Genomic DNA, 72,089 nt, shown 5'->3' on the forward strand with positions numbered 1-72,089 from the left:
ATGTATGGTAAGGCGCCCATTTCCAGGTGTCCTTCAAAGATTTGCTTTTGCGGCTTCTTTTTCCCCTTTTTTTTTGAATGTAACCTTCTCAGCCGCTTTCGCTTCTCAACATCAAATTGGATCTTTTTATGGATCGCTTTGGCCATTTCCAGTTGTCCTCCCAGGACTAAGATTTTGTCGGATTTGAGACCAAATTTGAAGCTACTAGACCGGCACGCTAAAATATGACAAAAAAGTTTTGGTCAAAGTTTTGATGATATGCCATGCAGAATTAAAAACATTTTTTTTTCTCAAATTCAGCCTCAGAAGCCAGTTTGACATAACAAAAATGTGGTTGATATCAAATGAAGACCCACCAAAAATATTTTGTTTGAGTGAGACCAAATTTGAAGCTACTAGGTCAGCACGCTAAAATGTCATGAATACGTTATTGGTCAACGACTGTAGGTGGAGCACGTCAGCACGTCAGTCATAAAAATGATTTCAAATTCAGCCTGAGAAGTTTGACATCACGACAAAAATTTGGTAGATATCATGTGGAGACCCACAAAAAAAAAGTTTCACGATCCCGAGGCCTGAAAAGACACGTGAAGTCACCAATTTTGATCTTAGAGTAGCCGTTTTCAAAACAGTGGCACTCTGCTCCTGAAATTTGAGACCAGGGAAGTAAATTTTTCATCTTGCATCATTTCATTAAGCCTATTTATCAGTAATACTATAGTGAAAGTTCTAAGTCCCCAAAATTTCAGGTCAGGGGCTCCTCAAGAAAAAAAAAAAGATGCAAAATTGAGACGTTGAGTGATTTATAATTTTCGTGAAACTGTTCCCTTGATAACGCTTGATTCCCAAGAGCTTTTCAATTTGCAACCGCTTATGTCAGCTAGCGGTGAAGACAGAAACACAAAAAGACGTCTAAAAAGACTGCCATGAATGAGCGCCTTTGGCAAACAAAGCCAATCAAAGACGCTGCAGAAATCTGCCACAATGGTAAATAAACGACGAAGGCGACAGCGACGCCTTCAAAAAAGGCTTATTTACGTCCGACGGCGCGAGCTCAAGCTCAAAGGAGACGCGTCGGCGCGGCGCTGACAACGGCGGGCCTGATGAAAGCGACAAAGTGGAGATGGTTCCGACATATTGGATGGCCACGCCGCATAAAAATAATAACGGCGATGAATAAATAGAGACGTGCTTGTCACTGAGGGCGGCGGGGGAGTGGCGGGGGTGTGTGTCATTGCGTTTGGCAGGAGAGAAGACATCATTCATTTGTTTGTCTCGGGGGAACGTCGACAAAGGAGTTGAGGAAGCGGCACCCGTGCGCGTTATGCGCTTTCGATCACGACATGCCGCAAATCGACACTTCCTCTGTCCTTGGCGTGGCACGAGTCCGCTCCCAGGTGGTCCGCTCCCGCCGCTTCTCTCCGTGGCTTGAAAGAAGCGTCATGAAGGCGAACAGCTGGACGTTTCAGACCTTCAAATTCACGCCCGAGTTTAAGTTTGTGCTTTGTTCTCGGCAGATAGTTGAGCTGCCGCGTCCAACGCACGGCAGATGCTCTCAACGGGGGAATCGTGAAGACGCCGTCAAAAAAAAAGGGTGTTCGAATAGTTGCGTCGGGGGGGAAAAAATGTCAATCGTCGTAAGAGAAAGATCCATTTTGATTGCTTTTTGGTTTCAAAGTAGGGTTTCAAGTCAGGATTAAAGTTTGAAGACGGTGTTAGGGTTTCAAGTCAGGTTACTTGAAACGTGGGTTTGAAGTCTGGGTTCGGGTTTCAAACAAAGGTTACAAGTCAGCGTTAAAGGGCTCAAGAGGGTTTCAAACTAGCACTGGGATTTTCACCCGTTTAACCTGATCACATAAACTGTCCACTGTAGTAGCCTTTGTCTCTCATAGGGTTAAAGTAGGGTTTCAAACCAGGATTACGGTTTTCATATTAGGAGTTTAAATGCGGCTCGTGCTTCAAATAGTACAATTTTTATGGCCGTTTTGAGGTTTTAAGTGAGGCTTTCAAGCTACCGTCGGGCTTCTAATTTTGAGATTCAAAGAACAATTTGGGTTAGCGTTTGTGGTTAGGATTTAGGTTTCGCTTTAAAAAGAAAAATCTCTGACAATTTTTCGCCAAATTGTATGGCAGAGGCTTGCGATATTTGATTGTGGCTGCAATCCGAGCTTGTTGCTTGTTCTGTTCAGGCTTCCTTGCCGAGCAAGAAAAGAGTCTACCGCGTATGGGGGGTGGTGCAGACGACCCCCTACGGTCGTTGTTATTTTTGGGGGTGTTAATATCTGCCGCCGACTCACGGTGGCAAATGCGAACGTTGAGCTTCACAAACAGGAAGCAGACTCCCGCCTGTCAAAAGCAGTCTCGGCTCACAGCGGGAACGTCAGCGCTGGAAGGCGCCGGCAATGGACGAACACCACACGGGGAGAAAATGCCAGTGAAACCATCTGTTCGAACAGCGGGGTCAGGAGTTTAAGGACCGAGCTTTCAAGACTGGATTGGGGTTTCAACTAAAAAATGTGGACACCGATTTCTCCTTGGTTCGGGTTCCAAAGTAAGATTGCAAGCCAATGATTAGACGTAAGGTACGGCTCCAAAACTAATCTTGGGTTTCATGATTATTAGACAGGGTTAAGGTTTGGGTTTTGCATTTGGGTTTCAAACTAGGGTTGAATCGGGTTTCATGCCAAGGGTTAGGGTTTTCGCTCCATGTCTTGATATCGGGATCTGTTAATTGTATCTCACCTCTGCTATCAATTACGAGTTTGCTGCCGCTCCAAAATCCGAAATTTCCCAGCCAGTGAAGAAAGCCCCAAAGCCTCGTGGCTAACAATTAGCATCGAGAACAACAATGGCTGTTATCTTGCATGGAGTTCGCTTCCTGGAGGCTTCCCGCTAATGACGGCGACGCTAAACTGCGCTCGTGTTTTTGGCCGCCAGTTCACGCTTTCTTGCCACAAAGAAAAAGCCGACTCCTGAAGGAAAGCGGGCGCGCTGATGCTAATCGTATTAATCTTCTGTTTGCCATCTGCTGTCTTTTTTTGTCTTTTTTTTCCCCCACAAAGTCAGCCAGCATCTTCGGTCTTGGCGGTGCATGCGTGCAGTTTATCGGTCATCCTGGCGGTTTACGAGCAGCCATCCACCATCCAGTGAGCAGCGTCGCCATGTCATCCGGTAGGTGGCGTTATGACAATTATTAAAGACTTGACTAGGTTATCTTTTCCAACTGTTTCATTCCTGTGGTAGGGTTTCAAAAATTTTCAAGGCTTTCAAAGAAGAGGTTGTAATCTGGGTTAGTGTTTTAAATTGAACCTCACCTTCCAATGCTTTGTTTTATTTATGGACACACTCCTCAGGACAGACACTCTAATACGACAAGCCGATGTTGGTTTCAGAGAATAACAGTGATGCAAAACGGCGCAAGTGAATGGAGACAATCATTTTCAGATGTCTGGATGCATGAATGCGGCTGCTCCGTGTCACACGTGTAGATGCACTGCTTAGGTGAGATGGAGAATAATATAGAAAGGTAATACAGCAGATGTGGCCAATCCCACGTGTCACTCATTTTCTGCGACACACACAGCACTCGGGAATGAAAACGAATCTTTGCATCGAGCCATCGAGTGCACATAATGAGAATAAATACGTATTTTGTGAAAATGATGACGTGGACTTTATGATGCTCATCACGTGGACTCACAAAGATGGCACAGGATTTCAGCAAGCCAGGACACACAGAAGAAAATGAATTAGAGCATCAAATATACTTTTTAATGGCCTATTTATTTATTTTTTTACTCATTGTATTTATGACTTCAATATTGTTTGTGGTAATATCTAGCCCAAGATGAGCCAATATCGGTCTGACATGAGCCAAAATTAGGCTCACACCAGGACAATATCAGACGTTGATGATGCTCACAACATTGTAACATCAAGGTACTATCGGGCTAACGGTGGCCTGCTATTGGCTAACCGGTTAACGCCAATGTAAAAGGGCTAATACTGAGCTAAAGTCAGCTATAAAAACTGTACTAACTTTAGGCGAACAGCATGTTGAAGCTAATATCAGTGTAGCATGATTCTGACGTCAGGATAGCGTTTAGGTTCATCTCTGGAAAACAGAACATCCCGCTAACATCAAACTAACACCATTCTAACATCGAGCTACTAACAGTTCAAGTGTCGGCGAATATGAGCCTAACATCAGGCCAGTATATTTCCAATGCCAATGTATAGCAACGTCATATTGAGCTACTTCCAGCTAACGTTGCGCTAACATACGTGGCTGACATTTCCAAGTGAGAATCCCATTAAAATATAAACTTTTGCCTTTTCCATAAAAGTGAAGTGAAAGTTGAAAACAAATAATTGCTGGCCTTCACCTCATCACCGACTAGAAATATTCGCTAGACGGCCAAGGTTGAAGGTGGCCTCGGCATGTGGGCGGCGTCTGACAGCGGATGACAGCTGTCACTCTTCGTCAGTCTGTGACGCGTTTCCACGCGAGCGAGGCTCAGCTGGTCGGCCGGGGTTTTTATTTTCACCAGCAAATTGATGGATTCGCGCCTCACCTGTTCCCTTCCCTTGCCTGGTTAGCGCCTTAATGTGATTGGCTGCCTGCAATGATGCGCTGTGACGACTTCTTTAGCCACTCATTAGCACTAACCAGTGTTTAGCTGTCGTTGTTTGTTGCCCCCTCATTATTCCAACACAATGTCAATCTCGACCAGAGCAAAGACGTATTTTCAAAAAAAAAGTCATTATGACCAAGATAGTCCGACGACTATATTCCTGTCAAAACAAGGGAAGGATGTTTTATATTTCAACAAGCGAATTTCAAAACAAAAATACCAAATCTGAAGCACAAAAAAAAACGAAAATGGCCAAGTTTGAAAATACCCTAAGTTGCTCGAAAGTTTAAAAAAAAAAGTGCAAAGGTTCTGTCTTGATGCCTCGTTTGCAGGAGCAAAAATAATGACATTTGAACAAGAACAACTTCTGACATTTCTGTCATTTCTCGGGCGAGCTAACCTTTTCTATTGTGTTTCTTCACATAACTGCGTTTCATAGCCAGCTGCTTTTAAAGTGTGCAAGCCATGAAAGAAATGCAAAAACACAGCATTAAGACAAGAGCTTCCTTCGCTTTCACATTTTTGTAATGTTACAGCCTTATATCAAAATGGACTGTGCCAAAATTTATAATAGACGTCACTTCTGAATTGTCACAGGTTAGCATTCACGTCGTTAGCATGTGACACATCAACAAGATTTTCAAAACAAAAAGTCATCGACTCCGAGCAGAGAACACAGAGAAATATAAGATTCACAAGCACAGTCGAGTTGATTTCCTCGTAAATCCCAAATATTCATACGAAACGCATTTCTGCCCCTAATAATGTCGTCGTCGGGTAGATTTGTCTTCTGCTCTCAGTGGATCTTTTCATGTTGCCGTGCTTATTCGCCGCTTGTCTGTCAAACTAATCTGCATGCTGACCTTTTACTTCTGGCGCGTGTCGCGCGACTCCAGTTCACATCAGATATGAGTAACTATAGCTCTATATTATCTAATTTTTATTTCTATGATATTATATGACATTTCATGGCTGCACGTAAGCATCCCGTTGCAGTGCATTTCCGTGGATATCATCTTTGGTGATTGGGATATTCTGCCATCGATTACTTGTCAGCTTGTCTCTGGATGCAAAGCTTGAAAGGCAATTTCATTAGCCTTTAGCTCTCTGTGCCATGTTCATAAACGAGACATGTGGGGAGCTAATAAGACGTCAAACTATTTCGCAGTTTTAATTGCCGGGAAATCTGCCGCCAGACTGACTCGCTAGAAAACTACCTCGTCTGAAACACGACAACAAAATGCCGGGTAATATTAACCCGCAATCAAGCTAATATGAGCTCACTAGCATAAAGCTAAGTCATACCTCCTTCTTTGGGAACTTTAAGGACACAAAGTAACAAATACCTGCGAGCTAAAGTTTGACCAATGCGAGGCAAAAAAAAAAAAAAAAAATCGAAATTAAAAATAGACTTAACATCAGGCTAACACAGATACCCTGCTTATATTCAGAATATTCGCGCAGATACGCTAATATTGAATACAGCCCATGAGGCAAAAGCAAATTTAAGAGCAGCAGTTAGCATTTAGAGAAACAAAGTTGACACCAAACTGGAATTATGCTCAAATCGGACTCACAAATGACCACTTTTACCCTTCCATGCACCCTGTAACCGGCTAACATGATACGCTAACTACTGTAGTAACCTCTGTGCTTGAAAAGGTTCAATTGAGACGAGATCATCGTTATTACAAGAGTACATCAACGTTTTGTAACATATGCTCAACGGTGCGCCGTGAGATTTATTGTTTGGGGCGTAAAATGTGTAGGATTCCCGGTGGGAAAGAAATAGTTTCCAAATTCGGGAAAGCTGAAATAGTGATGGAATATATTGACAATGACAAATCCTATTACACATTCAAACTCCTTCCAGATGGATTTCATGTAATAGTGCGTGTTTGCCGGATGGCTCGGTGCGGCTCCATTAGATTTGTGCGTCGGGTCCTCGCTGACATTGATGGAGCGCGTGTCAAAAAGTGCGCCTGGCATGTGCTTGTCTTCATCAGATGCTAACTGGCTTCCTTCATTAGCGACGTGACAGCGTCCTCCCCACTTGCCCAGCTAAATTGCATTCCCACCAAAAATTGTCAGCTTGACGTGTAAAAATATAACTTTGCCATCAGGTGTGGTGACACGTTATTTTATTAGTTTGTTTTTTTCCTAACATATTCTCTGCCACCTCAAACATCCGCCGTGCCGTCAAATGAATTTAGACACGCGCCTCCCGACATCCATAACTGTGGTTGACATTTCAGGAAAACGCAGATTGGCAGGAAAACAAAAAAAAAAGGTCAAGATGGCCTGTCAAAGGGAAAATATGCGGGTAGATGCTTTCTTAATGAGCACACAAAAGCGACATGGGTGCTTTTGCATTCTGGGAAAAGAAAAGTCCCATCACATGAAACTTTTTTCAAAATTCTTTTCGGACACGATGTCACTGGGCCCTTTCATGATTCCTGAAGAATGCAATGAAATACAAGTGTAGGCGTGGCCTAATGAGTGAGGTTGACTCTGCTCCATCATGCCCCTTGCGAGTGTGTTCATTTTGTGTTTATGTCTGTAGATTGCCTTTTGTAAGCCTGATTTTTCGTCAGCGCCGTACAAACCCAATCTCTGTCCAACACGGAGGACCTCGTGTCACACATTTCCAGAGAACAAGGCGTACTCTTTTAAGCTCTCGGGCTTCCCCGCACGCACTTTTCTGATGAACACCAATTAAGGCCTGCAGCCGAAGGAGTGCGCGCACGCCCGGACGTGCCCGGTAGCGCCGGGATAATTAGGCGAGCGAGACGGGGGCCCGTTCGCACGTTGCATCGCCGGCCAGGAGGAATCGGCGGCGACCTTTTACGGAGGAATAAGAAGCAGGTGTGCGATTGGCAAAGTGGAGAGAGCGAGTGAGGAAGAAGAGAGAGAAAGAGAAGAAGGAAAAATAAAAGTCCCCCCCCCCCCCCCCCCCCAGGGCAAAATAGCCACGGGCATCAGACAACCAGTGGCAAGATGCTTTTAAGAAGAAATGGTAATACTCGCGCTCTAAAAGTCCATCGGCCCCCTGGAAGAATCTCTTAGAGTAAATGGGATCGCAGCTGGAGCTTACATTGACATTTGCTATATTTGGACGCTTTGAAAAAGTCAAAAGTACAAGCCGGGTGAAAATAAAAATAAATCATGTTGCAGAGGGAGAAGCAATAACGTGACCAAAGTCGAGACATTCCAGCAGTGTGATTCCAACATTTAGATCATGAGATGTCAGCATCTGGGAAATTTGCGCGTGGACTTTGATCACTGTTCCACATCGGTAGCTGGTTGCGCAGACCAGCCAGATGAGAAAAAGACCAAAAAAAAAAGGCGGTTTCTTTTACACTTTTTGACCGTCCGTTTCGAAGCAGCGCAACATAACAGTCGTTCGCCGGCTTTGTGGTCCCGCATTCAACGTGAGAGTCCGAAGGGGCGGGCCCTGCCGCTGTCAGATAAGCGTGGCGGCGGGCGGATGAGCCTCTGGGACGTGAGCAAGATGGCCGCCGTTATTGTTGTTGCGGCTCCAAACGAGTGTCAGCTGGATGACAAGCTCGTCTATGATTTTTTATTTTTTTTTCCCCCCAGAAAAAAAAAGAATCTGACTTGCTGGAGGGAAAAAAACAGCCAATTCATTCTCATCAGATGCCTTTTTTTTCGTGGCAAGATGACATTCTAAGATATTAAATAAATAAATCAGTCATTTTATTCTCAGACGCCGACCAAGTGACTTTTGTGAAAATAATTTTTTTTTACTCATGATTCTCTAGATATTTTTTTTTTTATTCTCATTACTTGCAACCTTCGGAAACAAATATATAGAACTTTGTCATAAGATTTTGATTTTTTTTTTTATGTTCAAATTATGACTTGCTTCCTGTATAAATGAGACAAAATACAGGTTCATTCCGGTATTCTATTTTTTTTTCTCCTCTCCCAAGTTCGAAGCGGCAAACCCCGGTTCTGTCGGGTTCAGTGTGGCGTCCGGCCTTTGGGATCCGAGCAAGAGGGCCAACGTTATTGTTCCTGTTGTTCTAAACAAGACTCGAGTATCAGCCGGATGACAACCAGGCCACTTGATTTAACCCAATATTTTTTTGTGTGTGTGGTTTTTTTTTCCAACGCGACTAATTGGCAGTGTGATGTTGGTCACAGGCGACACGGCGGTGAGACTTGTGCGGCATTATCGAGGCGGGCAGCCGGACGGAGGCAAACACCGGCCACGCCATCAAAGGCCGAGTGGCCCCGACTGGAAAAGGTCCCTGCGGCCGCCTTATCTCCCGCAGCCACTTGGAGGCCGCGCCAGGCTGCAGCCGCTGGCCAAGCTCTGATGTGAAGACAAGCCAGCTGTGCGCCAAGGTGGGCAGCACAAGAAAGTCAAGCCACTCGGAAAAGGGGGTCACGGTAGGGAGGGGGCAGGGTATTTGTGTGTGTGTGTGTGTGTGTGTGGATGGGGGGGTGGAGGGGGCTCGCTGACTGTGTGGACGAGTGCGTCTTTACCGGATTAGCGCCGCTTGCTCCTTTTGTGTGTTGTCGCCACAGCAACGGAGGTGAAGGGAAAATCACACACAGCAAGGAACAGGAGGTTGAGTCCAATTGGATGTTGCTAATTTCACTAGATTTTTTAAAAACCTATCCCCTATTTGGTTGCGAAAAAAAAAAAATAGACTTCTTTGGTTCCCCAATATCAAAATATTGCGTCGATGCCAACTTGTGGCAACTTGGAATCAAGGAACTAACTAGAAGTGAAGGGAAGGAGCTTCATTTAGACGGCCATGATCTCATAACTTCTTATAGCAAATTTGTACTTTGCCGCCATCTTGTGGCATCTAAAGCCAATCGGAAATCATTTTCGATGATCATCGATGACATGCAGATTTTCGTTATTCATGTCAGGGGCTCAGTGTAACATCAAAAAACTGAATTAAGTCTCGAATTTTTATTCTCAAATATACTCTTATTGGATATATTAGATATATTTGTTTAAAATATCACTTTTAAAAAATATGAAAAATACTTTTTCATGTCTTTACAACATTCTCAAAGAAAGTATCACTTTGTTTTTTGTAATGTTTAAAAATTTGCAAAAGCTATTTTTTCAAAGGTTGCCAAACTTTTTTCTTCGGGTTGTCCCCCCCCCCCCCCCCCCAAGGTTCTAATTCCCTCGCAAAAAAAAAAAAGCCTCCATCTTTTTTGTCATTGTATCCGAGTAAAGCTGCCCTATTGGGCCGCAAAGCTTCCCTGCGCCACACTGTTTGATTATTTTTATTTGCTGTGGCTTCCTCCTCTTCCTCATCACCACCACCATCATCATCATCACCACTGTATGAAGCGCGGGGAAGTTATTTTTGAAAACGTATTTGCTTGATTATGCAGTACGGCGGGAACCCTTGAGAGTGAGCTGATTAAAAGCCGAGACGTCGGGGGAAAAGAGTCAACAAAAACAAGGACAAGGGAAGAGGAGGTGCGACATTTTACGCCGAGAAATTAAAAATGTATTTGCTTTACTCGCACAATTACCTGGTTGACATAATGCGAACAGCACCTCGTGCAATATGAGAGAGCCAAAAACAGGATTAGGCTAATTATGCTTCCCAGTAAACCAATGCAGGACCTTTTGGATTTTTGCCTAATTAATGGCCGACATAAATGTCAAAAGCGTCATGTTCCGACCATAGTATTCTCATCAGCTGTCAATTAGCATTCGCTTAGGATGCTAATGAGCATGCATGTTCTGCAACTGGCCCTCCGATTAGGCTTAGCCGCCGTTTTATTTGAAACCGAATGAAACGTGCAAACGAGGCACTCCTCCTTATGCACGGCTAAGAATATCATCAAGGCCAAACAAACCCAGTTTGTAAAATATACTTTGATGCATGTGCATAACCTCGTGCTTATGTCATGATTTATTTGCACAGAGCATAAGGAAAATGCAAAAAAACTATTTTCTGGTAGTAATAACTTTAAATAAGGCAACATTATTTCTTTTACTTATTTAAACGACAATTGCCGACCTGGCTGCAAACAAGCAAGAGGAAATAAATCAAGAGTGGAAAGCGGTTTGAAAAGTGCAAAGTGAATGAGTGGAAGAGCTTCCATTGGCCAGCAAACAAGTCGACTGTGTTCGCGCCCACAACGGCGCAAACAGCAATCGTCACCTTTGCGCGCTCGACTTGCGCTAGGCACAAAAATAGGGCCAACGGTAATTAGTAGACTGAATAGTTTGTCCTACAAAGTAACAAAATATTCGTCTCTTGCTTCAATTTATTTATTTTTGCCACAAACACAACACTTGGCTGTTTGTGTTGCTTTTTTTTTTTTTTTTTTTTTCCTCGACAAAGGAGCGGCTTTTAGTTCTGAATAACGTTCAGGGCTGCGACCCCTGCCGAGTGGCTCACTGACGCCCACGGCGCCGAAGTTCAACACAGTCATGGAGGCGGCTAAAAGAGAACACCTCGTGACCTCAGCCTTTTCCTAATTTACTTCTTCAAAACACTTTTTAAGAATTTCCGGAACGTACTGTTGTAAACAAGTCACACACTTAACATCAATTTAAAAAAAAAAACAAAAAAAAAACCACGTCAGTTCAAAGTTAATGGCGTCCGACACGCGAGAATTGTTTTTGTATTGATTTAGATGACCTTAGATGATATTATCATTATTAACCCTTTCAGGCACGGCGGTCACATGATCAATTAATTTTGATGCGCATTTGTAAAAAAGCACGTCGAACGTTCCTGAACGAAAAGACCGGCTGGCCGTCATCCATCACGAAACGCTGCGGTAATCTCCGCTTCATTGGGCCCATTTGTTCCTCGGTTTACTTTGTTTGTCGAGCGGCAGTCTGTCGCTGTTTAGTGAGAGTCCAAAAGAAGTGATTCGGGTTTTTTTTTTTTAAACATTTTGTGTACGCAGGCTGTGATACTCGCACTCATAAATACGACACAAACCCTTTGTCGTGACGCACGAAATGATAATTGCCGCGCACGCAGATGCGAAACACGCTCATTCGCTACTCCGCTGAGGAGAAACAAACAAAAGAAATATTTTCAAGAGGCGAATGGAGATGTGGTTGCACAAATGTGCACACCCTCTTATAACTGAGGAAGCGGCTGATTAAAATATCAAGTTAGGACATACCGGATACAATTTAAAGTAGCTCCGATGAACACTATGAAGTTCAGATGTTCTAGTAGGCTTGCTTGGCAATTCGTATTAATATTTATGATTGCATTCAAACTCATGTTCATATCAAGTCATGATATACCCGCACTCTTTCAAGTGCCTCTAATTAACCCCAACTAAAGTTCAGATGTTCTAGTAGGCTTTCTGGCTTTTAACAATAAAGTGTATTTAAAAATCCCCCAAAATATTTCGATGTTCATTGATTAGGTTTCACAAAGAATTTAGAAGGACCTGAAAGTCAAGAAGTTTTCTTTGTCGGATATTTTTAGTCAATATCATCATTTTGAATCTTGTCCTACGGTACTGCTAATGTGTCACACGGGGATGATGCACAGCGGGCGGGCATCCCACTTGGCTCAGCAGTCCAACACAGACTCTGATCCGCCTGATAAAAGTACGGCGGTGAAGCCATCTCCGTTTCGAAAGTACTTTGACCATATTTGGCGGTGATGTTTTGATATTCATCGCATCGGTCGGCGCGTAAAATCGTTTTATTTTTCCTCTAATGACGAGCTGCCTTCAGAAGTGTGACTGTAATCCCGCAAACGGAGCCCCGAACCGGACTTCCTCCTCTTCTAATCCGTCCGCAGCAGGTTCATCTCGCACGACCTTGGACGCGCTAATCCTCGGCCGGGCGGGGGTTTTCGCAGCAACTAAATCCAAAGAGCAACACACGCGATGTGAACATCAGGCCCGACCGAGTGTCAAGTCTGTCGCTAATTAAGGTGTACTGTGCCGAAGACTGATTGCATGCAAATGAGCTCAAACGAATTGAACGAATGGGTGGGTTGTTAGATCATAATGTTTGTGTTTGTTTTTTTGTTTGTTTTTTTTCCACGACACAGGTGTGCAGCCGCCACACAGCCTTTGTCATGTGTTGGACTTGTTAAATAATAGAAGGCTTTTTAACGCTGCAAAGATGCCGGTTTTGGCTGGCATGAAGCTGGATAAACACAATCTTAATGTCAGCTTTTTTATTTATTTTTCATGGCTTTTCAGTTAAATATAGGACAATCTATTCATTGTTACTTGCTGAAAGTGGGTCAGGGCGGCAAGCAAACATAACAATGTGAAAAAAGATGAGTCTCACAAATAAAACGCATTCTGAAAAAGGAAGTAAAAATGTTTCGATTTATGGAAACAAAGTTCACGTTTGGCTTCATTTAAAGACCCTTGAAGTGAAACTTCAGATCCGTGTTTTACCTTTTTTTCCCCTACTTGGGCCCTCGGACACTTGCTAAGCGGCGAAGTGAAATGAGTGTGAGTTACCACCACTCAAATTGTGCACTTCATTTGAATGAAGGCGATTTTTACGTCTCAGATGGCAGGAAATTGCAGAATTAATGTTAACACGGTCTATGTTTCTTTTCAGGCATAGGTTCTTGAGACCTTTTTTTCCTTTTTTATTTTTTTTTTTGTGAGTCAACTCAAATTTCATGTTCCGGACGGAAACATTTGGTCTATTTTTTTTCTGAGTTTATTATTTTTTAAAAATGTTAATGGCGAGTCATCAAATTTTGTAGCCATGCTTCACTTCTTGAGACTTTTTTGTGGGTCTCTTAATGATAGGCATGCCCACCAAATTCCATGTATACTGTATATTTAAAAAATAATAATAATAATGGCGAGTCATCAAATTTTGCAGCCATGCTTCACTTCTTGAGACTTTTTTGTGGGTCTCTTAATGATAGGCATGCCCACCAAATTCCATGCATACTGTATATTTAAAAAATAATAATAATAATGGCGAGTCATCAAATTTTGCAGCCATGCTTCACTTCTTGAGACTTTTTTGTGGGTCTCTTAATGATAGGCATGCCCACCAAATTCCATGTATACTGTATATTTAAAAAAAAATAATAATAATGGCGAGTCATCAAATTTTGCAGCCATGCTTCACTTCTTGAGACTTTTTTGTGGGTCTCTTAATGATAGGCATGCCCACCAAATTCTATGCATACTGTATATTTAAAAAATAATAATAATAATAATGGCGAGTCATCAAATTTTGCAGCCATGCTTCACTTCTTGAGACTTTTTTGTGGGTCTCTTAATGATAGGCATGCCCACCAAATTCCATGCATACTGTATATTTAAAAAATAATAATAATAATGGCGAGTCATCAAATTTTGCAGCCATGCTTCACTTCTTGAGACTTTTTTGTGGGTCTCTTAATGATAGGCATGCCCACCAAATTCCATGTTGCCGAGTTAAACATTTGTGCCATTTCTTTTTTTTTTTTTATCCCTCTCAAATTTGAAAGCCTTAAACGTGGTGATTTTTTTGACCAATGAATAGAAACGATAAAGGAACCCAATTTCAAGTAGGCCAATACACGGTGACAGTGAAGAGAACTGCATTTACTCGAAGAAGTTGACGCTAACTGGCGGTCCTTTTCCGACACGGCGCCGCGTTGACCTTGCCACTCGGCTGTGTCACGTGCGCCGTTTGTGGTCTGGCTTGCATGCGCTCCATCCGAGTGCCGTTAGTCACATTAAAAAGTCGGTTTCAAATGCGCTGGTGGCGAAGTGAAGCCGCGTTCTCCTTCTCAACTTCAAAGTCACATCATCAACATGATACAAAGCCCGCGTCCCATCTTTGCCATGACGTCCAAAGTACATCCACCGCGGAAAGTTTCCCAATGATCCATTTATAGATTAATTCAACTTGCCAGGGCCTTTGTTATCAAAGTCTAATTGACTCATTAGAACATTAATTGCATAAATTAATGGCGTGGAGATAGTCGTTAAATGAGGAGCCGGAGTTGAAACAAAGAGATTTCGTTTTGAGCGCGCGGTCGAAGACAACAACAACAACCGCAGCCTGGTGAAACCTTCTTGGCACAGACGCTCATTTCCATACAAACAATGTTACACCCTTTGACACTATTCAATGTTTCCTAAATTGATGGCGCTGATGAGGCGGTGACGGCGTCAAAACAAATGAGCCTACACAAACAGGAAATGGAGGGAGCCGGTCTTCAAAAAATGTAGCGTAACATTAAAAACCGGAGACAGCTAGCTCAGTGATGATGGCCATGAGCTACCCCCCCCCAAAAAAAACAACAAAAAAAACAACACAGTCTCGTCAGCACTTTTCCAGCCATAACTGTCATTTGTTCAGATGGATGACTCATTCGCCTTTGTTGTGCACAAAATAAATAGCGAGCGCGTGGTATTAAACAAGTACGGTGCAACGGATGGCCAGCTATGCATTGCGTTCATCTCCTACAACTTAACAGCGGTTCAAATGTTTTTGCCAAAGAAATATTGCACGATTTTAGACATGAGAGTGAACTTTTAAGGTGACATCCATGCTCCCTGTGAGTGCTTTCATTTTGCGGTTGCATGTGTTAGGTGCTTTTCCAACAGCCCTGGAAATTGTTTATTTCGTTCCTAAAATGAGACATGATTTTACCGTATTTTCCGCACTGTAAGGCACACCTAAAAGCATTCAATTTTCTCAAAAGCCGACAGCGCGCCTTATAATCTGATGCGCCATATATATGGATCCCTTTAGCGTAGCTCCATCTAGTGGATGCCTAATGTAACCGCAGCAACGATTATAGCTTCTATGGACCTTATAATGCGATGTATGAAAACAGTTTTAAAATAGGCCATTCGTTGAAAGTGCGCCTGATACTCCGAAGCGCCTTGTAGTGCGGAAATTACTTTAAAATCATGTCTCATTTTAGGAACATTTAAAAAAAAAAATCCAGCGGTGTTGGCCATAGAAAATGATGGGAAGCGCTGCTCAAAGTCATTTGAAATCACAAGCAAATAAAATACATCCCCAAGTCAATTTACAAGTCAAATTTAGTGTTTGACTTTCCATAGCATTGCTTTTTCTAAATGAATGACACTAAAGTGTCATGGAACCAGCTATTGAAGCCACTGCTGGAGCTTATTACCGCTGAAACTGTCATTTATTCTTCTCTATTCAAAGTTAATAGGCTTACACAATAGGGCCTTATACTAACATATAATGGAGGGCGGCGGGTGAATGGATGCCAAGAAACCCATAATTTTAATTTATGCCAAAAGAGTATTGTTCCTTCCCAGGAGAGAATAATAATAATAATAATAATAATAACATAATTTGCATCAGAGCATCCAGTGCCACCAATTGTAGTCGGCGTGATAAATTCACCGCCGCGATTTTCAAAGATAAATGTTTTGTGACATTTCTTCAAAGGCAATGTTCATCCGCACATTGATGGTAAATTAAACATTGTTAGATCATCAATGCCACTGCTGTGCGAGAACGATTTGCAACCCGATGCCTTTTCGATGCTTGGATTGACCAAACGGTAGCAAAATACAGTCGACGCAAATGCATTTTCTTAGCTGACCTTCTTTCCTAACTTGCGCGCTACCACGGCCACCTCAACAGTCCAGACCTGCCTTTAAAAGGCAAGCACACATTCAGTGTCACAGATCCTACAATGTAGAAATGTGATGATGGTGACCCCGAAGCTATTCGGAACTTTAGCAGAAATGTAATGGCTGCGATAAACAAGCGATTTCTGTACAGTAGACGTAAAGTCGCTTTCGAGAATATGAGCAAGAGAGTTACAGTAAACGCACAATCGATGCACGGTGAATTTATAGTTGAGAGACGGTCGCCACCTTGAATAGACGCTTCCCTTTGTCCAACATAACTCAACTCATCTCGCTTTGGCTCTGATTGACGACAATGATGATGATGATGATGATGATGATGAAGTGCAATGTTTATTCCCGGACTCCTCCCCTGCCATCGCGCGGGTCTAAATCACAACGTGCCTTTGATCACTGTGGGCTTGGCAATAATTGATATGCAAATGAGATGCCATCCATTAGCCCCTGGCGGCCGACGTTTAGGTTATTGGAGGAAACACAAGTGATGCTTGCACCTGCTCTTCCTGGAAAGGTTTCTCCCCCGAAGACGTCTGCCCGTGGCCGTAAATCCTGGCTTTTATGCGCCACCTGGAGATGTTTTCACAGATTTATCCGCACATGCGATGCAACCTGACGCTCGTGCGGACCCACTGCCGTTAGCGCTTACATTTCATTAGCAAAGCGTAAAATCTTTCTTCAGGCAGGAAACAAGCCTAAGGTGGCCTCTGGGGGGGTGCACGCTTGGCTTAAATTAAACTGGGTGATGTCAGATGTCACCGTGCAGAAACCTGCAGAGTTTAAAATATATATATATATATATACCTGTATATATATATATATATATCTGTCATATTCATCATGACAGGATGCACAAAACGAATATTAACCAACCAACCAACGGTTATGTGCATGTTTTTGGAATGTGGGAGGACACCGGAGTACCCGGAGAAAACCCACGCAGGCACATGGAGAAAATGCAAACTCCACGCGGGAAGGCCGGAGGCGGAATCAAACGCTGGACCTCCGTGCTGTGAGGGCGGCGGGCTAACCATTCGGCCGGCAGGCTAACCAGTCGTTCACCGTGCCGCTTAAATATTAACCAATGCTGTGAGACGCAAAGAAGAGCGGCCAGTTTGGTTTGAAGCGGATATTTGAGGGTACTTTTTTGCAATTTCGAAGGTTCCTACAAAGACATCCTTGACAATTTTGTCCAATTGCTGCCAAATTTGATGCACATAGACAACTAAGTAAATGATTTATAGAAAATATCGCAGGAAGGGCTTGGTGTCAAAGTTGATGAGTAAAATAAGATCAAAATAGGCCCAATTATTGGTATCTTTTAACCTAACCTGTTCTGATTTTGATAGTAAGAAGTTAACCTGGCGAATGAACGAGCTACAGAAAACTGCTCAGCGGGCTTTTGCTAACTTGATGAATCCGTCTCAAAATTGCGCATACCCGGCAACAAAATGACAAACATGATGATTTTCTTCATCTTTGAAAGACGCTAGGTTTGTCTTTGACCGCTTCTCGTCCAATTCGATTGTTGTTTTCCAGGCACGTCTGCGCTACGTGTCCGAGTCGTCTTCTATGTGATGTACAGATATTTTTCTGCCTATTCTTCTTCTTGTTAGCAGCAGGATAGAAAAAAAAAAGGGGGGGGGGGGTTAAAAAAAACTGTCCTGAATTATCTCCTCAGTCGCAGCGATTCATTTAAAAAATCAATTTTGCAGCTTAAACACCCTCTTAGTGCGGCGGGGACAGGAAGCGGAGCAGCTATCCATAACGCTGATTAAAAAGCCGCAGAAAGACGAGCCAGCGTTGCCATTGTGCGTCTTTATTTCAAGTCAGACGGACGCACAAAAGCCAGCTGCTCGCTGGCTCGCCGCCGCTTTGTCATCTTATAGTGCGCTCGCTTATTGTGCCGCCGTCTTTCTTCTTTGGTTTCTTGCGCGTCATTCCCAGCATCCAACGTTCCGTGTTTGGCCCCCTTTGCTAATTGGGAAAGGATTAATGAAGCAAACAGAGAACGCGTCTTCCCGCCATTACGAACACGTTTGACTGAGGATCATTTGCGCGCAGGCTTGAAAATTGTGTTATGAATCATGTGTGGCTCATTGAGCACGTCCTTAACACATCCTGGGCACGCCGAGGAGTGGATTTTATTTTTTTTTCCCGGTCCGGCGCAATCAGCGCGTCAAGCCGTTTATCAGCTTAGCTGTTGATGAAAACATGGCTGACCTATTGGAAAAAGGCTTCTTTCTCATCTTGTCGTGGTTTCCTCCCTGCGTGCGTGTGCGTACGTGTGTGTGTGTGTGTCTGTGTGCGCCCGTGTGTTCGTCAAAAGAATGGAGTTGTTGAGTGTCGGGATGAAAGGTTGTGATCAGTGGAAAGTCTCCAACTATTACTTGTTTGCCTCTTCGCAATGATTGGCCATGTCTGCTTGCCGCGAGTCCTTCAGCGATAACAACATTGTGTAGTTTGATCTATTTTATTAATACAGGATTTAATTGTTTCTTGCATGGACGTGATAGTCATGATACATGTCGGTGGGCATTTTCCTCCGGCAGAGATCATTTTGGCGTGTGTGTGTCATTGCGCGCGTGTGTGTGATGCATCTTGCCTTCTCCGACAAAACGCCCCAAACAAGCATCGAAAGAGGAAAGCGGAATCCATAATCATTTGATTTCATGGCCTGTAACCTCTATAAATTATGCCATGGCAACGCACTTTCCATGTAATGCTCTGGGGGCGGGGGGTGCGGGGGGGGAGTACACGACCGGCAGTGAATAATAACCAGCAGAATGAACGAGACACGTCAGACTGAAGCTTTTCAAAACACAAACAGCAAGGTTGTGTTTCTTTTTGTTGGCGTGTCATGGCCACAAGTGACATTCGCGGAATCGTAACTAGGCACGGCCGATTATCGATTGCTTGGTATCGGTATCAGTCTGATGCAGGCCTTATTTGCTTTTTTTTTTTTTTTTTTTTTATAAAGGTGGACGATACCAATGTCTTATACTTAAAGGGAGAAAAAAAATCGGACATTGAGTAACATATTTTCCTACTCGGAACAGAAGAAGACATCTAATTGAGTCGATTACACGACTGAGCCTCATTTACAAAAAAAAAAAAAACATTTAAAAAAAAGAAATTAAAATAGACCACAGGAGTCCAACTAAGGCCTCTGAAGGAACCAGTTTCAAATCCGCGAATGCATCCTCCAGCCTCCCTCGGTCGGATGCTAAAACTTTTGGTGCCTAAGCGAAGACCGTAGGAAGTGAAAAACACAGAAAAGGTCCCCGCATTTGCATTCGAACGACTCAGCACTCAAGCTCGGCCAAAAAATGTTGGAAATGATGGAGCTCCATCAAACGCTCGCCGTCATCATTAATTCACGCCGGGCGAAGACTTGCTCGGAATCCTGAAGTGAGCGACGCCAAAGAAGGTTCCACGAGTGAACCGCCGTCCTCACAAAAAAACGACCCAAAATCAGATGAAGAAAAAAAAAAACCAAAAACGTCTGTTTCAGCTTTTTAGATCCAAGATTTATTTATTTTTTTCTTAACAAAGTTCAAGAGCTGGCCAGAAACAACCAAACAAAAAGTCTTTCCATTTCCCAAATGCAAACGTGTGGTTCCAATCATCTTTCCAAATTCTTTTTTAGATTTAGATTTAGATTTTAAAGCCACAAGCGATGCAATAAATCCAAGCTCGAGCTGACTAAGCAGTGGAAGCGAAGCACAGAAGCTTTCCAATTCTTTTCAGTCAAGCGTTCAAGACAAGGGGATGTTTGATATCACTTTTTTTCCCTCAAACCTGTATTTTGCCTTCAGTATCGTTGGCTTGTTTTTGCAGCCTCCACGAGTTCTGAGTCCTTCAAATCAGGCTGGTATCGGCCTGATACCGATACCCAGTATCGGTATCTGGTATCTGTGTCACCCTGTAACCTGATAACATGATAAACTGTCCACTGTCGTGACGGCTGTGCCTGAAAGGGTTAAATTAGTTAATCATTCATAAAAAAATATATATATAAAAAAACATATCAATTCGTGCAAAATCTGAAATCGACCACATTTGGAAATTCCGTGTTTCTACTCGACAGCAGTAATGACGGTGCCGACATTGCTAACACAACCTGGTTCACTTTAATGTCACGTGTGACCGCACTCAAAGGCCATTCATCTTGAAAACGTGAGGGGTGGGAAATAAGGGAGGTAATCAGTAGGCCGAGTGACTGCGGAGGTGAAAAGCGGGTGACGCTGATGGGAGCTGACGCGCAGAATTGGGAAAGGATCAGGAGACGGCGACACTTGAGGAAGCTGTTTCCTCAGCTTGGAAAACTTTGATTTCATTTAATGGAGTGCTCATTAGGATGGAGAAGTGGGGAGGGTGGAGGGGGGGGGGGGCTTGTGGGGTGGGAGGGTGCGGAGTATCGCAGGAAAAAGAGCTCCACTGGAAATCGGATGAGGCGGATGATGTGAGAGGGTTTCCACGAACACAAAGTGCGCTGCTGTTTGTTTGTCTCTGCGCAATTAATGTCCCGCCGGCTGAAATCCGCAGGTGAATTTTGACGAATTTCACAGAGAGAGAGAGACAGAAAACATTTACAAAATCACACAAATACCAATCAGAAACCCGAACCCAAATGCAGGCATTAAAGCTTCATTCGAAAGCCGAAACCTTAGTCTGAAATCCAAAGGACGGCTTTATGCCCAAAGTTGAAAATGTGTCCCTGACTTGAAAATGTCGTTAGAAACCCTCATTTGAAAGTCTTACCTGAGTTCAAAACCCGAACCCAGGCTGGAAACCCTCGATCGAAACTTTAACCCAGTCCTAGAATCCATAAATTGAAACCCTAACTGAGGCTTGAAGTTATGAGACTCGTAAAATCCTAAACCTACTTCGAAATCCGAATTGAGGCTTCAGACCCCAACCTGAAACCCTGACTGTCTTAAAACCCTAAAACTGTTTCGAATCCCCTTTCGTCCTCATTTGGAAACTCCTCCCCTTTCGTCCTCATCCCCCTAAATCAAAACCTCAGCCCTCAAGAGTGCGACGAGGTGGGGACCAGAGAGCAGGACTGAGCTCCACTGGAAATCAGATGAGGGTGATAAGAATTGACGCGGACTATGCGAGAACATTTGCAAGCGGGTTGCGGTTTGTTTGTCTCGGCGTAATTAAACTCCCGCGGGTCTAAATTGCAGGTAAATTAATAATCATTCTACCAAGAGATACACAGAAAATAACAGAATCACACGTCAACGCGGATCTCGGTAAACATGCACCCCCCCCCCCCCCCCCGCCCCGCAAACACTCGGGCTCGCGTTTACACCGAGATGCGAGAATTTAGCCCCGCCTTCTTTAATCCGTGCACGAGGGAGGAGAGAATAATGAAGCACGAGGACTCGGCTGGCTATCAGATGGCGGCTTCCTCCTTGTTTCCTTCACATGTTAATTACTTTGGCCCGTTTGCATTTTACTTATTTCTTTTTTCTTTTTTTTTTCAATTTATCTGCCGCGGTTGATAATCACGAACGAAGAACAGACACTTGCCTCGCTTAATGACGCGCCGGCCCAATATTATTGAAAATAGCTCGAGTTGAAATTTTAACACTGGCTTGAGAGCGTAAACTTACTCCAGGCCCAAAAATCCGTGAAATTTAAGGGGGTCCACATGAAAGCACTTCATCGCGATGGATGACGTGTGTGGTGACTCACGCGGGACTGATGAATCTGTTCAGCTCCATATATATATATATATATATATATACTGTGTATATATATACGTATGTATACGTACACAATGTACAGTGTGTGGGTGTGTGCTTGTTTGGTGCACGCGTCAGATCGCAGTCAAGCGCGCGACCATCGCGTGTGACAGCGTGCCGGCGTTTTAAATTGCCGGATCAGCGCGCCGCGCCGCGGATGCGGCGCCAATAAGCATCCGACATGGAGCTGACAGTCTTGCGGTGGGAGAAAGATGATGAAGAGCGGGCGAGCGCCGAGCGGGCTTCCTCATTGCGCGGCTGATTCCAACAGGGGCGGCCTTCAGTCAGAGGAAGCCGATTAGATGAGAGGGTGTGGAGGGTGTCGAGCGGGAGGGAGGGAGGGGGCGAGGGAAGAGATCCGTCGGTCGATGATGCATGCGAGTTACCGTTCAGGGCATGCGAATGTACACGAGCTTCCTTATATCCAATCCGAATCGATCGGGGAGAATCCGCGCCTACCTGGAGCGTGCGGAGGAGGCCGCCCGTCCTCTTTTTGAATGCGTTACGCTAGGCGCTTCCTTCGAAAGATAAGGGCAGTGGTCAGCGGGGCAAAAAAACCGTCCTCAATTCGGGGGGAGAGGCAGGATGTCGTGAGAAAGCGCCACATGATCTCCGCCCACCATATAAGATATAAACTGAAAAGAACGAATAGTCCAAACGCGTTAGCCCTTTCATGCACGCTGTAACCCGATAACATGATTAGCTGTCCGCTGTCCCTGAAAGGGTTAAATCGAGACTTGGACCTTGCGCGACCACATAAGCCCGTCAGCCCCATTGTACGAATGCAAGCTTTCATCCCCGCTAAAACCTGAACTTGAAACCCTAAGCAAGGCTTGAAACCCTCGCTGGAACAAGGTCGCTAACGTTAGCCAAAATTAGCAAGACATGCTAATTTTCGTTTGCTTTTGTCTTAGGTTTTCGGAACCGAACGTGTTGTTGAAAGAATCCAGAAAGCCAGACTGAGATGCTCTCGGAGACTACTTTGGAGGACCAGAGGTCATGGCGGAACCAGTTGGGTTTAAAGCGACGGGACAGGACTTTGTAGCTGGGAGTAACCAACCGGCCCTTGCTTGACCGTCATGAATTGGCTTTTGGAATCCCGGAAGTTAGAATTGCAACTCCTGGGGCCAGATTTGGAACTGGCTGTGGAATTATCACGCGGTGGAATATACAATCATTCCTTGTCGGAGAACCCGAGTCCTAACTCAAACCCTCGAGCATCCGAGAAGTGGCTCGGATGTCGTCAAAGCTCCCATTTGACGCAACCACGAGACATTGGGCCGTGACACGCCTCAAAGGGACATCACAAAGTTCCAGACAACCCAAGCTTTTGTTTTTCATTTCCGAGTGAGTCTTGCGAGTCATCCGAGGCCAAGGAAGCAGTTTCTCAGGCTGCGATAGACAAACCGACACGGCTACTTCGGATTCGGCCAATTCCGAGAAATCACTTTGATGCAGAAGGGCCGATCCAAACCCCAAACTGTACGGATGCAAGCGCCCGTCCCTGCTCCCTGGCATGAAGGCCACCCACCCCCACCTTCACCTCTTCCCTCCCTCCCTCTGTTTTCTTTGCTTCCCTCCCCTCCTCTTCCCTCCCTTTTTTTTTTTTTTTTTTTTGCTTTTCTTTATCACCAACTTGTGAATGGCAGCCAATCAGGAGCAGAGTCGCCTCGGCTTCAGCCTCTGTGACACGCAGAACCAAAAGTGATGTGGCGCTATACAGAAGGACAGAAGGAGGCGGGGGCGGATGGGGGGGGCAAGAAGAAAGTACAGGGGGGGGGGGGGAAAGGGGGAGAGGCCAGAGTGAGGGAGGGAGAAACAGCGCACAAGGAACTCTCTCTCTCTCCCCCCCGCCCCCTCTCTATTTCTCTCTGCACACATCCATACACACAAACCCTCCCGCGCACACGCTTCCAGCAGCTGAGCCGTTGGTTGTCAGTCTTGGAATGTCGTCGCTGCCGGCGGGAGTCAGATGCTCGGCTGCTAAGCACCGCTGAGGAGCAGGAGAAGCATCGCCTCATCCCGCGGGCTACGTGAGTAAGACCTCTACTTGTAAGACCGCTATGTGTTTTTTCTGGGGGGGGTTGTTAGCTTTTTGGTGACGCTGAATCGTTTCCTTCCTGGCATCGTTGTTGCAGTAACTTCAAAAGAGCTCGGGTACCAGAAACGTGAAGTAATACCGATTTTTTTTTTTTTTTTTTTGAAATGCTCATGTTGAACGAATGGTGTTGGACTCGTGACCGGTGGCGTAGTGGTACGCTTAGCTGACTTCAGTGCTCGGAGCGTGGGCTCAATTCCGGCTCAGTGACGCCGCGAATGTTTCCGCTCCTCTTTATGTGCCTAGCGATTGACTGGCGACCAGTCCGGAGCGTAGTCTGCCCTTCCGTCCGAAGTCAGCTGGGATAGGCGCTAGCTCCCTGCCAACCCACGAGAAAGAAAAACGAGCGGTCTCGGACTGAAGTCACTGATGGTATCATCACTCGGGTGCAGGTGAATGGTCCTCTTGTCTCGATCCGTGCCCTGAGATCGACAGGCGATCAGTCCGCGGTTGTCGTCCGGTCTGATTTCACCCGAAGTCATCTCGGATCGACTTTCGATGAATGGATCGGTCTCTCGTTGACTAACTTTGCATGCCGGGCTGGTAGTCACGGCTCAGTTTTTACGGTTGCTTCACCGTGATGGTGTGATGATAGCGCAACCAACCCCCCCCCCCCCCCCACTTTCACCTCCACGGTGGCCCAAGTGACTCCCATGAGGCGCGATAAGCCAGCTAACAAGCAGCACGCATGTGAATATCTCCCCCAACAAAGCTGTCACTCATCTTCCATGAAACATCATCTTACTTGGTGGAGGGAGAGAGAAAAAGAAAAAGAAAGATGCATCGTTCCAGAAGGAACAACTGTGCTCCGATTCAGGTTTTTATTCGAATAAATGTAGCGGATTTTTTATTTTTTTTGTGTGTGTGAGTCTCAACAAGGAAGCGTGCTCAGTGTCACAATATCGCTTTGGAAACACGAGCACGGCTCACTCAGCTCCGGCGGAGGCGGCAGTCGGCCAAGAAGCCGAGCTGCCTCTGCAGCCCGGACCGAGAGAGGGAGAGGGAAGTTTTCCGAAGGTCGAGGGCTCCACCAAGTGGAGGAGATGGAGCCGCATCCTCTTTCCTGATGCTGGCTGTCGACTTTGGTGGTCTTCACCAAACCATTGGCGTGCACGGACTGCACTAATCATTTAAAAAATAATAATATAATAATAATTGAAAAAATCTATCCTGCTATATCTTTCATGACACGTTAAGATTTTGGTTCACAGATTTTGGTGTCTAACAATGCTTTCTTCTGACCTTTCCACATGATTGACTTGAGTGACATGGTACGTCGCTATCTTCGATTTGAGGACAAGAGCAGTGGGCGAGATAAGAATGTAACATGCCCGTCTTAAGGCGTGATTAGACATGTTAAAACTCGCCTTTGAATGTTGGTCACGTTGGGCTGCCATGAGCCAATATGAGCCACGGACATTGCCCCCCCCCCCCCCCCCCCCGCGCACCTCCCTCCTCTCCCTCATCATGTGGTTTCATATCCGCGCGTTAGCCTCCGCGCAAAAGCGAGTCGTCTTGTATCTTGACACGATTAAATGCGGAAAGGTCACTCGATTGTCTTCCGACATTTGCGTTAACACCGCCGCGTTTTATTTTAGGACCGAATTAGTCATCGTGAGCAACAAGAATGTGAAGTTTCTGCCCGGAGTGTTGTTTTCTGAACATGCTAGGTAGTTTATGATGTGATCATGATAGTTGTTTGCGTGACACGACGAGTTGATATTTTATGCTTTGGATATATTTTGTTCAGTGTCGGCAAGGAGAAGCTTTTGGGTTGTCTTTGTTTATGATTTTTTTTTTTGCCGTATTGCGTGTTTAACACTGAGCAAACACGTTAGCGCTGCTTGATTAGCTTGTGCTATTTGTGCGATGCTGCTTTGTCCTATTTTCGGACAAAAGTTTGGCCAGTGTGAGAGATCAGTTTTCATAATTGCTCGCATTTGTAGCCTTCGAAACGATCAGACTTTGAATTTGACTTTCAATTTCTTTCTATTATCTATATGTGGGACTAACTCGTCTTCTTGATTGACGTTTTTTTTCCATCATGGACCAATAGAACGATCCGAATACGGTTTTCTATCAAGGATTTTGAATTTTCGGCAACATTTTCGAAATGCAAATGACAGACTTTCAATTTTAGCCTTTGGTGGGGGGGGGGGGGGGGGGGGGGGGCTTGGTGGAGGTCTTCTCGATGCTGCTGAGTTCATAAAACTTCAAGCAAGATGCACGTTAATTCTTCCCGGAATTAATTGCAGCCGTCATGTATAATAATAATGAACACACGGCATTGAGAATTATGTTTTTTTTTTTTTTCTCCTTCATATGGCGTTCACGGACGGAGTCAAACATCCGCTCACACACAAACGCACTCTGGACAATTTATGAGCATTCATAAACCATAAAGTGCACACTTAACTTTCATGGCATAATCAATTAAACAGCGCGATGGCAGCCCTTTTAAAAGGGCATCTTTTGCCAAGTTACTCACATGTTAAAACCGCTCCTTCGGTTGCAACGCCAAGTCCATCGTTTTGGAATATTTGAGCTCCAAAGACTTCCTGGTAACGATCACGGGGGAAGAACACGGTGCTGTTTTTAGGGCTAATTACTGCTTAATGAGGCCGTTCTCCATTATAATAGCTAATTATGCCAGATTGTTCATCGTTTATTAAGCAGTTATGCGCGTCTGCAGAAGAGTTAATCACGTGTCATATTTCACATACATGTCATTTGTTTACGATGGATTTAAAATTGCGTCGTTGGGCTAGCGGTCATGGGACCCGGGGGAAGGTGGAAACGTGGTTTTAAAGTGGTTCTTGAAATATACGTGGGGGGGAAGACGTCTCCATCCTTTATATGTGCATTTTTATTTGGTTATTATGAGTTGTTGAAGGAGGTGGGCTACACCTGTCCAAAAATTGCACACATATTTATTTTCTAGCATGTCACTCGTATAATCAATCCATTTACAAATCTGACAATGGTTAATTAAAAGTAGGCATAACCTTTTTTTTTTTTGTCAAGGCAGAAGTTAGATGCGGCAGATTGTGCCGCAGCTCTTGGTCGTGACCGGCCAGCGACGGCGTCAGGCCCCGCCCCTCCAGCGTTGAGCGACGTTTCGAAAAGTGCTTAGTGTCTGAAAGTTTTGGCGTTGGCTGCCGCAAGCGAGCGTGTTCAATTACGGGAAGCATACAAATGCGTCCCTCGCTCCCTCCCCCCACCTCTCATGATGAGCAGCTAGTTTACGTCTGATCAAAGCGCTTCTTATTCAGCAAAACAAGAATGTATAATTCTGCAGATTACACAAATGGAGTGGAGCCGAGCGCCTGCCAGGACGCGTTTTAGCACGAGATTAAGGATAACAAGCGCGGGACGCCACTTTAAAAGTGCACTGGCTCTCGTTTGGTCCCTTCACATCCCAAGTTTTTTTTTTTTTCTTTTCTGCCTTTGACTTAATCTAGTCATAAACAACTTTTTAATACTCCCGCTGATTTTAATAGGCTGAATACGTTAAGGCAGCTTGAGTCTATAGGATCTGGCAAGGCTTCCGCATGCTCGCTCATCCTTTAAGAGTGTTTGGAAGAATCCCGATGCATGAGAGGCGCAGCCTCTTCCCCCCCCCCCCCCCCCCCCCCTCCTTCAAGGATTCCTATCCAGAATGCTATTAAAGCCCAAGGACGGATGGGAATGTTAATTAGAAAATGCAATAACAAGCGTCAGCCCAGATTAATTGCCAGGCGGCTTTTTCCTGATCTGGAGAAGGCGTGTGGCTCACTCGCGTCCACATAATGGAAAATAAATAAAACGAAATTTGAAATGGGAGATCATCAAGCCGCAACTCGCAGATAATGTCACCTCTCGACGGGCGACGTGTTTCGCTTCGGAAACCTTAATCGCCGTCCATCTCATCAAGGATGACCTCAAAGAAGTAAACACGTATGTGTGCCACTACTGAATTCTTCACGAGTTCGAGTCCAGGAACCCAGTCACAGGCCAGGAGTCACTTTGGCGCACCACAAAACGACCAATGGCCCCTTTGTTACACTCGAAAGAGTCCTCAGAATTTCTCAGTGTGCATCTGTTTTATTCTATTGCCGATTCCATTGGCCCTTCTTTAAACTTCAGCTGTTCAAAGGGATGTGAAGGCTATCCACTGGTCCGATCATGTTGTCATGCATTTGCGGTATTAGTCCTTGATTTGTTCACTTTTCGGTTCTGTCTGTACGCAGATTCTGCTCGAAATTAACTGCAGTCCTAAAAAGTGTTCCTGGGATTCAAATTGCGGGCCATCGGTTCCGAATGCTCCATTGACCTTTGAGTGCTCACCGAAGAGCATAAGTCGCAGACTTGTGAGCACCCCTCGAGTCCTCTCAGCCTGGAGATGACGGGGGACATTCTTAATGGGCTCTTTAAGAAAGAGAGATTTATTACAATTAACTTCCTAAAAGACCATCAATTATTCAAGTGCGGCCAAATTACCTATCAGGTCCCAAGTCCTGGTGGGGATTCGGAGAGGAAGAAGAGTGCCAATACTCGGAAATACTTTTCAAAAGTCGGACAGGGTGATTTGTCTTGGATTGCATCGCAGCGTCAAAGGAGCGAAAAAGGAATCGAAGGGATTGACTGAAAGTAATGAATGCGACACCCAAATTAGCTCCAAATTTCTACCGCTGAGCGACGGCGATTAATCTCGGAGTCTCTGACAGAGGAGCCGCGGTGGGATAGTTTGAGGCCACGAACCAAACCAAACTCACAGACGGATCAATTAGGCTCGTCACTCGTTTGCCCGCACGCCCGCTTCGCATCCGGGGACGCATTAGACGTGCGCGGTTTACTTTGCTAAGTGAATACAAGCATCCTGTCTGATGAATGTGTCTGACTCGACGCCGTTCGCATGCGTGGCCGCGGCGGCAAGGTAGACTTTTGGACTGTGTCGTATTCTGCGAGCCACAGCAACACATAATTAGCCTCGGTGATGAATTTGCACAAGATGGGAAATTGCCGCATTAATAAGACATTATTTTCCACAGAATTGAGTTTTTCCTGTCACGCTTAATGATATTTGCAATTCAACAGCAACAACAGCTCATTAAGTGTAGGTGCCTCCACTCAAAAATGTTCGTTAGGAACATATTAACTCTTGTTAAATTGCAACCGCGTTATTACCACTGCGAACTGTAATCACCATAATAAATTCATCCGTCCATTTTTATTTAGTGCTCATCCTTAGAGTCACAAGTGGGTCTTTCACTTTGTGAGAGGGGGCGGGGTTATACCCTGGGCTGGTTGCCGGCCAATCACAGAGCAGATTCATTTGAGTCTCTTCCAGATCTGGTCACAAAAATTATAGAGCGTATTTTCCGCATTATAAGGCGCTTCGGAGTCGAAGGCGCATCTTCAATGAACAGCCTATTTTAAAACTGTTTTCAAATATAGGGCGTGCCGCGTTATAAAGGTGCATAGATTAAAGCTACAATAGTGGTGGCGGTTCCGTTTTGCATCCACTAGTTGGAGCTATGCTAAAGTGGGAATACAATACAATACAGCATTATTTATATCGCGCTTTCACAACGGGCGCAGCTGGAACAAAGCGCTTTGCGGAACATTTAAAATACTACGTCCAAGAAATCAGAATATTGATCCATATACAAGGCGCATCAGATTATAAGGCACACGATTGGCTTTTGAGAAAATGGAATGCTTTTAGGTGTGCCTTATAGTGCGGAAAATACGGTATTTTGAGAAATGAATAAACAGGTACATTTTTGGTCATCTCCATCTTTTCATCATCTCTTATTTATTTATTTATTTATTTAAATATGGTCTTTCTACAGTATATTAAAAAACTCAATGACCAAACGGGCTTTCTGGAGCACGCCGTGCTCTCCACGCTGAGCAATGGTGACGCAGTCATTAAGTCAAAATGGCGGTGATTATCTTTCTGAAAAACGCATGACACTATCTGAGCGTGAAGTTCATTGCGCTCTATTTTCCCTAACCTTGAAGCGGCATGCATCACTATTATTGTAAACCCGAGGACCCCTATCATGTATTCTCTTTTGCTCTGCAAGCCTTTGCAACTCAACATTCTCGTTTTTCCCGCAGGTATCCGCTGTTTGGGATCACCGCGAGGACTATGATGCGCGTTGTGCTCACACTACTTTGCAGACGTCATCAAGTCCCTAGCTCCTATCCGTAATTCCCAAGTCGTCATTCCAGAAGTGTCCCCACCTCACCCCCCCCCCCCCCCCAAGCCCGCTGACTCGGATACCATGCTCGTCGACCAGGTGGTCCTGATGCTGTGCACGCTGTGGCCCGCCATTGCCCTGCCGCTGGCCCCTGGAAATATCGGGAATGTGTTTGCAATGCAAGAGGGCGACAGCAGAATCCTGCAGCGCTCCAAGCGGGGATGGATGTGGAATCAATTCTTTCTGATGGAGGAATACACGGGAAATGACCATCAGTACGTCGGCAAGGTAACGCATCCGAATAGATTGACTGCAACATAATAAACGGAAGGCTCTGACTCCTTTACGGAGGACTTTGATTGGCTGAAAGGGAAACAAGACTGACAATGGTGTCCACGTGGTTGCGTCGAACAAGTTCCTTCAAGTTCTTGTGCGAGATGAGCCGTATTTTGTATCGACCGGGTTAGCTCATTCACTCCCAAAGACGTTTTTAAACGTCTTTTCAGACTTGGTCTAGAATTGGCTGGTACTGAATGAGTTAAAAATGTAATAATTCAGCAATCACATCGAGAGCCAAACCAAAGACAAACCCACCGACATCTAGTTAGCTCCATCTCTCATCAGACACGAGCCGGGTTAAATCTAGCTTGCGGAGTTACTTCCGTTTTGTAGCGACAAACCGAATCCAAAGGAAAATGATCATCTCGGTTCCCGCAGGACAGATCTGGATCAAGCCTGTCGTATACGATAGAAGTCTACTTTTCAAATTTGTAACAGTGCCGTTTGGTAGGTACTCGATGAACTGACTTGTTGTTAATGATGATGTCGAATAATTCAAATGCCTTTTCAGTTTTGAAGGCTTTACGAATTTGTATGTTGACTTGCTCATTGTTTTCCATTGGACATGGTGACGGACAGCGGTCACTACGGTGGACAGCTGATCATGTTATCGGGTGACAGGGTGCGTGAAAGGGTGAAAGACTTTTGTTTGACATGAGTCAGTTAAGAGAAACTGCAACGACAGAGCAGCTAATCAATCACTTGTGACCTATGGATTGGTTCAAAATAAGATTTGTCTGCCAAGACCCGGAAAGCTCCTCTGGCCGGAGGAGACCTCGCGGTGGGCAGCTCGCATTCGATTTTCAGAGTTTGTTAGCGAAGCGCGGCTGAGCATCCGACACAGCAAGGTCTCGGGACAATTGCGGTGGTCTTAAAAGATCCCAAGATTGATTCCGTTGAGCAGCTTGCGACTCCGTGTGGAAATATGAGGAAAGCGAGTCTATGCGCTTCCTAAACTGCAGCTCCGCATATTTCCCGCCAGCACACCCCTCCACCCCACCCTCAAAAAATGATGAGCTGTGGGACATGTGTGCTCCTGCCGGATCAGAGCGGGGGGCTGCTGTCAGCCGGGCCGTGGCTGGCGCAATAAAGACAGGTGTGATGAGGAAGGAAACGCTACACTTATCAACTCCGGCGAGGCAAATGCGGTGACTGTCGACAGCCAATTTTCTCGGAGGAGGCTGCCTTTCATCACACACCTCATCCTCGGCGGTAAACAAGTGTGTCGGGGTGAGCTGCGGGGGGTGGGGAGGTATTGGGTGGTGGGAGGGGTGGGGGTGGAGGCGCTCTGACAACTTCTTTGCTGCAGCTATCACACTGGAAGCACACACACAAATGGATTGGCAGGGGAAGAGGAAGAAGAAAGCGTATCAATCAGGCAGGCGGATGAAATGCGCCTTGTTGTGTTATGTGATGCGGCGGCAAAGTAAATGCCAAGTGTGAGGCGGGTTATCTGTTGATGCGTCGGCTGCCACGCGCCTTCGCCTTGATGTCCCCCCCCGTCGCTGCATGACAGCGCGGGCTTCGTTTCTGCTGCCCAATATCCTTCATTATTCCGCTGTCAGAAAAAAAATATAAAAAACACGCGGCTGTAATGAATTGTTGAGGAAGGATGAGGGCCGAGGCTGAGGGGCGAGGCTGGGGGGGGGCGGGTGTATCACTAATTTCGTCTCTTTGCGGCATAGGCGAAAAGGGACACAGGAAGCACTTGATGGCGCCTTCTTGAGGGTCGAACTCATAAAGATCATTTCTTGGCAATTGGTCGACGGGAGGCCTTGTTTGTTTCACGTTCAATCAAATCCTGTGAGTCGGCCTCCACGCGCTCGCTTTAAAGGTTGATTTCTTGATTGAAGTAGTTATTTGACGGTTTGCCTGTAGCATGATTGAATTTGAACACAAATGAAATTTTCCGTCTTTGGCTGGCATTATCACCCTTATTAATTCGGTATCGTTATCGTGTTCACGTTCTTCGGACTTGCTCCAACCCCTTAGATTACGACACGACAAGCAAAAGGTTTTATGCGTCAACGGAAAACTGCTAGCGTAGGAACGCGTAGCGGAAGACTGCGGGATGGGGTGCTTGTGCCAAATAAAACCTGACCGTATCTGACCCTCTGCCAAAACGCAAACAAAAAACCTGACTCACAATTACGTAAAGCCAAAAACCCCCCCCCCCAAAAAACAAAATGCTTTTTAAGGGCTAGCATAGCTCAGGCTCATGAACGCTTTTCTGCAAAACGTGTTTCCGAAGTGACACCAGGCAGAAGGAAAAAAAAGATACCAATCAGTCCCAGTCATTTCTTTTTCAAAACCTTCCGTCAAGAGGCTGGCGACGAGATCAGCCAATTTCAAGCAAATCAGGAGACAGAATGTTTTTTTTTTTTTTTGTAGCACAGGGACACGCTGACATTTCTTGAATTGCACCGAGAAAAGTTCCCCGTGCTGGAGATATCGGCGGTCATTAGTCAACTCGACACGCTGAGCAGGATGCAAAGTTACCGGGGAGAGATGAGCGAGAGCACCCGAGTCACCAATCTTGTTGACGTTCCGAAGAACCGTTTAATATTCTCAAGTGTTATTAAGAACGATTGACCCGATTGGATGAGTTGTATTTTGAGACACACCCTGATCCTTATGTTCCACTCGACTCATGCCGCCATCTTCGGGCGTCTGTTCCTCATTAGTGTGGTGGAGTCGAAAAAGTATTTGTACTCTTTGTACCCCACTACTGCCTGCCTGGCACGTCCCCCCCCCCTGGCAGCGCGCGGCTTGGAAAACGTTAAGCCCATCCGATCCTATTTGAAGTGACATTCACAGGGGCGGCTAATAAGAGCCACGGCCGACTGTGCGCGGGCTGCGGCAGCGCACTTCTAAAGCCGGCAGACACTCGCAATGCTGAGCAATACATCCACAAACTTCACGCGAGCGGGGGAGCAAAATCCCATTACGGCTCTGGCACCTTCCATTGTGCCCTGCCTCATAAAACCCTTGCCTTCATAAGAATTATTACTATTTCATTTCAGCTGTGTTCCAATTTTTTTATTTTTTTTTTGCCAACCTTGAGACGTAAGCGGCGGCCCTCGCTCACCACTTGAAAGAAACGGAATAGAAAGAAAGCGGCCGACGGCGAGGTCCGAGTGGAACCTGCAAGAAAAAGGCGCCGCACGCACGCCGCAGTGTTTTAACGGCGAAGACAGAGCGAGAGCGGAGCGGGGAGAGTAATTATTCCGTCCTCATTCTGTTTTCGCTATCTCCTCGGCGCAGCAGCGAGCGACACGGAGCGGGAGGGCTGACAAGGATTGCCAACGATTTCCTTGCTTTGCAGACAATTCTTCAGTGTTTGCGCGAGGCAATTTCACTCATCAAGGCTCTCCTCTGTGCTTGTGTTGCACGGCCATGAAAAGGTGTTTTTTTATTTCTTTTTTGCGCTTCTGTTTTAAGCGGAGCCATCGAATGTACTGCCGCCGCGCGAAACATTTGATTTTGCTCAAGCGGCGTGGAGACGCTTCATGTCAGCATTTGTAAGAGGATGCAACGTGTTGCTTGCACTCGACGATTTCTTCCATCCTGCCTGCTTGGGATGCGCAACCAAGGCTAGCCAACGTAGCATGAACACAATACTTTTTTCCACCCCCCCTCCCATGTTTGGTTTTGGAGACGTTCAGTAATTAGCAAAGATGTCAAACCCAATGAGCGTAACGACTATGTTTTACAATTTAGCATCCTCCAGCTCTCTCGTTTTTGTGGTTCAAATTTGGTAGTGATTGGTCCAGAGCGCTAGCATAAATTCATCTTTGGCAGGAAACCTCAAAATGGCCACCTTCCTTCTTTTCAAGCATTTGTTTTTGCCCGCCTATCAAATTCCATGTCGGTGAAGATACAGAACATTAAGGCCGTAAAAAGGCCGCCGCCGCCGTAACTTCCTATTATGGAAATAAGCCAATGACAGCTGATGGAAAACGCTACGAGCTCCTGTCGACAAGAACGATAAAAATGTTGTCCAGGGAGTTGATTGTTGCGCGCCGCCCTGCAGGTCGTAACAAGGTTTCGGGCAGTTCATGGCAAGCGCGAACATGGAAAAACCCATTTAGATGCAAACAAATTCCCGCGAACCGGCGTAAAGCTGTCACTCACAAGCCCCACCTTCGCTTCTCCAAGGCCACGTAAATCTCACGAGTGGAACCTCCGGCCAGCACGGGGCGATATTTTTCAACCCATTTTCATGGCCCAGGAACAGAATCTTTTGATCCCCGTGAAGTTTACAAATACATTCCACGCATCTAAACCCAACTTGAACTGTTGACATCAATCTTCTCCCCGGCGAACAAATAATTGGCTTTCTCACAGCGCGGCGCCATTAATATTAACAAGTCGTATGGCGACGTACGACGACATGTCATTAAACGCGCTGGACGAGATCTCTAAAAATAGCTCCGCGAGTAATAATGTGCCGGAATCAAACATCTGTCACCCGCCTTTCCGAGAAGGTGACGGATCGGTCACAGGTGACTAATTTTAGCCACCGCTGCAGCCGCGGGTCAGCTTCAACTCGTTCCTCAACCGCGCAATTCGGAAGATAAATCCAAATGCTACAATTGACAATGAAATATGTCGGCGGGACGTTTGAGCATGTCTCGCCCCGTTTTGGGGAAGAGAAATTGGAAGTTGTGAATACTTCCGTCATGACAATGACAACTGGGTACAATTAAACTGAGGTGCGCGGATGTCAATCGGATGTCAATCAGGAATAGGGAGACACACAAAAAAGTCAAAATGACGGCCATTTTGATTTGAAGAAAACATTTGGATGAATGCCAGGGTTCTTTATCTTAATAAACTCCACTTGAGGTATTTGTCCAACTTTGGGAAGGAATTTGGAAGCAGCGTACACCAAATATTTTGCACAGCACCCGCTTCAGAATTTAACCTTTTTTGGGACAGCGGTTACTACAGCGGACAGCTTACCATGTTATCGCGTTACAGGGTGCATGAAAGGGTTAAAAAAAAAAAATTGTCGCTGGCCACATTGTAGTTCCGGTTTCCCTTAATGGGCCGTAATGAATTTTGGGAAACCATATCAATGTTTAATCACCTCCACATATTACATGCACGGCGCACAACAAATTGGTGAATAAGTTGTTTTGGAATCAGAAGTCAAGAATGATGACTCTTATTGAGGATTACATATGACAGTTTGAAATTTTGGTTCAGACTTTAGCGAGCATCATGGAACTTGACATGCTTTCGAGGGCCACATAAAATGATATGACGGGCCAGATCTGGCCCCCGGGCCTTGACTTTGACACCTGTGGTTTAAAGTATAAAATAAAAATGATAATAATATTTTCAAGATTTTTAATTTTGAAGCCGTATCCTAAGACCGATAAAATGGTTTTAAGCCCGTATTAGGCTTTGAAATCGGATTTTTGAAGACTTGGTTTAAATACAAGAAGGGGAATTTGGGAAACGTGAAACGGAGAGAATTTCTGCCATTTTTTTCGTAATTTATGTGGGATGGGGGTGGGGGGGGGGGCTCCAAATGCCCCATCTTAGAATCTTTCATCGCCCCCATCTTCAGTCATAAACAAGCGCCCAGAAGTAGCATTCCGTGTCCTTGAGCGAGATGTGCTAATGTGACCAAATAGGGATGCGCATTTGAGCCTTGCTCCTACTCAAAAAGAAGAAAGGAGAAGTGGAGCATAAAAAGCTCTTCTGCGGACTTTATGGGACGTAATGTGCGCTTAAAGTGGCGCCGCCACTGCAACCCCCCCCCCCCCCCCCCCCCAAATCGCTGCTGCATCGATTGGCTCCGACGTGGTCGCCTGACACAAAAGGATGAATGACTTGAATGGTCGAGTGCTGCAAATGAGTGAAAAGAAATACGCTTAAAAACCTTTTTGAGTGGGGCTTTGAAGCGCAAGTGATGCTCTGAGGCCTGACTGCTGAGGTGAAGTCATCACACAAAGGGCGCTTCTTCTCCAAACAGGAGGAGAAAAAAAAACAGGCCAAAATTGAAATATTTCTCCCTCTGTCTATATCAAATGTCCTCTCGGTCTAATTCCCAGCTGCACTCCAACATGGACAAAGATGATGGCACCGTCAAGTACGTCCTGACGGGAGACAGCGCCGGCACGATCTTCCTGATCGACGAAAAGTCGGGAGACATCCACGCCACCAAGCGGCTCGACCGTGAGGAGAGATCCATGTACACGCTCCACGCCAAAGTCCTGGATCGCACCACCAACGAAGAGTTGGAGCCCGACACCGAGTTCAATATCAAGATCCACGATATCAATGACAACGCGCCCAAGTTTGAGCGGGACATCTACTTTGCCAGCGTTCCGGAGATGTCGGAAGTCGGTAAGTGGGTGTGGAATGCGGAAATGTTTTGAATGAAGGAGCTTAAGCAAAAAATGGAAACTTAGATGCTGTTGAATTAAGACACAGACCAGAGATATTCTCACCAAGGTAGCATAGCATTAGCGTAGCAATTGCTAATATCGCTAAACAACCAACATTGGTTTTGACCACAAATCCGAACGAGTATCATATGCCAGCACAACATAGATGGCAAAGATCAGCCGTCGTTTAAAGTCAACCAAAAACAAAATTAGCCTGGAAAATACAAAAAGTCAACTAAGCGATTATTTAGCCCGTTCGGGGACAGCGACCACTACAACGGACAGCTTGTCACATGCGCGAAAGGGGTAATGAAGTACAATACAAGTTGATTTGATGAAGCTCAGTGTTCAAGACAAAAATTGAATACTCGCAACAAGTTCATCAAGACGCTCCGTTTGCAGTTGCTAATATGAGGCTAATGTCAACAAGTTGCTCAGTTAGCACAGAATCGGCATCGGGTTGGACCTAAAAGTCACACTCAAATTAAGATACATTCTGGCAAAGAAAGAAAAAAAAAGCAGCACATTGTGTTAAATTCGTCACATTTCAGCAGACAAATGAAATCAAAACCAGTTCTTACGTGACACAGTTGCTAGTGCTAAAAGTTGCTAGTCATCGCGCTAAGGTACATAAAGTGCAGAGTCGATAAATTAATATGAGCTTCTACTGTTGTTTTTTTTTCCCCATAAGACTTTGCTGAAAATCATTTAGTATGCGCGTGTGTAAGATTTTTTTTTTGCACTTTCCGAAATAGAAATACACATTTGAAGTGTTTTTTCCAGCGGAATGGAGGACGAGAGGCGGCGCTTGTGATGAGCAGTCCGTTCGTCTTGTGTTCATTCATTAAATTGCGACGATAAACAAACACAAAGCTGCCGCGGTGGCGCTCGTTTATTCGTCATGTGATGCAATATGCAATATTTAACTGATTTGTCTTTTGTCAGCCACATTAAACATTCCCAACATTTTTTTTTTAATAAATGCTCCACCCGCTTTATGTTCTGATTGTCACTCTTTCCAATTAACGATTTGGTTGGTCACACTTATTTCATTCCATTACGAGAATAAATAAACCAAATGGCCTGAGTGTAAAACGTTATGCCTATAAAGCATAATTCAATGCCAGATGGGGAAAAAAATGCTCAATTATACGTCCGCAAATGAATACAATTGCGCAATCAGGGGGTTAATCAAAAGCCAATTATCTGTGTTGCAAATAACAAAAGGCCTTGTTTGGGGGGATTCTCGATTGCCGGGGAAAGATGGGTCAGGGTCGAGGTTTGCCATCGGGCCGACTAATAAATAGTTGGGATTGATCACCGCGCTTCATCAAGTCAGCCGGCCGTGAAGAGGCGACAGGCATCAGTTCTGGCACTAAGTGGGACAGATGTTCAAGGCTTCATTAGTATGCGGCCAGACTCCCAACGACCCGAATGCTACGCGGCGGCGGAGGTCTCCGGAATGCCAAGGACGGCATTAGCGACGTGGCCTTGTGGAGGACATGGAGCTGCAAAAGGACACCTCTCTCTCTTTCCCGCACTCTCTTTTGTTTTTTTTGTTTTTTTTTGCCTTCATTACTGCTCCGACCGTGACATTTCACCGCAATAAGCCCAATAAAATGGCGTTATCATTAAACCGCAATGTTATGCATTGACGACATTTAGAGGCCTGTTAACAAGGTTATTTAAGGGCAAGGTGAAGTCTGCCTGACTTGCGGGCTTCATTTTTTTTTGGGGGGGGGGGTTCACTTTTATCATGCCAAGAAAGAAACACCAGGCGCCCTCTTGTGGCTCAAATGTACACTGCAGGGGGTGCGTGTCATCGCAATGTTTGTTTTTTGTGTGTGTGTGTGTAGTTCAGCCAGACAAAAAAAAAAAAAAACACATTCAATGCTCTCTGTATCTTCACCACTTTGCTAACCTCGAACCCACAAAAACATACATTGATGTTGAAATCCGAACTGTGAGGTTGTCCTGCAATTTAACCTTTCACGGTTTGAAGTGGTTGAGTGGTACCAAGGGGCAATTCCAACGGTCACAGTTCAAGTTCCAACCACCACGCCGCTTCCGTTCTTTTGACAGGTACGTCCGTGGCTACCGTGACGGCGACGGATGCCGACGACCAAACCTACGGCAACAGCGCCAAGCTGGTCTACAGCATTCTGCAGGGACAGCCTTACTTCTCGGTGGATTCTGAGAACGGTAAGTAGGAGCGACGCCTCGCCAGTGAAGCCCCCGTTGCGCGGAGGCAGTCTATAAAAAGGTCTCGTTAAAAGAGCGTCACGGAACATTAAACAGCATCCCGCCGAATGAGGATTTCTTTCTCCCGTTTTTAAGCACCGCTAAAGACACGTTTTACGGCACTAACCCTGCAAATCTATCCCTTAAAACACAAAGTTAATTAGGAGAAAGACGACTTAAAGCCGGGAAGTGAATGTGGCAGAGACGTGAGTTTTTTTTATTTTTTTATTATATAATTCTTCTTCTCAGGCACCATCAAGACGGCACTGCCCGGCATGGACCGAGAGGTCAAGGAGAATTACCAGGTGGTGATCCAGGCTAAGGACATGGCCGGACAGATGGGGGGTCTCTCGGGGACCACCACGGTCAGCATTACCCTCTCCGACGTCAATGACAGTCCGCCTCGCTTCGCCAACCGTAAGCATCTTCTCGTTTGACCTTAAGAAATGATTCAATCCGTCATGGATGCTTTAGAGACGACGTTGCGTGTAAGTGTTTCTCGGGGTGCCGATTTAGCACATGTGTCGAGGAACTCTCCGACCTCTGAACCTCTGCGCATGTTAAGTCGATCATTTGGTGCCGTTTTACTCTTTAGAGGTCGCAAACATAACTCAACGGTATTTATTGAGCACTTTAATACCACCCCCGCTGTAAACAAAGTGCTGTAGATGGAGCAAATATAATTCGTAAGAATACATGAATAACAAAGACAGTCGAAAGCACAAAAACAGTGCAACTAAAAATCTAAGTCTGAGTCATACGGAGTCAAAAGTCAAATAATAGGATCTTAAGAAGAACTCGAAAATGTACAGGGATGCCAGAGAAGGGATGCCAGTGTAGGAATTATGTGCTCCCTCTTACGAGTACGAACAGCAGCATTTTGGACCAACTGGAGATGCTTCATGGAGGATTGGCTGACTCCAAAGTAAAAGTGCATTCAGTTCATGTTTCTTCGTGAACTTGTGAAAATGTGGCGGGGACACAGACAGTTCATGGGATGGTTACAAGACAGTTAGCACAGTCCATGAAAAAATGTGAATTTTCGGATTCCGCCATGACAGCCTTGTTCGTAATTAGACTTGCAATCACCGAAATGTCATTTTACAAACCGACTATTGGCAGATTTTGGCGGCCGTCAAATGTCAAAGCAGGTCAAGTCTGACCCAAACGGTACGGAAAGGTTTGAGGATCATCTCAGGAAATCACACGACTCGCCGCGACGACCCGTTTCAGACTCCTTCCGCATCACCGCCACGGAATCCACCGAGATCGGCGGCGCCGTTGGCCGCATCAAAGCCGACGACTCCGACGTGGGCCGCAACGCTGAGATGGAGTACATCATGGTGGGAAGCCACGACAACTTCGACGTCGTCACCGACAAGGCCACCCAAGAGGGCGTCATCATCATCAAAGAGGTGATTTATGTGTTCAACTGGAGGCTTGGGGGCCAAATCCGGCCCAGCCACATTTTATTTTATTTTCCTTTCCATCCCTTCATTCAAGGCAGTTCCGTACACGTCATTCTATGAAGAGGGTGACTCTCGGTTTTTGATTTTTCAGTCATAAAAATACTCCGCGGTGACTGTGACGTGTGACACGGCCGTTTTATGCCACTATGATCTGCGCTGAGCTCACTTTCCATCGGCGAGGAAAGTCTGGCACGACACGTCGAGCGCCACACAGATTAGCGTGCCTGAGACACTTTAAACCCACAAGAAGATCTGCTTAATTCCCTTTTTTTTTTTTTCTCCACTGCCCGACGTTTCAAAATCTGCTCGCGTTATCGCGCTTCCTGGCTGCGATATTACCTTGTCGCCTTTTAAGTTCCTGGATGGCATGAAACTGAGCGTATTGCCCCGTGTGCTTTCATTTAACGGAATTTTTATCGGCGTTCGCGTCTCATTGAGAGTAACCTCCCAACGCACAATCGCAGCGTTTTGGATGAGAGAGCGCCCCGCCTGATAAGCTTCATTCACACGAGAGAGGATGAATGACGGAATTTTCTTTGGAAAGTGACGTATAAAAGCAGCGCTATCCTGGGCTTTTGAAATGAATAATAGAAAAGGAGTCTTTTGCCGGAAATTCATCGTCCTTCCCCCCCCCCCCCCCAGATCTTCCCGATCAGCATTCCTCACTCCGACTTGTAACTTCCAATTGAGAGCGCGGCCGAGATAAAGGCTGACAAATGGAAACTCCGAATTGCCTCTATTACAAATCCTGCGGGGAGATTTCTTGACGCTGAGCCCTCTCATCTGCAGGCGCTTGATTACGAAAGCAAGCGAGACTACGAGTTTCAGGTCGAGGTGAGGAACACGTACCTGGACGCCAGGTACGTCCAGGGTCTGGAGTTCAAGGACTTCGCCACCGTTAAGGTCACGGTGGTGGATGTGGACGAGCCCCCCGTTTTCACCCGTAACCCTTACATCATCGAGGTGCACGAGGACACGGCCGCCGGCAGTTTTGTGTCCGTGGTGTCTGCCCAGGACCCTGACGCCGAAAACAACATGGTCAAGTAGGTGGCAATCGTTTACGCTTGAAGCAACGTGAACCCTTTCATGCACCCTGTAACCCGATAGCATGACAAGCTGTCCACTGTCGTAACTGTCGTCCCGGGAAGGGTTAAGTGGCGGCATTTAAACGACAGGTTTATCTCAGTTACTGTGCTGCATTGAATCATCTCAACTCCTCTGAGCTCATCAGTGCAGCACTAGCATTCATAACAAACATATGACGGCTAATATTACGGTATATTGTATTTGTACATGCACTGCTCTAAAATCGGTGTGCGTTCTATCACTTAAACGGTTAAACCATCACAACCTAGACGCTAATTAGCATTAGCATGAAGCTAGTGAACAGAAAGGGTTCAGCTTTTTATTTTTCTGTGACAGTCAACTTTGACTGGGAGTTTTTGCCAAAGTGCTTCTTATTGTCAACTGAGTTCATCTGAGTTGACTGCCACCACACATTGCTCTGTCTGCCTGGAGAAAAATAAATAAATAAATAGTTGTTTATTTTAATGGGCCAATACACTGTTGTATGTCGGAAAAACTTCAAAGTTGAGTCAACCGTCAGCGAAGTGCATACGGACGCAGTATATGTCCCATAAGGCTGTGAGTCAGGCATGCAGAGTGAACAGCTCTAATTAGTGGTATTGATTGACTCGGCTCAGCAAAAACCGGGAGCGGACAGTCGCTCAACCTGCATGATCTGAACAGTGGTAGAAAGAAAAGCGAACAATGCATTACAAAAGCAGCAAAAAAACAAAAACAAAAACAGAAAGCCGGGTGACAAACCAGCCGTCGTAGCCCGGTGGCTGTTTTCTTTTTCGACACGCGACACAAACACATTGGCCCTAGATAACGCTCAAGACGCTTGTGGCATATAATGACAAAACCGTTGTCCCCGGATAGCCTCGGAAGCGCAAACTGGAGCATGTGTTATTAGCTGAAAGTTTGGTGACAGTGATGGAATTTTTGGGTGGATTGGCGTTAGATACTCCATCGATCGTCACACCGACTTCGAGATGCTCTTCAACATCGATTCGTCAAACGGCACCATTACAACCCGGAAAGCTTTGGACAGAGAAATGTCCAAATGGCACAACATCTCCGTGATGGCTGCGGAAATGAGTACGTGTCTTCACTTTCGCTCTGTGTTGTACTACGAACTACGAACGAAACCCTGACGATGGCGATCCCTTTGTTGATAGACAACCCAAGGCAGGTCGCCCGCGTGCCGGTTTTCATCAAAGTGCTGGATGTGAACGACAACGCCCCCGAGTTTGCCATGGCCTACGACACGTTTGTCTGCGAGAACGTCAATGAGGGACAGGTACGTAGCGAATACGAAACTCATGTGCGGCATTTATATGCCCAGCTCAAAGGCCGTCATCAATTTTAATCTTGCGAATGCCCGACTTTCATGGCCAGCTGCAAAAAAGTAAAGTTGAGCACCAGTCCTAACCGTCATTGGGCAAAGCACCAAACGAGTTGGCGGCGAAACCGCTGACATTGAGAGAGAGGAAGAAGGTTGTCGTCGTTGTTAGCGCGTTAGCGGCGCACGGTCCGTGTCGCCATCCGAGAGTTGTCGTCGTCGTTCACAGCGGAGCCAAGCGAGAGGCGGCTAATTCTTTAATGAACTCATTTGCTGATCGCTGTGCTTCCTGTCATCTTTCGATCATTTTAATAAGAATAAGAAAACCTTTATTCGTCCCACAATGGAGACATTTAGCAAAGTTGTGAAAGGAAGAAAGGAGAAGAACAAAAAGTTTGGGAGCTGCTGTAAAGGCAGCCACTCTCGCGGCGCCATCTTGACGTCATAACAACAAAATAATACAACACATTAGACACAATTTTTTAGCTTCACATTGATCCTTTTTGTTTTGTTTTGATCAAACAGTTGATTCAGACCATCAGTGCTGTGGATACAGACGAGCCCCTCATCGGACACAAGTTTGCCTTCAGCATAAAGGCAGACAATCCCAACTTCACCATAAGTGACCAGGATGGTTTGAAACTTTTTTTTTTTCGTCATGTGACGTTTACATCATTGTTAGCAGTCCTGAGTTTGGACGACAAGATTATCAAAAGGTTGCTAATCATTCGGCGCTCTCCACCCTCTCCCGGCAGATAACACCGCCAATATCCTGACCCGGCGGGGAGGCTTCAGCCGCCGCGAGATGAGCGTCTATTTTCTGCCCGTGGTCATCTCGGACAACGACTTCCCCATCCAGAGCAGCACCAGCACGCTGATCGTGCGCGTTTGCGCCTGCGACAGCCGCGGCAACATGCAGTCGTGCAACCCCGAGGTGCTGCCCTTCTCCGATGGGCTCACCACCGGCGCCCTGGTGGCCATATTGCTCTGCGTCATCATTCTGCTCAGTGAGTTCTGCCGTGCATGACGACTGCGATCGTAAAAAGCTCTCTCGCCAAAACATACGAAGATGACAGGCCAACATCAAATGGTGAAACTTTCCCTACTTTTGACCCACATTACATTTACAACAAAAATGTGGCCAGTGGGTGTGCAACGGGCGGCGGGCATGATGTCCTGCAGAGGCTTTGAACAGGTGAGAATTCTGGCAGGAGAGTTCTAGACGTGCTGGACCGGAATCTGTTGATGGACTTGCAAGGCGGCACCCCAAAACTTAGAATCTGGTTGCAGTTGTTTGAGTGTGGATGAGGTCTGAGTCTTAGAATTGTCTCCAAATTTTCCAAAAGGTTCCTGCAGGGGGCGCCATAACCATGCGTTACGTTTTTCACATGTTGAGTTTTGAGTTGTGGGGACGTCAAACTGATACTATAATCGATAAAAACTGATACAAACAATAATCCAAGATGTCTAGTCCACCTCGATTGGGTTGTTGATTGATTTTGAGGTGTCCCAACTTTTTGCCAAGGAGCGTCTTGGGTGTACTGACAGTTCAACCCAATTGCTCTCCTCTCTGGCGTGCCGTCACAACACACATCTCCTTGCCGTCTAACTGTTTCGCACTTGACAAAATATCGCGCTGGCCTCAGCGTGGGTCCTCCTGTCGGACATGAGCATTTTGTGCGCCTTCCTCATGATGTCTCCTCTGTCACGTCAGAAATGATCACAAGGCGCCACTCAAACAGCCACCTTGCACCCGCCGCCCCCGTCCGACCCCGTGTGCGCCGCATTGTAATTAGCACTCGGGCGGGAGGCGAGTGGACAACCAAGGCCGCCCGCAGTGAGGACAAAAAAGGTGAAGGACTCGTGCTCGTGGAAAATTCAGAGATTGTTTTTCCACTCTCACTCAATAAAAGCTGACTGCGTTGCTGCTGCCAAAAGACGGGGAAAAAAAGGAGATTTGAGAGGTTGCGTGCCGGCCAGCATGAAAAGTATCCTCGAAGCGAGGTGCATCTCAGTCAACGCGCCATTCAAAGCGAAAGAAAGAAAATGCTTTCTCACGGAATCTTTAATAACAGGAAGCGAACGCCTGAGGCTGTGCGGCGGATTCATCAATGGCAGCAAATGTGTTTTCCCGCTCTGCACTTTAGCTCACTGACGCCCGCTAATGCCCGCTATGTGTTAGCATGGATGCACTTAACCTTTCCCTGCTTTATATATATATTTTTAACATTAATGCGCACCATAAACGACAAGCACATGTGCTGGGGGGGGGGGGGGGGGGGAACTTAATTTATTCAGGTCATATAGCACAGGTGACAAAACTGAGGCCTGGGGGCCAGATATGGCCCGCCACCTCATTTTAAGTGGCCCGCGAAAGCAAATCAAACATGACAACTTCCATGATGTTTGCTAAGTGTTGATTGTTGGGCATTTCTATTGGATTTTATTTTTTTTCACCACTTAGCCTTTGCTTTCCCCATTGTTTGCGTACAGTGATTGTGGTTCTCTTCGCGGCCCTAAAGAGGCAAAGGAAGAAAGAGCCGTTGATCATCTCCAAAGATGACGTCCGGGACAATGTGGTGAGCTACAACGACGAGGGCGGTGGCGAGGAGGACACGCAGGCTTTTGACATCGGGACGCTACGCAACCCCGAGGTGATGGATGCTAACAAGTTACGCCGGGACATCATCCCCGAAATGCTGTTTTCCTTTCGGAGGACATCACCCATAAAGGATAACACGGACGTCAGAGACTTCATTAACGGGAGGCTTCAGGAGAACGATTCCGACCCCACCGCGCCCCCTTATGACTCGCTGGCCACGTACGCTTACGAAGGCAGCGGCTCGCTGGCGGAATCGCTCAGTTCGCTGGAGTCGGCCACCACCGAGGGGGACCAGGACTACGATTACCTCAGCAGCTGGGGACCGCAGTTCAAGAAATTGGCAGAAATGTACATCGGGAGAAGCCCGGATCGACAGACCTAGAACGGCGCCCGACACAATCGCTTTGTTTGCTAGCAAAGCCAGCCAGACACACTCTCCGTCCTGCTAGTCCGTGAAGCTAGCAAGTCTACCGTCAGCCTACCTATGTATCAAGCTAATTATCTGTTCATGTCCGATATCCGCTAGCTAGTGCGCTAGTTCGCTAGTTGTCTGTTTTGACTCTCACATGTGCACGTACTTGCACACACGTGCGTTGAAGGCCAACGGGGATTAGAACGTGACGGTGACAGTCCAGTTCTCCCAAGTTGTACTTTTTTCGGTCATAATAAGTAAAGATGCCTTTTGACCTTTAGGACTTTTTTTTGGATTGTTTTTTTTTTTTGTTTGTTTGTTTTTTGTGTGAACATGGTGTGGAAACGTGTTTTGTAACCGAGCAGAACGATAGCAGTATTGTATACTCTCAATGTTTAATGGCACCGGATTGTGTTTGGGGAGCCCAGTCGTTCCAAGGCAAACTGTACATGTACAAAAGTGTTTTTAAAACATTCTATATAATCTTTGCTATTATTTGTCTGACGAGCAATGTCCATGTGAACGGTTGGTGCGGTTCATTTGTCAAACTGAAGTCATTTCATTCTGTAGGCGTAACATGTAACCAGAAAGTGTAAGTTGTAGGAAAACACTGGATCCATGCTGCTTGAGGGCCGAGTCATATTGTTTTATATTTATATTTTTCTACTTATTTTTATAATAAAATGACAAGGGAAAAAAAATGCGCACTGGGTTTCTGCTGGCTGTTTATTTCTGTGATTTTTGAAGTCTTAAGAACGAAATCGTCAACGGTGAGAGGCGAGATCGAGCCCGAGTGCCGTTAATGAGGTCCAACAAATGTTGCAACTAATTGGACCTCAGTGGCCAATGCTGAGCTTTAAAAAGAGAAGGGGGGGGGCGGTTGCCTCTCCTCGGGGTTTCTATCTGGACGCACCATGTGAGCGCATGATTAAGCAGAACATGTCGCTTTTGATGTCAGAAAGGCATTTGCGAGTCACATGGAATAAAACATGACACATGGCGAGCCCCCCACCCCTCAACGGCGAAGCAGCTGAGGGATGTCGGAGCAGCAACGCTGGCCCACATTAGCGATAACTTTGCTTGATTAAACCCAAGAATCTTCTTTAAACATCCCTAGCCTACCACGAGAAATTTCCTTTTGCTTATGGAAGAGGCCTCAAAGGGTTCAGCGCCAACCTAGCAAACATCACGATAGCTTTTTTTGTGTGTGCTTTGGGGGGAGGGGGGGTCCCCCCAGTTGCATTCCAGTTTCCCTAACAGCAAAAACCCTTTCCAATTTTTGCTGTGTATGAAGGCTCTTCCATTCCAGCTAACGCGATTCCATTTCATGCTAGTCAGGTTCTTCACAAAGGATCCGATCTTGACATTTCTTGTCCATCGCACCTCGGTGATGAGTTCAATCCCGAGAGCTAACGTCAGCTTTGCGTTTAACCCCCACGTCCTTCAAGAGGTGACAACGATTTGATCGGCAGGCTCGTAACCGAAAATCCAAAAGCTCCTCGGATAATACGATTGTAACCTCATGGCATTCTTTTCCAAGTGACCAAAGGATCCAAACCGACAACAAATGGCAACTAATTCGGCAGACCCTTTAGTCGGTGGTCCACGTATTTATTTTTTTTTTTTGGCCCATGAGTCCATGGGCATCTGCTCCATCTGCGAGTCACCAAGTGTCCTGACACTTTTTCTACCTCAAGCAGCGTCAAGGTTTTCAGGTCGCGGTCCCGCGCGGGACGGTAGCAGACTGCATTTGCCTTCGCACCTGCGCATACAAAAGTCATGTGTTCGCACTGTTCTGTTTTGGACTTTCCTGCTGGCCCCCACGATTATTTGTCCAAGCGAGAAGCCAAACATGGATGTGATTGTTGTTTAATTTCTAGCTGTGCGTCATCTTGAAATGGCTTCCCACTGCTAGCAGATCGGCCATTTTGCTACTCCGCTTGAGCAACAGTTGCAGCGAGGGAACATGGACAGAAGCCGTGACTGTGAGGCTTAGTGGAATCCTGGAGTGTCGAGGTGTTAGTAATCCATGACGGCGTCTGTGATACTCGCATCTCGCCTTCATCTTTAACCCAAGTATGAATCCAAAGAGCGACATTCTTGAGTATGGCCGCGAGTAGAAGCAAAATCGTTGTTTTCCCGGACAAGTTGACAATCCGTGTTAAGATCACAGCAGTGCCTAAATGTAGAAAAGAAACCTTTAAAGGACAAGTCATCAGGATTGCGGGCGAGCTGAAACCAATCCCAGGTGACCTTTTATTGAGCCTGGATTGGTTGAAATGCAAACTGGATGGATGAGTGCCACCAAGAATGGAAATTTCCGCAACGACCTCAAGTGACTTTTTGCCAATCGGCTTGCTTTAGCCGCCCAATGCTTTTGCCCACATGCTATTTTCGCACGCATGATCTTGAACGCACAGGTGGAGAGCGCAGCCCCCACCACCCCGCCCCGTCGGCTAGCAGAACGGCGCGCAAGGGAGTAAATCCGAACGTTCCAGATGGTCTTGCAGGGTGTGACTTAAAAACCGCATGAAGGGCAACCTGTCCATGGCCCGAGGTCAGCGGAAATCGACCCCTTGCCAGGATGATCGCCACGTCGCAATAAAAATATAAGACACACTTACCGCCTCGCTCTCAGGGTTCAAGCAGTTTCCGTCAACAGACGTGGCAGGAACATAAAAAAAAAAAAAAAAAGAGCAACACACAAGGCAGCCGATTCCCTTCAGGCGAGTCAAATGACTCGGGAAGCACAAATGGGGGGGGGAACGCAGCAATGCCGTCTAGTTCCTTCTAATTGCAAGCAAAAGCTCGGCACGTTAATGAGCAAAACAAATTGTTGCGCGTTCGCGGCCCTTCTGGACCATATTCCGCGGGGAAATGTAAGTGGTGAGATGAAATCGGCAAAAAAAAAAAAAAACTATGCATATCGCTGCTCCCTTTGTCTGCTCTTGGCTATTATTCTGTCAGATTGAATCAAATCCAGGTAACGTATGACTGTTTGCTCCTCCGTTTCTGTCAATTAAGCTCTAATGGACAATAAAGCTCAGACTGAGAGCATTTTTGCTCTTCTTACGCGAAAGCACTCGGGGCCTGGCAACGTGTGGTCTATAGTGAATAAAACGTTCTCAATTCCAGCTAATTTCTCCGTTGACTATCTGGCGCCATCTCCTGAAAAATTAAAACAACGACAGGTCCATTGTAGGTTTCCCCCCGAGCATGAAAACCCCCAAAACGAATTCCAAATCCTGGTTTGAAAGCCTGATTTGAAACTCTAATATAAAAATAGTACAGAAGTGAAACAATAAAAAGCCGAACACAAACGTGAAAAAATCACTTCCAAATGAGAATTTAAATTCCATCTCAAAATTGAAACCTTATTTGAAACCTAAAACCTTTCTGTCTTGATTACCACTTCTTTTAAAGTCTTAGCTATTTTTTGGGGGAATTATCATTATTATTTTCGTTCATATTACATTTGTTTTAAGGGAAGTATTCACGTTCGTTCAATCATTTATTTGTTCTACTACATTCTTAGAAATAAAAATCTTAAATCTTTACCCTTGACGAAGGCTCGGAACTGAAACCCCAACCCATAATTTGAAGCCCTAACATAGAAAGACTCCTGACCTTTTTTTTTTTTACCGTGTTAACAGTTTGACATTGACCAGCAGAGGGAAGCAAAGCGCTTTGGACATTTTGGAGCTTCATCTGGAATATCACGTAAATGGGGCTCAATGTCCTCCCATTATGCAGCTTTGCGTAGAAAGGTAAGAAATTACAAAGTCACCCTTTACAAGGCAAAAAAAAAAAAAAAAGTTCGTTTTCCTGCACCAGATTTACAACTGCGATGTCTGGAGATTATCTCATCTCTTTTGGAAGGTTAAAAGAACGGAAAATACATTTGGAGATGTAACGGGCCCACACGGCCCAAATAACACCACCTTGGGGCCCGATGAAGTGTTTTCACAGAGGCAGTTTAAAATGACTGACAATTAAGCGCAAATGAGAAGATTAGTACGCTGGTGGAAAGAAGTTGGGCTGAGACAAACAGGCTGCGTTAATTTTGTAGAGTTGGTTGGTGTTTTTTTTTAATTTTTTAATTCCACCCAAAAAAAAACTTGCCGATCAAAATAGCAACGCATTAGAGGGCCAAGTTTTGATCAAAAACGAGGCAGAAATACAAATACAGTTTATATATATTTATTTGGTTTGTCCAACGACGAGTGATGGGTTCCACAACACCGATGAGCGGAGCAATCTGCGCGCCGGTGGGTGTACCACTTTCAGAGGTGGCCGTCGCATTAAAATTACGTCACCTCGGCAAAAACGAGCCACCTGTGTTTATCCGGAAGTGTTTCGGTCAACGTCACGCACCTGCTGCAAAGTTTGAAAACAAGTGGAAAGTCGCGTTTGTTTCTCCAAAATGCAGAGGCATGTTCGGGCCATGCGTGAGAAATACGTTGAGGATATACCCGCGAGAAGGTCAGAAAGACAGCCATTCTCTTCCTTTCTCACAGTTGCTTTGTCAATAACTGATTGGAAATCAGTAATTATGATTAATTTATTCTCCACTTCATGTTCAACAATCAAGCTTCCAGGAAGGAGTTGCTTCTTCAAGGCACTGCTGAACTTCATTCTCGAGGACTGCAGGCCCCTCAGCATTGTGGAAAATGAAGAGTTCAAGGAAACTTCTTGTTGTGCCAACAGGAAAGGTATGTGTGGAATTTGCACGAGGTAGTTGTTGATATAGGCAATTTATTTCATCTGAAATTTAAATGTATCGATGTGCATTTGTTTTAAGTCGTAGTCTGCTCTAAGTAATTTACTTAATTACTTCATGCAGTCGCTTGATGAAATAAAGTTGAGTAAATTCAACAGCAAAAACAAAATGTTTCACATGCCATCTTGTAGCATTGTGGGTCCAAATGAACAATGTCAAGCGAGGGGAGAAGCTTTATTTAGCCAGTCCAAACTGCAGGAAAAAATAAAATATAAAATAAAACTGATTGACTGTCATTTCGTGGCAACTAAGGGCAATTACAAATCATTTTGCGGTGGCCGTCAATTTCTCCATCCCAGTGTGCTCGCTTCCATTTCTTCCCAAACTTGAAAGACAAATCACTCTTTTATGGTCACGTGTCCAGTTAAGGAGTTTTTCGGGTATCTTCCAGAGGTCAGTGGCTGGCAGGCTCATCTCCCATTCAGCGCCTCGGTTAAGCGCCATTCTACTAAGTGTGTCCAAATAGGGTAATTCCATGTTCAATTAGACACAGGGCATTCAACACAATGTCAATGAGGTGCCGCTATGGGCGCGCCATCCAGTTGACAGGCAGTCAAAGAGGTGCAAGATAAGCTGCTGTACATGCGGCACCCGAGGCCACGTCGACCATTGAAATGTGCTGGCGCCTCAGTAAGTCACAGCTGATCGGTCACTGATGGACAAGAGCGGCTCGTGTAATTATGCGTCAATCGCGAAGCCCCGGATAAGGATGCCCGCCGGGCCGCACAAAGTGCCGCAGTTGTCCTCAGGCAAGAGGCCATACGGTGAGGGGGGGAATAAAAGGGGTGATCTGGCGCCATGTGGTGAGCTAAATATTTCCGAGCAACTGGTCGCAAAAAGAACGAGAGGCCAAAAGGTCAGGGCAGGTTGCGCACGCCGATAAAAAGTTCAGTGGTGCTCCCACAATGCAACTGTGGGTTCAGTTAGGCACTTAATATATATATATATTTTTTTTGGGGGGGGGGTTATTTGTCAGATTAAAAAAAACATTGCTGATTTAAAACAATACAATGAAATATTATTCAACTTACAGCGACAGAGTAGATCAATGCTACACTTGTAATTTTGGCTCAAGACTACGTGCTAGCCGTGTTAGCTGCAATGCTAACTGTTGGAGAACAAACTTAGCTTCATGTTCTATTTATTTATTTTTGATTAATGTATTTCAATGGAACCTGAACCGGAAACGCCGACTGAGGTTTGACACCCCGCAATTTGCGACCCAATCCGTTGTCTTGAAACCCTCATTTCCAAATCAGACTTCTCCATATTTCATCACGAACATTTTCCAGTATATCGTGGTGCATCCGCTTTCATCGTCACGTGACCTCCAAAACCCGGAGGACGTTTGTACTTGCTCTAGTGAGCCCCCCGACAGGTGCCCAGCATGGCTGCCCCCTCGTCAATACGCTTCACGTTTCACATTCATAAAGCGGGCCTGCCTCTTCCCCGCAATGCATTATTGATGCCGCCAAAGACAGTCCATTGAATCCTGATGACGCCCGTCCACTTTTCAAGGAGACATATTACATTATAGGACAGAAATAAGATGACTCCAGTTGCACTTGGACATTTACCACACGGTGACGTCTGCTCCATGCTCCTTGGGAGTGTTTTCATTTCGTATTTGTGTTTTGACAGTTTGGTCCCGTTCGATAAATACTGTCGCTGATTGGCTTCACTTCGCTCCGATTCACTGAACTGAAATAGGATATTTGACATGCTCGTTGTGAGTGTTTTCATTTTGGATGTGTTTGTTTGGGTCTTGACAGAAAGAGAACCCCCCCCGCCACCCCCCGGCTAGTTGAAAGTCTAGGTATCTGTCTTGCTTTCACAATTAAAAACGTGGCATATGAATACTATGACGTGTGTAAAAAGTCTCCTTTGGGAGCTAAAAAAGATTCCAAATATTCCCTGCAACAAAATTGACAATTGATTTGAAATGAGGAAAACACAATAAACAAAAACATGGAAGGTCACTTAGCATTGTGGAATAAATCTTCGTCCCAGCGATACCAATATTTAAAAGGCTCATTTATGATATTACTTGACAAAGATGAAAAATTAAGGCTATTTTTATTAAAATTGTAGTCTCCCCCCCCCCCAATATGTGCAGTTTTAATTAGTTTTCATAATTAAAAAAACATTTTCGTTCTTAATTTTTGTGCACGCAAAAGTTTTGTTTGAGCTATTTTGTTCATTTTCGTTCAGTACACCAACCTTGGTTCCGATTGGTCAAAAGTGACCAGGAGAGAACGAGATGGTCCAACCTCAAGAAAAAGTTCATCTTTCATCTTCCATGAAAGTAATATATTTTTTAAAAAAACGAAAGCCAAATGACCGGCATGAGCAGAGAGCTCAAAAGCCCTCAGCAATCACGCGGCATCACCTCCACTTTCAGTCAACAAGATTGACCCAAAGCTGTTGGGAGCCTCTTGTCCTTTGTTTAACATTAAGGCTTCATGAATGTTTAATGGCCGACGTGTTTAGCGGAGCCTGGGGTAGGTTCCGGTCAAGGTATATAACCTTCAAGTGTCACATCTTAAGACCTGTCAGTAGAACATCTGGATCAGCACTTTGGGTGACCACCACCACCACCACCATTGCCGCCGCCGCCTCTTTCGCGCCTTCCCTTCCCGAACGCACGGCCTGTCTGTCTGCTCAGCGGCGGGACACGATAAGAGCGTGTCGATACGAGATTTATTGAGGCGCCACCGCGTGCGCTACATCATGTCGTCCTTATCGGGTGGGGGTGGGGGTGGGGGGTGGGAAAGCGGCGACCGTTTTGGGAAGGGGCACGGATATTGTCGGTTTGACCTTGGCGGGATTTTTCAGGATGCGCCGTGCTTATCTCCTGCCGGGATCAGGAGGCGGTCGCCGTCGTCACCTTTTGTATTCGGGGGGGGTAAAACGTCTGCGTGCTGTGCCTCGTTTTAAGGCCCGAGTGACGCTAAGATAGAGCGCTAATGCTAATAGCCTCGCAGCAGTGCAGGCCTGCTGATGAGCTACTTCCATCTGCTTTGAAACTCAAACCTGGCTCGAAAGCCTCATTTGAAACCCTAACCCTGGCATGAAACTAAAATAACTGGAAACCCTAACCGTGGCTTGAAACCCTAATTTGGGTCCCTGTCAAAGGATTAAAACCCTAATTGAGGCCCCAAACTTAGTTTGAAACCCGATTTTGTCATCCAAATGCTGGCCCGTGCACCCCGACTTGTAAACCCCAAATTGAGACCCTGACCCTCGTTTGGCTCAAAACCCTACTTTCAAACCCTAACTCGAAAGCCGAAAGCTGTTTCATACCTTATCTTTGGCTTCCAACCCCACTTTGAAATCGGAACCATTTCTTGAATCCCGAAACCTGTTTTCGAAACACCGATTGTAAACCTTAATGCTGGCTTGAAACCCTAATTTGGGTCCCCGTCAAAGGATCAAAACCCTAATTGAGGCCCCAATCTCAGTTGGAAACCTGATTTTGTAACCCAAATGCTGGCCCGCACACCCCGACTTGGAAATCCCGAATTGAGACCCCGACCCTGGTTTCAGACACACCTCTGCTCAAAACCCTACTTTCAAACCCTAAGTTGAACGCCTTAAGCTGTTTCATACCCTATCTCCGGCTTCCAACCCCACTTTGAAACCCGAACCCTTTCTTGAATCCCTAAACCTGCTTTCGAAGCACGGATTGGAAACCCTAACCTCAGTTTGAAAACCTCAAACCTGATTGAAAACCTTACTTCTATTTTAACCATCCGAATTCCAGCCCGACGTCCGACTTTTCCCGCCAAAAGTGCACCGGCACGCCTCGCTGCCATCAAGCGCGGGGCAAACGGGTTGCGCTTGACGTTTTAACGACCGCCAGAAACGATAAAGCGGTGGTCAAAATAGTTTGGGTTTGCTCCTCGGCCCCCGTTCGGAGCGACTAACTGCATTCCTCCATGAATAATTAAGGACAAGAGTCAATATATCACGCGCTGGGACAAATTGCTTGGTGTAAAAAGACGCACGGAAAGAAATGTGATTCAGCGTAGAGATGCCGGTGGTCACCAAAAAAAACCCCAAAACGACACCCGCAACGTGCGCACAAAAACAACACCGGCTCTCTCAGCGCGCCGCAATAAAACCAATAACAGCTGCTGGCTCTAGCGCCACCTTCACGGCAGCTGTGTTGATTCCTCGCGAGCCCCAAAAGGAAAAAATAAATAAAAATCAAGTCACAAGTGTCGGAGCTGTTTCATTAACACGGGCGGAAGGTTTCTTCGGCCTCACCGCGTCGCTTTATTAGAAATTACTTCACACACGCTTTGCCGCCTAACAACCTCGAAGCTTTGTCGCAGCGCTTCGACTTTCAAAAGCCATTTTGACTTTGCGATGCCATCAGCAGTCGTCTATAAGCTTTCGTCTTTCGTTTCAGAAAAAGAAAATGAACCGGGAACGTTCAACTCAACTTCTTAAACGACATAATCGGCCCTTCGTCACTCGCACAGAAGAATTGACTGAGTCACATCGATTGGAAAAAAAAACCAAAAAAAAAAACACCCACGTTAGATTAACATGAGCTGAACACGGATGGATTTCTACCAAAATGGAAAAAGACTGGGTTCTTCAATCGGCCGGAACGCGGCAAGGAAACAGAAAGGTGAAAGTAAGTTCTTTTCAACTAAAAAGGAAAAGAACTCCGTCGGTTAACATCGCTGAGTAGTGCGTCGGACGCGTACAGTCTTGATACACTCAGATAAGTTTTCTAAAAAAAGAAAAATGAATGTTTTGGATCGAGCGCACTCGTTTTTACCGTGACGATCAAGTTGTGTTTTCATTTTTTGGGATTTTGATGAGTTTTTCAGAAAATTGGTAACCAATACGGGTCGGGTGTTCCGCAATGTTTATTCCCAGCGATCCGTTTTCCGCATCACACCCTGTAAATCACCGGGCAGATCGCTTTCCACGTGTCTTACTCCGTTCAATCTTTCCTCTCCCTTCTAGACTGTCAATCAAAAGTGAGCATTTTTTTTTCTTATCTTTGGAAAGTCAGCATTTCTGATCACGCTCTTGTCCGGGATCTCATTTGATTGGACGGTGGCGGGTATAAAGTGTCAATCACAAGGTGGGATTCCAATTCACATATTTTTTTTCTCACCGATATCACTTGCGATGGCCGCCGTCTGACACGGAGGCAGACGGCGGACGTGTTCCATTTTGTCCGTCATAGCAGGAAGTCCACTTTTTCCTGATCAGATATCGGGATCCAGCGGCATCCGACATAACTTTTCTTGCCCAGACATACATTATTATTATTTTTTTCCCCCCCCCTCAGTGATTGCACCCCGCTGGCAGCACCCTGCCCTCCCCGAAGTCTCGGAGCACTCTTCTAAATTGAACAATCAGCGCTGCTATTTTGCAGCATTAAAGAGCAGCAGATGAAAGGAAGGGCACTCGAGTTATCGTCGGGGATAATGGCGCTGCCGCCTCGCACGTCTCGGCCAATGAAATGCGAGCCCGTTAATTAGGCCTGCCATTAATTAGGCCATCCCATCAAGGAGAAAAGGGTTAGTGACACAATGGAGAACGAGATTGAATTACTGGCCTCCAGAAACAAAGGGTTTTTTTTCTTTATTTTTATTTTTTTAGCGAGGTGGGTCTGTTTGCGCAATCGCTGTGGGACGTGCTTTTAAAAGTCCCGAAAAATGTTGCGCGAAACAAAATCTTTTCTGTTTCCTTCAGCAAAAATAAATAAATAAATTTCTAAAAAAGCGCTTTTAAATACCGAACCTCAACCTTTAGTTTTGTTGAGAAAAAAAAAAAATCAACGGCTGCATCGACAATCTAATCTAATGAGAAGAAAACGGAATGTACCGAAAAAGACTTCAAAACACAAACTAACATTTTGCTGGCTGTTTCCTCTAACAAGCACTTGAAGTTCTGCCAGTTTTAAATGAACAAAGCCAAGTTTTCTTTGGATTGGCCAATTAGATTTCAGAATGTCGTAGTTGTCATTTGTTGCCTCGAAGCCCGAACGATATGATTCCAAAAAGTTCCCGCGCAGACAACAACATGCCATTTTGTTGATTTGCAGAAGTCAAGGCTCATTTATTGTTTTAGCCAAGAAGCTCCGTAAAAAAATGTTGAAATCCAATAAATACATTTTTCTCGCCCCCCCCCCCCCCCCTCAGACAAAGGTATATTTATATCTAGGAATATTTAAAGGCCTTCACGTGCACGCATACAGATGCCGGGTCACGGGAGGACGCTGTGTTTATTTGATGGGAGGCCTTAAGGGTCCACTAAAGGCTCGCCGATCCCTTTATGCCCTTTTTTTTTTTTTTTTTTTTTTTTACGAGGCCGCAGGCAGACGCTTTATGGCCAACACGTCAATGAGCGCAGAAGCCGGGCAGAGTAAGTGAGGAGTGTGTGTGTGTGTGTGTGTGTGTGTGTGTTCGTGCACTCACTCTTCCTGCAAACTTTCCAGTCAGACCAGCAGTGGGAGTGGGAGTGAGAGTGGGCTCAAGGGGGCGGCAACTCCGGTCCTCGGGGGGGGCCCCTTATCCAGCCTGTTTTATATATATCACTCCTCCAACACGCCAGATTCAAATGAGCAGCTCATCGGCAAGCTCCGTGAGAAGCCTGATGATGATGATCCTGATCTTTTGAATCGGGTATGTTGGAGGAGGGAGACATCTAAAAAAAAATACAAAATAAAATTGCGGGGATTGGGGCCCTCGAGGACCACATTGGTGACTCTCTCCAAGCATTCGAGTGCTTTTTTTGATCGCATTCTTGGCCGTTCCATATTCCCCCTGCAATTGCATATATGTAAATATACGGTCTATGCCCCCCGCCGCCCCATTTTTAAAATTTATTTTTTAAGATGTGCTTGGGGATGCAATTAGACATTAATAAATACCGTAATTTTTGCCTTGCGTGGTTCAGGCTGGAAACGCATTAAAATGAGCTCATTAAGATCCTTCGAAAGGCAACGTCTTGTTCCACCTCATTAGAAAAAAAACATAGTAAATAAATCTAAAATATTAAAATATTCATATTAAGTTAGAGTGCAGGAGTTCACAAATAAGATGATTTTTGGAAGCCTTTAGAACATCCGTTTTGCAAAAGTTGGGTTTTGAAAAGATTTTTTTTGATGGCGATTTATTTTTTAAACTAAAATGTTTTTGAGTGGCAAGATTGGGGGGGGGGGGGGTCAAGGTTGCAGAAAAAAGGTGAGGGCGATATCGTTAAAATGAAGGTGATGGTGGACGGTGAAAGGAAAAGGTGGTTGGGATTACGGTTAAGGATACGGAAAAGGAGGTCTATGGTTGAGGTTAGGATTTAGATTTGGGTTCTTATTACAAAGGTGGGTGTTGGTTTTTGGCCTAGCAAGAAGCTAATCCTTATATCTGCTTCAAGTAAAATTGGGATTAGGGGTTAAAGTTTGTGCACAAAATACGGTGGAGATAGACGTAAAAGTATAAGTTGCGTTTGGACGGTAAAGTATAAGTTACGTTAAAGGTTAGGGCACAGTTCAGGTTTTTGACAGAATCTTTAAAATTAAGTATCACGCCAGGAGCCCTGCCGCTCATCACCCACCCTAGCCACACAAAAACTCCAAACGCCGACCTATTTCTCTTCGCCGCGCGACTGCGCGTGACGAGCATGCAGCGTGCGGCACGCGCGCACATTATCATCGCTCGTCATGATAATGAATTAGCTGTTTACGTGAAGGTGATCTCCGCCGCTCTCGCCGGCTTGCTCGGCTCCTTTAATTCGCTCTCCGGGGAGAGAACGCGGCGACGGCCGCCCGACGTGAGCGACGACGCTAATGACGGCCACTCGACTTGACAGCAAATGTAGAGTTGGAATTTGAACTGCTTTGAAAAAAAATCTGCAGTCAAGATTTAGCTGACTTAATTTGAAACGGTTTTCAACGATTGCTACCACGTAGCGATAAATAGAACGCGACCAAACAGTTGACAAACAACAATTGGGTAATTTTTGCATACAACGGGTGGGTCTGAAGTATAAGATCCGATTAGGCGCATTATCGGAATTGCAAAGGTTTTGTCGACACAATGTGCTTTGTTACTTTTCCGCCAAAAAAATCTCCAAAAGGCCACAAAGTGATCCCAAACTTTTTCCGCACATCACGTCCTTCCCCGTGGCCCGTCCACTGTTGCCGCAACTTTGGCTCCCTCGTCCTGCGCCGCTATTGATTGCTGCGGAGAGAAGGGCATCTTTAATTGTGCTGAAAATAAAGCTCCCCGGACTTGCACTTGTCTCTCAGCTCGTTGCTGGATGGCAACGGATTAATTAAGTACATCTACAAGCGGCGGAATCGAGTGCGCCAGCAGTCAATGATTATCTGTGACGTGGTGGGGGGGCTCGCACCCGAGAGGGTCACGACACTTTTTCAGTCAAAAAGATAGATGGGGAAGATTGGTTTGGCTGGTAAACAGACCCGTCGGTCCAACGATGCTCTCAAATAAAGTCAACAAACTGCCTCGCGATCACTAACTGTCAATAGTTTACACCACTGGTGTCAAACTCAAGGTCCGGGGGCCAGATGTGGCCCACCATGTCATTTGATGTGGCCCGCAAAAAAATCATGTGTTAACTTGCATGATGCTCTCAAATAAAGTCAACAAACTGCCTCGCGGTCACTAACTGACAATAGTTTACGCAATGTGTCAAACTCAAGGTCCGGGGGCCAGATGTGGCCCGCCATGTCATTTGATGTGGCCCGCAAAAAAATCATGTGTTAACTTGCATGACCTTCACGAAAATCTGTACCAAAATGTCAAATTGTCATCTGTCGATTTCAAAACTAGAAATCCATCAATTTGTTGCATACAAGTGATCAAGCGATGAGGCGATTCAGCGTTTATTTATCACGGCAAAATGATTTTGACACTTTATACAATAACGGAGTGCAAAATAACTATGACTGATAAGCAACATGCTGGTTCGCCAAGACCAAAGAAAAAACACAATCACCCGGGGCAGCCTACGCTATTTCGTACACAAACCAAAAAAAACCCCAAAACCCTTCAATCAGGCCATTTAAAAAATTTACGGTTCCGGAAAGTGTTCAGTATGACCGTCGCTGCAAATATTTTCACGCCATCACTGGTGGTGTGTCGATTTGTGGTTTTCGTCTTATGTATCGTCCCGGTTTTGGCAGTAGCAGGAGCGGGAAAGACACGGCCTTAATACCACATCCGAGCAGTAATTCAAACCTCTGCATTAGCTAATGATGTTTGACAAGCTGCGCGATAAGATTCACTTTATTTCGTTCTACCGACCACCACCCCCCCGTCCCCCCCTTGTTTTAATCTGAGAACATTATGCCTGTGGCGCCAAGCACCATATTTCACCTTGAGAGAGGCGTCATCAACTGGAGGAAAATGAAATTTCACAAGATGGACGATTTGGGCCCGCAAACCGGCTCGACGTCGCATACCTTAACACGGGATGTGGGGGGCGGGGGGAATGAGAGGAGGGCGATCGGCGGCGGGTGAGTGATTGCAGCGAGGTGGCCTATAGACAATCCGTCCCGCTATATAATATTGTGCACAAATGATAATGTTAAAGGTTATTGTCATGCTTGGCTGCCTGCTGCAAATACAGCGCTGCCGGCTGATCATTAAGTCAAGGTGTCAGGAGATGCGCTCTTGCTCAGTGGCATTCTACCAAACCGAAAAGCTCTTCGGTGGCGTTCTCAGAGTGCCAAGTGTGGGGGGGAGGGGGGGAGGAAGAAAAAAAAAAGGATGGCCCAGTTATCGCTGCAATATCAACCCTCGCTACTGAAACCTCACATTTTCTTTTCACCTTGAATGACGAGTTTTGTCTCCTGGCGTCTTCAGTTTTTTGTGGCACCGCGAGCATCAGGATTTGCTATTACTCCCCCCCCCGGCGTGCATACACGGTGCGACCATTTGTCTCATTCCTTACGGGCGTGCTAATCCACCTCCAAATAGGGGAAGAAAAAAAAATGGCCGCTAAATTTATTTGTCAAAAATCCCAGGCAGGAAGGGAACACGGTGGAACGATCGGGAGGGACGTGTAATTACGCAGCGACAATGTAGCTCTGAGCTTGACCTTATGCCGGGGTGATGAATGGCGCTGCTCGCGCCCGTGACATAAAAAAAAAACGCCACGCCGTCAATGTTTGCGGACAACTGCGGGCCATGATGTAATTAATCAGGCAATACGCGGACGGCGCGGCTTTTAATTAAAACAGCCCAACCCCACCAAAAAAGTTATTGTGCCTGTCCTACGGCACAGTCTTGAGGACCGGACTGTGCTGCGATGCCCTGACATCCATCATCGTAAGGTTTGCTTTTGTGAGCTGAGCAGTGATATTTTATTTCGACTCTTCGCAAAAAAAAAAACAAAAAAAAAAAACAAACAAACAAAAAAAAACATTGCTCTACGGCTTCATTAGGTACTTTGACGATGTTTGTTTGTTTCCATCAAATAATCAAAGCTGAGAAAATGTCAGTGAGAGATGTTTTCCGGCACGGTATCGATTTGTTTTGAGGGTCCATTTGTTTTCTCCTTGAAAACACAAATTAGCCCAAATTCAGTCAATATTTCGGAAGTCTGGCGTCCTCCACGATAATTGTGGTGACTTCTAGCGCTGTACTCGATGCCCTTAACCGACTTGCGTACTTTAACCCTCTCATGCCCCCTGTCACCTGATAACACGATAAGCTGTCCGCTGTAGTGATTGCTGTCCCCAAAAAGGGCTAAAAAGTTACCGTCTTTTCCGAAATCGAGACAAGGACAGCGTAGACCTACAAAAATGGAAACGGGTAAATACTTAATTCGGCTTTTTGTTATGCTAGGTAGACAAATGAAGGACGCTTACATTTGTGCGAAGGGTTTTACTCTTAAAACCTAGCGTAGCATCGAGTTTAGCCTCTGGCTGCTTTCCCTACGTCAAAAATGTTATTTTCTCATAGCCAAGATTTGACGTCAATTAACTCATTCAGTACCAGCCAATTCTGGACCAAGTCTGAAAAGACGTTTAAACACGTCTTTGGGAGTGAATGAGTTACATTAGTTTATTATGAAAACTAGAATGATAAAATGTGGTTGAGGAAGATGTTCCTCTCTCTCGGCTGCAAAGCACTCCAGTCAAGAGAAGCCGTTAAAGCCATCGATCGATCCCAGTCAGCGCTTACACCTTTCGGCACGGCGGAGGGGTCAAACTCATCTCACGGAGATGATCGCTCATGTCAAAGTGTTCCGACGAGGGCAGTCGGCATTCCTGGAAGAGGCGGGAAGGCTCCCGGCCGTGTTGTAGGTTAAGTTACCTGAGCCGAGGGCCGTAATTGCATCAAGCGCCTTGCTAGCATGACACCTGTCCGAGCGGCGGGCCGGGCCGATCCAGCAGCTGCGGGAACAGACGGCGGCGGTACGAAGCGAAAGTACAAGCTCTTCGCTCGGGTGACCCTCCAAACCTTGAGGCAAATGATTTACAATCAAAGCGCCGTGTCGTATCTGCTTAACATTCCAAGTGGAGCGTTGGACACTGACGCTGGTGTTGAATGTCAGCTGGAAAGACACGGCGCTCTGACGGGAAGAGCATCCGGGCAAAGACGCTGGCAGGATGCTGGCTGCGAAATAAAAGTAGCGCGAGGCAGCAGCTGTAAACGTCTCTCGGGGAATTACGAGATGCCAGAATTAAACGTCTTGACTTTTGTTGTCAGGAAGCAGCAAATGCATCCACCCCCCCCCCCCCCCCTTTTTATTTTTTTATAAACACACGCAAAGAGAATGAACATCAACCTTGAAGAAGTTTGCTTATCAGACACGCATCTGAGTACACAATCACAAATACAAGCGCGGGGCATGAAAAGCCCCTCCGGCGGCGTGTTATTTGCTTCATTCACTAAACTCTCACATCCAGGCTTCATGCATATATTAATAACGCCGAGATATACGAGAGATGGAGGGGCAAGACGGGAGCGATAGCGCGTTCCTCGCAGCCAAACAAGCCGAGCGCAGGGAAAAAAAAAAAAGTCCCACGATAACGGAAAGATTGATGAACCCGACGGGCTTTAAAGCCGCCGGCCCCCTGCCCCCTCGTGGCTTCAATCACAGGAAGACAAACAGGCCGCGTGCTCAAATGCGGGCCGGAATCTGTTCGCGTGGAGTCATGGAAGTTCCCCCGAGCGAGAGCGCGGCCCGAGATTCAAATGAACGGGATGTGAAAGATGTCGAGATTATCATTCGCGTCATGTTTTTTGACTCATTAGGCTGGATGACAAATTTACAGTTGGCGGAAAGGTTGAAAAACATAAAAGGGGTGATTAGTAATCACAACATGTTTGCGTTGTCATTCCCGGAGTACGATCAAATTTTATTATTTTTTAAAATGTGCAAATAAAATAATTGCAAAAAAAAATACGGAATTAAAATTGATTATATTTCAATAATCCGCGTAGGGGCTAATTCGCCTGTTAGCAAGTTCCGGCCGAGTTTGTAAAACATGATATTAATTTTTTTTTTTTAAATCAATAAATTACTGATACATGATCATATGCTTTTCATGACAAATTGTTGCCGCAAAGGACGCATAAGGTTCGCCTCAGGAAAAGAAGTAGAGTACCGATATGCGACGTCACATCTACCACAAGAGTCTGCGATATATTATATGATTATAAAACAGACTTATAATGATCACTAAAACTGTCGGGAATGCTTTGGAAGCTGTGACTGGTAGGCTGATTAAAAAAAAAAATGAAGCGGTATTCGTTTGACCAAAAGCACCCGATTCATTTTCTTAGCGAGAAATAAAATAAAAGGATATCTGAAGTCAATTCGTGGAAAAGGCTGAAATGTCTTTTGACATTTGAGTGAATCGCCTGATGCTCAGAAATCTCAAATGCTCTTTTGGCCGTGGTTGAAACCCGGGCGGGAAGCCGCGACGGGCACGAGGGAGGCCAAGGCCGAATCCGATGTTGTCCTGCCGTTGGCGGGAGCTAAAATGATTGCGTGGCTAATGAATCCGCTAATGACACTGCAGAAGCGAAAAAATGTCAAAGATGGTGTTTGGCTAAAGGCCTTTTGCTGATCTAATGCCCGCACCCTTTTTCCAAAATGTCTCAAGTGATCTGCTGCAACCTTCCGAAACATCATTTCAGCAGCACAACACAACCGATTTCCAAATGGAGAAATTGTCACACCCGGACTGTAATAACGCTTGTAATTGGTCTGACATGGCTCAGTCGCCGCTGCGGGATGACCCATTTGGATGTCGCGGTTCAATTTCGCCATTAGCTCCGACCGCAGCTCATTCCGAGGAACATACAAAAGGGGCCGCGGCACAGATTAGCATAACACGGACAGCCATCGCGCATCAATCGGCGCTCATGAACAACGGCCGGCCGGCTTCGCGACACTTAGCCCGCCTACCTCTCGACAATAAAGTGACCCATCGCGAGGACAAATAGGACTTCTCTGCTCATCCGGCTCAGAGATGGGAATGTTATGGCAGATGGCGAAGAGGGCTGGAGGTGCGTGATCCGGCATACCGATGAACCGCTAACAAGCGAAAAGGAACGGCACCTCGGCTTCACCGCGCTCGGATTCAAACGCGATCTGATTATCGCATTTGCTAATTTGCCGCTATCGCTTACATCCCCCCGCTCGCATCTGGCCGCAATCGGGGATCGGCGGCACACGTGAAATGCGATAATGGCATGTTAGGGCTTGAGTGGGATCTCATTTCACGCGAGGCCCCTCTGCAAATTGTTGCACAAGCAATCGCAATCAGCAAAGTGCTTTTATCCCTTTGACGGACGCGAGCTGCCACAGAGGTCCTTCCATAAAAATCTGACTTGGTCTCTTTGTTTTATTATTGCTTTTCATTGAAAATACTATTCTGTCTTTCTCGTAACCCCGGACTCGCTGAAAGGGTGGCGGAATATCCCCGACTCTCTGAGCCATGTCATTATTTTACAATAACCAAGCAAAACCATTTCACAGTTGGCTCCAACATATCATTGTGGCGGTGCCGCTCACAAGAGGTCCACTTATCTGCGCTTTGGAAAGTCAAACATCTCTTCTTCACTTTGCTCATAGAATTTGACACCTTTGGTCGATCTGCAGTATGATTATCGGTGGTCAACAATTTGACTGTCAGCCACAAAAGAATGTCCAGGTAAAGTTGGCAATCCGTATTATAAATCAGGATTAAAAACACTTTTGAAAGTCACGGCTACTGACAGAGAGTCTTGTGCTCTTAAAGACGTTCTTCAGCGGCCAAGTGACCGCCTCCACCCCGACGTCCCTCTTCCTTTTTGCTGCTTAACAGTCCGAACTCGCTTTTTTACTTCATTTGCAAGCTGGAACCCAAAAACGACCTTGTCGTTTGTTAAGAGACACAAAAATAAACAAATAAATGTCGCAGCTGACCCCCTACTCCTAGAACAGGAAGTGGCACATATCACCCAGATTGCCCCCCTTCCCGCATCGCCGGTTATGAGCAGTGCGACAAGTTGGCCGTGCCCCGGTGTCCCTGCTGCCACTTCCACTCGGTGACATAAGGTCTGTAATCAAATCGGAGACACCGTGTAGTCACTGGGCCCATACGGACACTCGCAAGGACACAAAAAGGTCTTTGCTTCGGTCACCTAGCTAGACGGCAAGTATTGCGACGGACCCTTTCATCAACGAATGAATCCACGAGTCACTCATCTGATGGAAATGCTTGACAATGTGTCGGCGGCTCCCCAAGTTCACCAAACGATCAGAATGCTCGGTTGTATTTTTTGTCAACTTCGCGGAGGTTTAAATGTGGCAATACCATTCGTGTTCATGGACCAAGTCGTCGACATCGGGAACTGAAATTTCGTCGTTGCCACTTTGCAGTAGCTTTGTGTGACCTTTGCTCGGTTAACTTTGTTTGTTTAATTAATGACTTAATTAATTTGGACAGTGCACATTAATCAAAACAGCAAGTGTAAATGCGCCGCACCTAGCATAAATGCTAGTTTTCAGCCATAGTCCCAAGTCAGACTAATAGAAAATTGGTTCAACCGAAATGTTTTTTTCTCGTAATCATCGCTCCTCAAGGCTTACTTAGGTCGCAAAGATAGCCTTCGGGAATTGGGTGTGTTGGGTGGGGGGCGGGGGCTCGGTCCACCTCTGAGCAGGAGATATCGCGCGCCGATCTGTCCTATTGGCACATCACGCCTGCGTGCGACAATCGCCGCCGCGGATTGAAAAGCGCCGCGAGGCAAACAGATCCCATTAATGCATCGAGAGGCACTCAATAAGACAGAGATGTCAGAAACCATCGATTGTGCGAGTGCTGTTCTTTCAGGTTTTTTATTTTTTATTTTTTTAATGACGCCTCGGCCAGGTGGTGGCCAGGGATTGATTTTATGAACGGGCAGGGCGAAAACATTTCGAGCATAATTGAATGAAAAATAATTGATTGCTGACTTTGGGGGATGCTGATGGAAACCGTTATCTCTGCAAAGAGGGGGCGGGGGGATGGAGCTTAGAAAACAGAACTAATGCAAATCCATGAAAAAAAAAAATGCTTCTGCTTAATTAACATGTTCAACATTCTCTCCACAAATATTCCAATCGTGTCTCTCTCGCTCTCTCTCTGTCCAAGGGTGGCTGGTCACAACTACGGACAATTTAAAGTCTTCAGTAAAGCTAAGATGAATGCTTTAAAAAAAAAAAAAAAGTTGGAGACAACCCAAGCGCAGACAGATCATCAGAGATTCAAACCCAGATCTTCTGATTGTGAAGTTGACCATGCTTTCCAAAATCTAAAGTATCGCTCGGAAAAAAAAATAAAATTATATCAACCTCGTTGTCCTATCAAGCGTCAGCTGATTGATAGCAGTTTTCTCTCGCGCTAACCGGGCTCCTGATGCCAACGAATCGACAAAATAAATGACCCGCTGCGTCTTTCCACTCGGGCAACTCGCTCGTCCGCAGGGCCACCTTGTCACCTGAGATTAGGCTGACGTGAGAGGCGCAATTACCAAGACAGGTGCCTGCTTCATCTCGTTACGACGAGCGCGACGGGATGAGCGCCGTCATGAGCCGCCGCCAATCCCCCGCCCCGCCGTCTCCCGGGGAAGACGAAAACGCCACTTCTGGAAAACTCGACTGTGTTTATTCCCGAAACGGAAAACTCATTTCCTGCTAATTTAATGTGCAATTTGAGTTGGCGCTCGGATATATAAGGAGGTCTTCTGGAGTTCATCCGGTGAGAAAGTTATCACATAACCCCCTTTTCAAGATAATTTTGAAGAGTCTCGACGATGTGTGACTTTATTGAACTCGAATTTTAACCACGGTAAATCTTTCCAGAGCTTTGAAGACAAACTTTCGAGGTGATTAACTCATTCACTCCCAAAGACGTTTTTAAACGTCTTTTCAGACTTGGTCCAGAATTGGCTGGTACTGAATGAGTTGAATAGATTTATACAAAAGCGTGCCGCATTGACTCGTTTTAGCGACCGCGACCATCGCCTTCTAAGGAACCGCTCGATATCCGTCTTTGCTGCTAAATGCCACAATTATGTTCCAAGCTTTTATGCCGTCTGCGAAAGTAGCGCACGTGCGCTTTTCCTGCCCAAAAACACCTTCCTGCCACCGCAAAAGACGACAGCATTTTGTATCAAAAAAATTATATACATAAGAAGCAAAACTCGGCACGAGTGTGTCTGACTGCGGATTTGATGGTAATTAGCGTCGGGTTCCTCTGCTGCGCAGAGTCCTTTCACACGTAAGCATCCATTGATTCACGATTAATATTCCTATTGATGAAAGCCGCCTTGAAGCCTATCAATGGGCCGCTTAGAGCGTTATTTCCCAATGTCGCCTCATCCGCCGCGGAGGAGATGACGGGCTAATTTGACACGGCGGCGGCAGTCAGTCATCAGAACCTGTCGTTGCGTCCGCCTCGACGAAATGCGCCACGTTGTGCGAACGCCGTGTGAAAGGCGAGCGGAATCGATAGAAAAGCCCGGCCCAGGAAAGGGTAAATGATGTTCTGCTTGACAGAGCTGCACTTGGGGGACCGTCATTTTATACGCCGACATAGCCCCCCCTCCCCCCAAGACATACTCTATCTGCGCCTGCCGACTTGTGCGTTCCCGAAGTAGAGAGAGAGAGCATCTCCGCAGACCCATGTGGAGGCTAATCCATGGCTTGCCTCTTGCTGGGGGGGGGGGGGGGGGCACTGATGGCAGCGCACAGATTGGCTTGACCTCTCAATCCGCTCAGCTGCGTTGAATGGAAGTGAAAAGCCTGGTGGCAAACAGTACCGCATGTTACCGAGCCAACGACGCTTTGGCTGCGCGGTAAATCGACTCCTCCGCTGGAACGATCCGGAGTGGGCGCTCCATCCGTATGGCCGACGTCAGTTCATTACCCCGCCCGAGCCAAGCCTGCGGTTCAACTCAAAAGCGCCGCTCTGTCTTTGCAAGAACATGTTGGTAAACGCCAACTTGGTCTGTTTGGCCCACGGGGAGGAACCCCGAGACGGTTGATGCGTTTCAGGTCTTGTTATCGTCATGAAGCCGCGGTTTCTCCAAGGCGTAAGAAGTGGAGAGTGCTGCTGGTTTGACAGTCCGCGTACGGCACTCGGCTGGTCTTTTTGATGGATGAAAATCACTTTGAACAAATTCTAAGAACGATTTGTTCTGCCTGTACCACAACGCCAACGTGTACAAGTTAGACCCCCCCCCCCCCCATCTCGAATGGCTCAATAAAAAAAGGCAGACCTATAAGGAAACTGTGCGTTTTTTTAATCATATTTGATGGATGGCTAAGTCTAACATGAATTCTACTTTGATCAGTGCACTTTGTGCCTAAGTAGCATGAAGCTAACGCAATTTTTATAACTAAAGTCAACCCTGTCTCATCTGGTTTTAATAAAACGTTTAATCAAGGTTTGTAATGAATGGAAACAAAAAAAAACCCCGTTATTCCTCGTCATTTCTGTGACCTCCCCATAACGACTTAAATTAAACTTCAAATTGGGGTCTGCTGTAGCAGACAATGACGTCTTTTATCTGATGCAGTTGTGACTTTCCCGTTGCATCATTCATGAGTTCCGCGAAGAAGGTGCGGTTACTGCGTGCTCTCCTGCGATTCATTTATTTTTATTTATTTATTTTTTAAGTCTTGCAATTGCCATGTGACCGACGTGCAACTGTAGTCGTATATTTAATTAGCATTTCAAACACACAACGCCGCAACCCGCTGTGTCAATCTGCATCTCATTAGTACTCTCTGTAAAAAAACAAACAAAAAACCCCCACTAAAATTCCTTCATTAACATAGGTAGGGTTCTTGTTGACGCCGTTCCTCCACTTTTTTTTTATTTTTTATTTTTTAAAGAAAGTAGATGTTGATAACACGGGAAAAAATGGAATTCAGTGTGCTCTCATTGCTCCGTTTGCCTAAGGGACACGTGTCAGATGGAGATTTGGTGTCTTAGGAGCAGGCAAAAAAAAAAACACTCGCGTGCGGTAGCTACGTTATCTTTGTTGTTGTGAAAGGCTTTCTGTGAGAGGTCACTTTCTTTTGTCATGTTGACAATAAGCGACATACTCAGCACTTGAAATATAAATGATGAATTTTGAAAGTTGGGCTGTTAAAATAAATAAATAAATACATCCAGGTTGCTGTTTTTTGTGCATGTACAAGGGACTGCAGAACCACCAAATTGTTCCCACCAATATTTTTTTATGCTCATTCCCATTCTGAATAAGTACAAGTGCGTCGCTATTGTGATGCTGCGCGGGCTCCCGACGACACCTTCTTGTACGTGCTTGCAAATGTACCGTTGTTCCAAGCCGGCAATATTTCCTGGCCGTCAAACTGCATCGCCATTGTGTTTGTGTGTTTAATCTCCGTGTGCTCGTGCTGTGCTGACAATCCCCCAACTGCTCCCGCCTGATTCAGAGCCAACGAAAGAGGTCTGATCACCAAATGGATCCCAGTAACGCCGCCAGCTGCTCTCGTTATCACAACAGGATTTTTTAAACACATTTTTGCCTTTAGAGCTGGTTGGCTGTGATTTAATGAGAATTATATTCGAGTTGTCTTTGTGGATGCGAATGGCAGGATTTGTACACGTGTTTCATATTTTTTGAGGCATCATCTTATTCTGTTCATGAGTCACGCAAAAAGGGTGCTCTCATACCCACGTCACTTACCAGACCAGGCCCCGCCCTTTAAAGCCATACACACTCAAAAATGACAGAAACTAGGGCACGACTTCAGAATGGCAACCCAAATGGACAAAAATAAGACCTGCGCCTCATGTATGTTATCGTGTGTAAAAGTACAGATACGGAATGGCGGTTTTGAACCGCAGCCATAAAATTGGCAATTTACAATCTGGTTTCAGAGGCAGAACACTGACTGTGTGTAAGGGGATAATGAGAAGCTAGGAACTAAGTTATGAAGCCTAACACATTTACTGCCTATGATGCGCGCGACAATAAATCTGAATAAATAAATGCCGGCTCTGCACATTTATGTTAATGGAGTCTAAAGGGGGCCAAACTCCATTTTTTTTGTTCGGTTTCTGTGGAAGTCGCTGAGGCGGCTACGCGAATACGCAACGCTGAGAAAAGCACCAGGGGTGGGGAGGAGTTCAGCAAAGCAGATAAGAGATGGATTAGAGGAAACATCTGTTTATGAAATGAGACAGATGCCCTCACAAACTTTACGACTCATCATAGCAGCTTTCATCATCCGCTGATGCACTCGCAAATCAAATTGTTTGGGTTCCCCCGCACCCCCCTCACCAGGCCCGGGGGAGGTGGAGACCATTTTTCCGCAATAAATACTCAGTAAAAGACTTTCAGCGGGGTATTTCCCTCGAGCGTCTATGTGGCTGGTCGTGGCAAGGAAAGAATTTCCGAAAAAGAGAAAAGCACTAAATTACGAAATATAGATGATGAAAATTTTCGCGCGGTTGATAAATGCTCCCTCCCGCAACACGGGTAAAAAACAAACAACCCCCCCGCCCCCCCAAACTGTTATGATTGTCTCAACAAGACACAGAAGATCGTGTTTGTGCTTTTATTTTCAGTGTCAGATACAGAAAGATACCATGACTATTGTCATGGTATCTTTGTGGGCCTTACAAAAACCAGGAAACGGGACCCTAGATTTTAAAATCTTTCAGTTCGTCTCTCAATCTTAAAATAGTTTTGGATCAAAATACATGAAAGGTGATACCTTGTATGAAAAAATATATATTTTCAGCATAGCTCGCCCCACCTCCCGTGGAGCGTTTGAACCCTTTCACCACATCATTTTTGGTGTAATTTTCTTCCAAATTTATGGTTGGGTTCCGAAGCAAGCTATTCAGCAAGTGACCTCTCATTTAGAAGGTGCCGCTATCGCTCCAGTTTTCGACAAATTTGCCGGCTTCCCCCCCAAAAAAATGTAAATGTAGTGCCATCCGTCACCACGAAGGGACCAAGACAAAAAATACGTACATGTTAATGAAGGCGTCATTACCGCGCGCACGGCGCCGAGAAAATAGCAAATATTTACTCCTACCGGAGCTCCGTCATGGAGACAGTTATGACCCATTTTCGCATGCCACTCCCTCACCGACGAGTAAGGCAACGAAGCATTTTAAATGGCTTTGCCTTGTAATAAAAAACCAAAAAACAAATGATAAAAAGCCAGCCGCCAGAAAACACGTGCGCCAAGCTTCCTGCAATGTGTCTCGATGCAGCCACAGAAAATCAACTCAAACAAGAGCGAGACTGCATAATTTTAAGAAAATTACCATAGTGTGTTTGTGTAAAGTAGGTTATAGATGAGACAAGGCGGGTGTCCGCTGGATTGGAATGCAAATAGGGCTTTAAAACACAGGTTAGGGTTGCACAGTTGGGTTTCAAATCAGGATTGGGTTTCAAACCTGGTAGAGGTTTATGAAGTAGGGTTGCAAGTCTGTCTTAGGGTTTCCAACAAGTCCCAAGTCTGGTCCTCAAGAAGCCCCCCATACAGCGTGTTTTAGATGTCTCCCCTCATCGACACACCTGATGGCAACGATCAGTATCGTTATCAGGCTTGCTGATGATCTGACATTTTAGACACGGTTAGGGTTTTCAAACTAGGGTTCGGATTTTCAACTGGGCTTTCAAGAAACGGTTTGGGTTTTAGTT

General features: G+C 45.7%; 1 protein-coding gene across 2 annotated transcripts; it reads left to right on the plus strand.

Moving 5' to 3' along the window:
* Positions 1 to 23,851: 23,851 nt before the first annotated feature.
* Positions 23,852 to 46,847, plus strand: LOC147187007 (cadherin-10-like). Of its 2 annotated transcripts, none has more exons than XM_086102081.1 (12): positions 23,852 to 24,018; positions 30,189 to 30,559; positions 36,676 to 36,970; positions 39,094 to 39,213; positions 39,502 to 39,669; positions 40,486 to 40,667; positions 41,511 to 41,764; positions 42,748 to 42,884; positions 42,965 to 43,086; positions 43,654 to 43,762; positions 43,884 to 44,135; positions 45,622 to 46,847. In XM_086102081.1, exons 2-12 carry the CDS (start codon positions 30,356 to 30,358, stop codon positions 46,110 to 46,112), a joined length of 2,334 nt encoding a protein of 777 aa, XP_085958207.1. In that variant the 5' UTR covers positions 23,852 to 24,018; positions 30,189 to 30,355; the 3' UTR covers positions 46,113 to 46,847. The 2 variants fall into 2 exon arrangements, with proteins under 2 accessions (XP_085958207.1, XP_085958208.1); XM_086102082.1 differs by having other exon boundaries at positions 23,887 to 24,037.
* The last annotated feature ends 25,242 nt before the right edge of the window (positions 46,848 to 72,089 follow it).

The sequence above is a fragment of the Hippocampus guttulatus genome, chromosome 21 (genome assembly GCF_054856545.1).
Source record: "Hippocampus guttulatus isolate MCC_2025c chromosome 21, RoL_Hgut_1.0, whole genome shotgun sequence".
In the NCBI taxonomy this organism is placed as follows: domain Eukaryota; kingdom Metazoa; phylum Chordata; class Actinopteri; order Syngnathiformes; family Syngnathidae; genus Hippocampus; species Hippocampus guttulatus.

Bases quoted from the DNA above. Each gene is read 5' to 3' on its own strand.
- LOC147187007 (XM_086102081.1), top strand. From the start codon at position 30,356: ATGCTCGTCGACCAGGTGGTCCTGATGCTGTGCACGCTGTGGCCCGCC. The intron at 39,214-39,501 runs GTAAGTAGGAGC...TCTTCTTCTCAG, and splicing joins CTCGGTGGATTCTGAGAACG to GCACCATCAAGACGGCACTG. The intron at 40,668-41,510 runs GTGATTTATGTG...TCTCATCTGCAG, and splicing joins GCGTCATCATCATCAAAGAG to GCGCTTGATTACGAAAGCAA.